Source organism: Carassius auratus, unplaced genomic scaffold, assembly GCF_003368295.1.
Source record: "Carassius auratus strain Wakin unplaced genomic scaffold, ASM336829v1 scaf_tig00026875, whole genome shotgun sequence".
NCBI lineage: Eukaryota > Metazoa > Chordata > Actinopteri > Cypriniformes > Cyprinidae > Carassius > Carassius auratus.
This window is the reverse complement of record NW_020525552.1, coordinates 245,793-317,881: the sequence shown is the minus strand read 5'-3', so window position 1 is coordinate 317,881 and position 72,089 is coordinate 245,793. Positions and strand designations below refer to the sequence as shown.

General features: G+C 39.6%; 3 protein-coding genes across 3 annotated transcripts in view; 2 read left to right on the top strand and 1 right to left on the bottom strand.

Annotated features, from left to right (window-relative positions):
• LOC113078856 (sodium-dependent dopamine transporter-like) overlaps positions 1 to 11,399 on the top strand; it is a 16,872-nt gene extending 5,473 nt beyond the window's left edge. Inside the window, exons 5-15 of the mRNA XM_026251163.1 lie at positions 2,686 to 2,824; positions 3,175 to 3,309; positions 4,193 to 4,296; positions 4,408 to 4,532; positions 5,627 to 5,739; positions 7,765 to 7,893; positions 7,980 to 8,079; positions 9,688 to 9,788; positions 9,889 to 10,056; positions 10,292 to 10,363; positions 10,620 to 11,399. Coding sequence (XP_026106948.1) covers positions 2,686 to 2,824; positions 3,175 to 3,309; positions 4,193 to 4,296; positions 4,408 to 4,532; positions 5,627 to 5,739; positions 7,765 to 7,893; positions 7,980 to 8,079; positions 9,688 to 9,788; positions 9,889 to 10,056; positions 10,292 to 10,363; positions 10,620 to 10,643 — 1,210 coding nt within the window. The 3' untranslated portion in view covers positions 10,644 to 11,399. The remainder of the gene's footprint in view (positions 1 to 2,685; positions 2,825 to 3,174; positions 3,310 to 4,192; positions 4,297 to 4,407; positions 4,533 to 5,626; positions 5,740 to 7,764; positions 7,894 to 7,979; positions 8,080 to 9,687; positions 9,789 to 9,888; positions 10,057 to 10,291; positions 10,364 to 10,619) is intronic.
• Positions 11,400 to 25,220: 13,821 nt separating this feature from the next.
• On the top strand, positions 25,221 to 39,783 carry LOC113078851 (doublecortin domain-containing protein 2-like). The gene is made up of 8 exons (XM_026251158.1): positions 25,221 to 25,781; positions 26,951 to 27,002; positions 31,913 to 31,989; positions 33,639 to 33,773; positions 38,750 to 38,899; positions 38,967 to 39,021; positions 39,101 to 39,266; positions 39,710 to 39,783. Exons 1-8 carry the CDS (start codon positions 25,495 to 25,497, stop codon positions 39,781 to 39,783), a joined length of 996 nt encoding a protein of 331 aa, XP_026106943.1. The 5' UTR covers positions 25,221 to 25,494.
• A 9,427-nt stretch (positions 39,784 to 49,210) lies between these two features.
• Positions 49,211 to 67,581, bottom strand: LOC113078855 (neurensin-1-like). The gene is made up of 3 exons (XM_026251162.1): positions 67,493 to 67,581; positions 62,464 to 62,670; positions 49,211 to 50,886 (listed from the first exon to the last, which is right to left on the bottom strand). Exons 2-3 carry the CDS (start codon positions 62,659 to 62,661, stop codon positions 50,488 to 50,490), a joined length of 597 nt encoding a protein of 198 aa, XP_026106947.1. The 5' UTR covers positions 62,662 to 62,670; positions 67,493 to 67,581; the 3' UTR covers positions 49,211 to 50,487.
• Between the last annotated feature and the right edge of the window lie 4,508 nt (positions 67,582 to 72,089).

The window sequence follows — 72,089 nt, the reverse complement described above, 5'->3', positions numbered from 1 at the left end:
GTTTGGTAGTTTTGTTCTGTTGTCTGAGGGGTTGGCATCATCTCTTCACAGGTTTCTGGTCATCTCAGGTCTTTGTAAGGGTTGGATCCAGACTGAAACTTGTGAAATTCGTAGTTAAAGTCAATCCTGTGACAGAGAAAGAGAAATAAATAGAGATAAAATTAGCATAGCTGCTATTCAAACTAAACAAAAAATATATGTTCAACCCAAGCAAAAGAATGAAAATGTGCATTTGTACACATGATCAGATATAACTGCAGTACAAGATTATGAGATGTCTTATAGGAATGCTTGGCGAAAGAGATGTGTTTTTAATCTAGATTTATACAGAGAGAGTGTGTCTGAACCCCAAACATTATCAGGAAGACTATTCCAGAGTTTGGGAGCCACATGCTAACCTAGGTACTGCCAAAAGTCCAGAGTTTTTCGACCTTATGGTGCGGGATGTATTGCAGATTGATAGAAGATTAGTTAGGTATGCAGGAACTAGACCATTAAGGGCCTTAAATGTAAGTAGTAATATTTTGTAACTGATGCAGAATTTAATAGGTAGCCAGTGCAGAGACGCTAAAATTGGTAAGAAAGTTGGTCTTTTTTCTATTCAGTAATGAAAAGATAGATTGGTTTTATGTGTATTGGAAAAGTAATGCTGATGTAATAAATATGGACTCTCTGTGTGTATTTTGCTCTCCAAGTTCTCACATTGACCTAGTTTTCCCTTGTGTGTGACATGCCCATATTTGGATATTTTCCTATTCCTGTTCCGATTGTGTTTGATTTATCTCAGGTGTGTCTCATTAATTCCCTCGTTTAGTTCAGTATTTAATGTTTGTCCTGCCCCTTGTTTCCTGTCCAGTGCTAAACGTCTTCCTTTCCATTTATGATGCTACGTGTGTGTTTCTGCCTGCCCTGTCTTACCCTTCCAAGGATTAATAAAGACTGTTATTCATATATTTTCCATCATCTCCACGTTCCTTAGTTCCTCACAGTAGCAAACCCTGACAGAACACTGGAACTACCTACAGTATTACTGCATGTTCTCTATGTTTTGTCCAGTGTTTTTTGTTTCCATTGTTCCACATGGATTCCCATCGCCCACCCTGAATAACGTCTCCTCTTGCTGGAGCAGGGGGAGTGATCGCTCAAGGGCAATACCAAACTGTTCCTGGTCCTCATGAGTCTCACCAGCTACCTGGGCAACGTGCTCTGTCTCTCCACAATGCCAGTTTGAACACTGTGTGCAGAGCTCCATCATCTGATGACAGTCCTCAAGTGAATTTCACAACCTTTGTGGAATGGACACTGGTGAGAAATGGATCTCCATTCCCCTTCTGTTCCCAGGAGAATCTTGCCAGTTAATTTTGGGTCTGGGACTGTACAAGCCCTGAAAACCTGAAGGCTCACAAATGCCCACCTACCCGCCTGCTCCGGCCTCCTCCACCGCTGTTGTCTGGCAGCCTCTCTGCTTGCTCTCAGCCCACAATCAGTACAGTGCGAGCTCCGTGGATCTGCCATCCTTCATCGTCACCATTGCTGGAGAATTCCTGGCCTCTCCGCCTCCAGCTTCTGAGTCCTGGACTCCACCTCGGCCCGTCAACCCAGTGGCTCCACCATGGCACTTAGCTCCATTCTGTCCACCGTGGCTCGTCTGTCCACTGGTTCTGCCGGGCTCCCGCGTCCCTCTGGATTTTTGATTTGTCATCGACCATCCGTCGCCTTGGGACTCCACTCATCTGGTTTCGCCCTTGTCCCTTCATCCCTATGGTTCTGTCAGGCTCCTCCATCCCTTCGGCTCCATCTGGGTCCTCTGTCAGTCCAGCTCCACCGGTGCTCTCTGGATCCCCGCCTCCACCTCAAGCCTGAGCCATCTGCTCCACCTTAGACCTACTGATCCTGCCCATCGCCCTGGATCATTGGTTCTCCATCTCTGCCTTCCTCCTCCATGGCTCCTCCCTCTGTCGGCTCCACTGTGGGTTGCCGTCATAGCTGTGGCCTGGTTCTGGCTTGGCTCCTCCTGCTTCAAGTTCCCCCTGGTATCTCCATGGATTCTCCCTCCATCTGATCTGCACTGGTTCCCCCTGTTTCCTCCTTGGCTCCTCCCTCCATTGTCATCTCCATGGACTCTGTCTGTTGGCCCCCTCCCGGGAGTCTGTCCTCTTCCTGAGCCTCCTCCCAACTTCACAAGATTCCTTTCACAGGTTTTTTTTTTTTTTTTTTTTTTTACAAATCTTTGCAAAAATGCCTTTCCTAATAGCGTGGCTAGTCCCAATTTGCATTACTGAACAATCGGGGGGTGGCCCAATTTGAAACGTTTTTCAAATTATTTTTTTCTGTTTTTCTATTGTGTTTTCTCAATATGATTATTTAACTGCTTCCGATTGATATTTATGACTACTATAGCTTAAACTTGTGTGTGGTCTCCCATGGTTTTTAAATCGGTTAAGATTTGAAATTTGTCTGGTGTGCAGCCAGCTTAATTACCCCTTGGCAACTGTAAGTTGTCAGGACCACTCTTTCTGAAAAAGATTACTGTAGAGATCCTGAACTGTATATTTGGTGGCAGGTTATCCACAAGCAAAACCCGTTCAGGGTTTGAACCACCACCAAACTATCAAACAAGTTTAGGCAACTAGCCCATGAACCCGTAAATGTAGAGTATGATCATGGGTTGATGTTGATCTGCAGGCGAGGCGTGCTGCATCTTCATGAGAGCTCCGGCATCGATGACCTGGGTCTGCCGCGCTGGCAGCTCACCTCCTGTCTGGCCGTGGTCATCGTGGTGCTCTACTTCAGCCTGTGGAAGGGAGTCAAGACCTCAGGGAAGGTTTGAGATCTTACATAAACCTCCGGTGGTTTGATGGTCTTCTGCTGTCTCCAGACTGGTGCTTAGGGCGGAAGCACACAAACCAGACTGGCCAGGCCAGAAGACCAGCAAACATCTATCAATCAATGTTTCTGATAGACTACATGTGCTTTCGAATTTTCACAACACCATCTTCTCCAACCTACTTTACAGCTGTCATGCAGTTCTGTTCTTGGAATATAAGTTAATGTGTAGTTGTTTGGTACTTTAAGCATCGTATAAATGTGAAGTATTTATGTTGTATGGTGACATTCATGCCGTGTGTGTGTGTGTGTGTTTGTGTGTGTGTGTGTGTGTGTGTGTGTGTGCAGGTGGTGTGGATCACAGCCACTATGCCCTATGTCGTCCTCACTGTCCTGCTACTGCGCGGCGTCACACTGCCTGGAGCCATCGATGGCATTAAAGCCTACCTGAGCGTGGACTTCCTGCGCCTGTGTGATGCTCAGGTACACACACACACACACACACATTGGTTTTTATGGTTTACGGAGACATTCCACAGGCATAATGGTTTTAACTGTACAAACATGTTTTCTATAACCCTACACCCTACTGTATTTTTTTTTTGCCAAACAAATGCAGCCATCTTTCAAAAACATAAAAAAATAAAATCCTGATCCCAAAGTTCTAAACAGTAGTGTATCTCATTTTATATAGACTTTACATAGAAAGATAATAATAGTAATCGTGTTGAAGCCTGTGCAATCTTTTTGGAATAACACAATATTTAATATCCAATAACTGATATTTGGATCATTTTAGCTTTGAAATGTCCCACAGCTTTTGGGAGGTTTTATCAGAAGCAATACACTTCTAGACTCTCTCTCTCTCTCTCTCTCTCTCTTCTCTTTCACACACACACACACACACACACACTCCTACCTACTGAGATGTGTAACGCTCTCCTTTAAACGCACATGCAGTATAATTGTATTAAACAGCAGCAGAAGGTTTATCGCTCTTTGAGAGCCTGTGACATTTGTATTATAATTTTGGTCGGTCAAGTCTCACAGATTCAGACTTGTGTGTGTGTGTGTGTGTGTATTTATGAATCAATCTCATGTCCTCGTATCGCAGCGGCAGGTGAAGTTACTATCAGGCTTAAGTAAGTTTTTCCACGATCTGCGATTCTTTCCCGGAGCACCACTTGGCAAAGAGACCTCAAAGCGGCAATTTCAGAATTAGATTAGACACATGTGTGCAGCAGCAATTTGCAAAATTACCCTGTATTCACAAGTGTCTTTCATCTTTCTGCTGAATGAGTTTCCTGCAATTATCTCTAATGATAGCTGTTGTGCGGCCCCTTTGTGCGGGCCGTTTGTGTCGCAGGTCTGGATCGAGGCCGCCACGCAGATCTGCTTTTCTCTGGGAGTGGGGTTTGGTGTGCTAATCGCCTTTTCCAGCTACAACAAATTCAGCAACAACTGCTACAGGTGAGCAGAGAGTTGTGCAGTGCAGAGCAGAGAGAACGCAAACACAGTGTCACAAACTTCACAGCTGAATTCACATGATGCATGTTTGAAGTGAGTGATGTTGTGTTACAGAGACGCCATCATCACCAGCTCCATCAACTCTCTGACCAGCTTCTTCTCTGGCTTCGTCATATTCTCCTTCTTGGGTTACATGTCACACAAACACAACGTGGCTCTAGATAAAGTCGCCACAGATGGTGAGTAAGTTTCTGTTGTGTGCCTGTCATTTGACTGAAGACGTGCAGCTCACAATAACATTTAATAAACCATTTATTAATATTCATATTATTATGTACTAACACATTTGAACTTTCAATTAACATTAACTAATGCATTATAAACAAACATGAATTAACAATGATCAGTAATATTATAGTTTATGATAACATATTAACAAATGTTACTATTTTGTAAAGTGTTGCCATAATATTTCGCTGAACAACATGAACTACAGTACTTTGGGAAAATGAAGTGTTGTTGTTGCACAATAATTAACAACCCCTGTACAAGTGTTACACAGCATTTAAATAATTTACATTCAAATGTGTATATATATATATATATATATATATATATATATATATATATATATATATATATATATATATATATATATATATATATACTATTAGAATTATTTAATTTTATTCATATCAATTTAAAATACATTCTAAACTATATAAATAAAACTACATTCTAATAATATGAATTGGCTTTAGAGCTTTAAATGTGCTTGATGTGGTCTGTAAATGTGAAGTCCTGATTGTGATTGCTGTTCACCGTGACAGACTCTTATAAACAGCAGCGTCTGGAGACAAAAGAGCAAAAGTGAAGAGCAAAATCAATAATGTGTGAGAGGCAGAATGTCAGTGGAACAGAAACATGTCGATTTGTCTGATTCTAAGCAAACGTTTCTGTTTCTGTTGGACTGATTTGTATTTGCCGTCAAAAATGCATGACTAATTTATGTTTTCTTATGATCTTTAAAACCGTTTGATCTGCTGAGTTGTGCCCAAATGCTTGGAATTAATTTTATAGATAAATATCCATTCAAAAGAAAGAAGTCTCTTCTATTTATCAATTGATAAAACATACAGTAAAACATATCATAAATTGTCTGCATATGTACATATTTGCAAATAATAATAATAATAATAATAATAATAAATAAATAAATAAATATATATATATATATATATATATATATATATATATATATATATATATATAAATGATTGTGATATTCTAATCAATTCTAGATTAATACAGCATCTTGTTTGCGTCTCACCAGGTCCTGGTCTGGTGTTCATTATTTATCCAGAAGCCATTGCTACACTGCCGGGTTCATCAGTGTGGGCTGTGATCTTCTTCATCATGCTGCTGACTCTGGGAATCGACAGCGCTGTGAGTCTCAGCATCTTCTCTGATCTGATCTCCAACACAAACATTTGTCAGTACAGTATTAACACTCAAAATACTGTACATTCAAAAACCTTTAGACTACTTCTGGGTCAATCTGGACCTGAAGAATTGATACATAAAACAGTCATAACTTCATATTTTCCGACTAAAACCATATCATATCTGATCGGCAACTTCTCAATAATGATAAAATATAAAAAATAAAATATGAAATTATTGAATTTTATAAGCTCATACAAAGAATTTGGTTCCAAAACACGATATTTTGTTGTTGTTGTTTTTTGTTTTGTTTTGTTTTTTTATGTTTTCGCCAAAATCAGTGTGGTTTCTGGTCTGTTTTAAAAAGTAAATTTTACAATTTACGCAAAATGTGATATTCACAGAGTTATTAGGTCATGTTTTCTCCCTTTTTTCCCCAAACGCGACAAGCACCAGTCCTGCTTTTTTTTTTCACAAGACACAAGATTGGTCAAAAACCAACATAGACTGAAAAACAAATGTATATATATATATATATATATATATATATATTTTTTTTTTTTTTTTTTATCCAGTAACATATATATAAAAAAATAAAATGATAAATAAAAATAGAAAAGCAGCACCTGTGGTTGTCAGAATAGCAACATTTTAAGTTTTATGGATTTGACTTACATCTAAATACGGTAATTTCATTAACTGATATAATGTTAATATTCAAACCTACTGAAGTAGTGAAATCTGTTGTGTATCTCTGTAATAAACTGATCACCACCAACAGCAGACGCTGATGAGAGTCACATGATGAACCAAAGCCTATTGCAAGGTGCACACAAACACTAATCACCATCATGCTAACCCACATGAAACTGAAATAATACATTCATCTAACAACATTAGATATACAACCCTAATATACATGACTCAGTTATTTCAATGAAAATAAAAAAAAAGTAGAATATAACCCAGAGAATTCTGGGAAGGCCAATTTATGGTTATGAACTGTAAATTATACTTTCTTTTTCACTTCCAAAAACTGTATACTGCTGTAAAATTACATGCAATGTCCAATACAATTTTTCACCGTATATAGTAGGGGAGCTTAGCATTAATCAATTAACAGGTTTTTAATATAGCGTTGTACAGTCTTTTACCTTTAAAATTACGGTCATTTTTTACATATTTATTTCTAACAAAACAACATCAACACAACACTGATATTACTCTAAAAAGATTTCAAGCAAAATAAAGTAATTGTACTTGCTTTTTAATTTGCTTTTACTTGCAGATGAAAAACTGCGGTCAGTTTTTCATGCTGCAGTGGTTCATCAATAGGTGACGTATTCATGTTTATCAACAAAATTCAGCCCAAAAGTGTGTGAAACATGGGCAAATGTTTTTTTTTTTTTTTTTTTTTTTTTTTGATGGTGCCTAATGGTACTCCATACATACATCTCCGGTCCCACTTTATATTAGGTGGCCTTAACTACTATGTACTTACATAAAAAATAAGTACAATGTACTTACTGTGTTCATATTGTGTTGTAAAACACTTTTGCTGCTATTGAGGTGGGACAGGGGTAAGGTTAGGGAGAGGGTTGGAGGTATGGGTAAGTTTAAGGGTGGGTTAAGGTGTAAAGTATGGGTCAACAGTGTAATTATAAATGTAATTACAGAAAATAAATACAGATGTAATTACATGTCGTTTTTTTTAAATGTTAGTACAATGTAAAAACATGTATGTACACAATAAGTACATTGTACTAAATTATTAATTAAAATGTAAGTACATAGTAGTTAAGGACACTTAATATAAAGTGGGTCCACATCTCCTACAAATATTTTAAGTTATTTTGTTCAAAGGGTTGTTCCATTGCTAATCTTTTTTTTTATATTTTTTTTTATGTCTGTATCTATTCCGGGTCAAAATGGACCCGTGTGGGTCAGGGTCAGTGCTGTAAATGAAGACTGCAGGCTCAGTCCTGATGAACGCCAGCGCTGTAACTGCATCTGAACGCTGTTTTTCAGATGGGAGGGATGGAGTCTGTGATCACGGGACTCATCGACGAATTCAAGTTCCTGCACAAACATCGAGAGCTCTTCACACTCTTCATCGTGGTCTCCACGTTCCTCATCTCTCTCAGCTGTGTCACAAACGTACGTGAGAATGAGTTTTCTGTCTGATTATGAGGAGCGTCTGGTGTGGAGTCTTGATCTGGTCTCGCCCCTCTGTCTCTCTGCAGGGGGGCATCTACGTCTTCACGCTGTTGGACCACTTTGCTGCCGGGACATCGATTCTGTTTGGAGTGCTGATTGAGGCCATCGGCATCGCCTGGTTCTACGGTGAGACGTGTGCTGCTCCTGCATGTGTGGTGAAGCTGATGTGGCATTAGGGGCTGATGGTCTATCAGACGGCTGTGCTCCGGGGCCGCTGGCGCTCATTAGGACCCCAGAGCTCAGATATCAGCCGAGGAACGCTCTTCATACAAACACCTATCAATCAGACATTCGATTCTAACTGCAGATTGACAGTTTGATCTAGTTTTGATCTTATTTTCATTGTTTAATTTGATGTGTTGAAATAACTAAAACTAAAACTTAAAATAATAATAATAATCATAGTAATAATAATTATAAAACAAAACTATGTAACTAAAAAGACTAGTAAAAGCAACAAAACATATTTACATATTTATATTAAGAAAAAAATTCTCTGAAAAGTTTTAAAACAAAACAGATGAAAAAAGTGATCAGTTTTTCATGCAATGGTTCATCATCAGGTGTTAATCCAGCCCAAAAGTGTACGAGACATGGGATAAAGGCAAAATATATTTGACAAAAGTTTGTGCTGTCAAACGATTAATCGTGATTAATCGCATCCAAAATAAAAGTATGTGTTTAAATAACATATGTGTGTATACTGTGTATATGTATGATGTATATTAGGTTAGAAATTCTCCTCAAATGTCTCCATGTAATCCAAGCACTGACTTTCTCCTGGAAAAGCCATTTCTTTGCCTTCGGTGATCTGGCATGCGGTCGCAGGGATGTGATCTTTGCAAACAGACCCGAGGCAGCGAGCGGTTCCTGAAGACCTGATCTTCAGCGTGACTCAGTGAGCTCAGGACCATCAGAGCGTTTGACCTGTGGGGGTCACAGGCTGCCAGACACACGGGCCCCGGGCCCCGCTGGCCTTTCTGGAGGCTGCTTTACCTGCACCTTCGTCCCTGAGCTCTGCTCTCGCTGTCTCCTGCGATCAGACGTCAAGTCTCGATCAAACCCCGCAGCCACAGACTCACAGAGATCTGCTCTACAGGGCGTTTGCTTCCAAGGATTCTGTCATTTTCATCAAAACTCAAAGTGATATTGTTTCCTGTGGAGCGTGGTTTAATGCTGTCACTTTGTCAGTATTGCCATATTCACATGTTAAAATATGCTGTTTTTTCAAGTGCGTTTAAGGAGAAGGGACTGTGATCTTTATTATGTTTATTAGTGGCTTCTACAAATCTACATGCCAGCTGTGATATACCATGATAAATATTTATACTGGCTACTACAGTTCAAAAATAACATATATACATATGTATATATAAATCCTATTTATCAAGGATGCATTGAATTTAAAAAAAGTGACAATTCTAATGCTCCAAAAAGATTTATATTTCAACCAGGTTTCTACTCATCTATGAAAAATAAAATATTCCACAAAAAAAGAAAAAAAAGAAATAAATTGTGATGCCCAACTGTGTTCAACGTTGATAATAATCAGAAATGATTCTTGAGCAGCAAATCTGATATGATACGTAGAAGATGTCGTCAAACTATTTATAATTCAGACCAGCCGCAATAACATCTTTGATTTTTGTGATATCGATTGACCAACAACATTAGTAGATATCATTCAGAGTTTGGATTGAATGGCATGAACACTGTAATGTTGTTGATGTTCAGGTGTGGATCGCTTCAGTGATGATATCCAGGAGATGATCGGACAGAGACCTGGACTCTACTGGAGACTGTGCTGGAAGTTTGTCAGTCCGTGTTTCCTCCTGGTGCGTTCACCGTCTCTCTGTCCAGCACAACACAAGTACAGTATCATCAAACCTCTTCAGACACCACTAACCGTGTCTGTTTTCTCTCCCCTGCACTCAGTTCATGGTAGTCGTGAGTTTTGCGACGTTCAATCCTCCCAAGTACGGCTCGTATTATTTCCCCACGTGGGCGACGATGCTGGGCTGGTGTCTGTCCATCTCCTCCATGATCATGGTGCCGCTCTACGCCCTCTACAAGTTCTGCTCTCTGCCCGGAAGCTTCTGTGACGTGAGGATTTCATATTCATCAATACGCAAAACACTTTATCAAGCTGAATCAAGACACATTAACTTCTATAAGGCTTTATACAAACACTGTTGTGAAGCAGCTTCGCAGTAATAAAGTGGAATAAGGAATACTTAATTAATTATGATACAAATTCAGTAAATTTTAATCAGACTCAGATCAATCGATGGTTGTTTCTGTGACTCTTTGTGACTGTGCTGCTGGATTATTTCGGTAGAAACTGGCGTACGCCATCACTCCTGAGACTGAACATCACCTGGTGGAGCGTGGAGAGGTGCGGCAGTTCACGGTAAGATCATGGCTGCTTTCATGTGTTCGGATGAACAAGGAAGATTACATAAATTTCATGGGTGAACTTTCAATTATGCTAAATCTGACATTTTACTGCACCGTTATCACAGTCCATTTCCGGCGCAGATATGGTGTGATCGTTCTGGACTCACTAGTGTTGAATCTTCAGTGATTTCTGATCTGATTTCTGCTAGTTGTATATTTTGAGCTTGTGTTGTGAAGAGTGCTGTATGAATATGACTTGTTTCTCACAGCTTCAACACTGGCTGGTGGTTTGAGGTGGTGATGATGAAGATGATGATGATGATGGCACACGAGGACTCGCTTCACGAGGGAAACGCTGACAGAAGCGTATTACTAGTTGTTTCTTTCTTGCATAATCAGACATGTGGCTGTTTCGTGACTTGGATCACAGTGTGTCAGTATCAGTTTTACTCTCTCCGTATACGATGACTGTTATGATGCCTGATGTTGTCCCCACTGACTGTTTATTATATAGCTTTTGTTTGTGGTCAGGGTTCAACTGAGCCTTATTGAAAAATGTGTTTGACGTGTCAAAAACTGTACAAAATACATCTTTAGCAACACTGACGTTTAGAGACGTGTAAATAGTGTTATTGCAAAAAAAAAAAAAAAGTAAATAAATGAACTCTATCCTCTCTGTGTCTGAGAAGTGCAAATGCATTTACGACTGAACAAGTTCAGTTGACCACAACAAAACTCGTTCATTTTCATGCTTGCTTTCAGTGTGGATCATATGCTGCATAAGAGCAGAAGACATTAGGTCAGCGGAAGGTCAAAGCGCTGGTCACTGTAGGAAACAGCATGCAGTGATTATACCGTTTGCAGACTTCTACAGGACAGATTTACTCCATGCAGTGGTTAACCTTCCAAACCAATAAAACACAGCAGCTTTTAGAGGATTTCTGTCGCACTGAATGTTGTCATTTACAGCTGTATTATGGGACTATCAGACTTTTATTTACATGAAAGTTTATTACAAATATTTAAAGTCTTTACATTTAATAATTTCAGTGCCTGCTGAAATTTGTCAACTACTGAAATGTCAATAAAAAGTGTTTATGAAAAAAAAAAAAGAGTTTGATTTAATTTTTTTTTTTTTTTTCTGACACTAATGCACGATGCATGTTGTTTGGGTCAATATTTATGGAAGAGAAGAGCTGATTTGAATGGTGTGGTCATATTAAGATATCTCAAAACAAGAGACAATGATGGGGATAAAAGCAGTGTCCAGTTTCTACTCAAACTAATTTAGTTTAGGATATTTTATTCTACTGCATAACAGTCCATATACAGTCTACACTGTACTATAAGTTCATATTGTGTGAGTCAGAAATTATAAGCAAATCTTAAATATTTTCAAGAATATCAGAGCAGATGAACAGTGCATGAATGTGTCACTGCTTGGGCTGTTCTTCATTTATTAACATTTATTAACAGTGCCAATTAGTTCATCATGAAATGATATATGTAAAAAATAAATAAATATAAACTGCTGTGAATGTGCTCACACACAGTTCATCTGAGATCAGGATGAGTGTGTTTCTTCATCAGGTTTGGAGATATGTAGTCTCTTCAATGGATGCTCTGCAGTGAATGGGTGCCGTCAGAATGAGAGTCTGATAAAAACATCACAATAATCCACAGCTCTCCAGTCCATCAGTGAACATCTGGAGAAGACAAAAGATTAAACAAATCCTCATTTAGATCATTAAGATGATTTTAACTCAAACACATAGAGTCTATAATCCATAATAACACTTCCTCCAGTGAAAAAGTGCATCTGCTGTTGTCTCTCACAGATTTGTTTAGATCTGTTTAAACACTGCTTGATTTCTCTCCTGGTTCAGATCAGAAAAGGGCAATTATGAAGCATGTCTGTAACAAAGAGTTGAATTTCTAGCTTTAGCGGAAGTTTGCCCCGCCCCCCCGGCTCATGTTTATAACAGTGATCTTGAGGGGTAGACTTGTTTAAAGTTATGAAATCATCTGGTTTTAGCCAGGTTTCTGTCAAACAGAGCACATCTAGTTTATAATCAGTGATCACATCATTTGGAAACTAAACCAGTCCTTTCAGCAGTTCACTCAAACACACCTGCATCTGAATACAAACATGACCACTTAAACATTCATACATTTAATTCACTTGATATGTTTCAAGTTATTATGCTGCTATAATAAACAAAACCTCATAATATAATAAGAAAAAAGAAAAAAAGATAGGACCATTTTCATTATAATTTCCCTTAATATGTTTTTTCTTTATTTCATTTATAATTATTAAACTCATAATCTTTAAAGATGTAAACCATCATAATTGGCCACTAATCACTTATTTCCCCAAACTTTTATCACACAGTTATTCTGAAGCAGATATAGGGGTGGGTTCTAAATGGTTTTAACAAATTATTTTTTGTTATTTCCAATTTGTGGACATTTTGTAATCTACAAAAAAAAAAAAAGAAAGATTTGAAGCGTGTGAATGCTGTTCACTGTGCTAACAGTGAGACGGTCTAGAACAGATTCATTTAGACACATGCAGGTGCTTTAGTGAATGAGACACATATTTGAGTGTCTGTATACTACTGTAGAATAAGAACGAACTGTTTCACGTACATTAATGAGTCCGTACACTTATCGTTGATAAACCATTTTAACCATTTTTGTGGCTGTCATATTTTCTGGGATGTTTTGGCGGTCAATAAACCATCAGACGGAAAGGTTGTATTATTACATAACAAATCATCCAGCACTTAATAAAGGAACAGCAGAGGCCTTGTGATCTTTCTGGAGATGACCGCTGTGTTCCTGAATCCTGCTTGTTGATTATATGCGAGGGCCTCGATCTGAGGAAGATTTCCCAGCACAGACACACACCTGAGGACAGATGGGTAAATCAGATCGCTTCAGAGCTGTCCGACAGGCACAGCTTCATATTAGGCAAATAAATGAGCTGATGTAGACGTGCAAATGACACACTAACCCTCATTGATTGAAGCTGATCAGCAGCTGCGGACGCTTAGCAGACAAATTGGCATAAATGTGTCCATCTGGAGCACATCATCACCAGAGCATGACACCTGCTGCGCTCAGGACAATACGGCTTTACTTTAGTCATTAAAAAACATTAGCATTGAGCTTTAGTCAGTGAGGGGCTGACAGTTTGATAATTTTCATATTTTCAACATCTTTTGAAATGCCACGACTCAAGATTTTGTTTTGTTTTTATACATATATATCACAGATAGTTTCAAAAATCAAATGTGTACAGTACCTATGCAAACAATAGTGTGATAAAAGACAACTAACTGAATTTAGTTACATTATAAATTGCTATGATAATTTTGTGCAGTATGTTGAGACCTGAATGACCGTCTTACTCTGGGAAACATCGAGAGACATGCTTTCCTTGATCTGTGCAAGATCTGTGTAATAGTTTTAGTTCCATCTGAACAGATGTTCTTCTTCGGTGGTGAATCCAGCGAGCGATGTAAAGGCAGATCTGCAGAAGGTTTGTGCTGGAGATGATTGTGAGCTGTGTTGTATGTCGTGTGCTGACAGTGTCGCTGGGATAGAGTCGTCTCAGTCCTCGTGTTGTCAAAGAGCTCCAATTATCAAGCACTTTGGGCTGCACAAGGACACGGTGTAAACGCAGCCATCACTACAGCCAATAAACAACAGCAATTACCCGTAATTTCATGTCATGCTGCAACGGTTGAATCTAAAAGCATATTTGCAAAGGACAAAAACAAGAGCAAAGCCCCTGCATCTGTTCCTCTCTCTCATAAACACACACAGCTTCACATTAGCACACATTACTCTTAAATGGCAAACTGACCGCATATCACATGTTGCTGTTACCTTTTTCCTCTCATTTGATGCTTTTGAATACTCACATTTAAAAAAACTCAGCGTTAAGTATTTGAGCCTGATCTGAAGCGTCTGAGCAGCACATTCAGACCAGACTGATTGATGAATCTGTGCTCATATAAAGATTATTACTGAAGAATGGAGCCATTCAGAACTGGACTGGACTGGACTGAAGAGCACATTCAGATGACAAGGTGCTCTTCACATATACAGGTTTCTTTATAGACAGAGGTTGGAAATCTGTCATTGGAAATGCAGAACACAAAAGAAGATATTTCAAAGTATCTTCATTTCAGTTCCACAAAATAAATGAAGTCTTTGGAAAGACACAATGGTGAGTAAATGATGACAGAACGATAAATAAAGCCTCTACTCTCTAATATTCATCTGCACAAAGTATCCAAACAAACACACATGAGTGAACTATTAATCAGTTTAACATGTCTTCAGTTATGTCATGCTCAAATAAATCAGTTTCCTCACACAGAGTTGCTCTATTCCTCAGTTTGACAGAGGGCGCCACCTTGTGCTCAGTGATGATACTGCGGTGCTTTCTTCACTCAAGTTTTGAATTACAGTGTTCTAAAAATCAGCATCAAGACAGAATGAAGACAACGATTCTAAAAATCTGAAACATGTTATTAAATATTCCTTTATGATTGCAGAAAATAAGCCGATATGTGAAGCTGTATGTTTAGCAAGCACAGTAGCAGTCTCAAGGGAAGACAGTAGAGCGTAGTGAGCACTAGAGAGGGGTCTATATTCCCCTACAGACCTGTTAGCAAGCATCATTTATCTTTGTGCAGCACTGACTGGAGTCCCAGCTGATCCACTGAATAAAATGAGTTACATTCCCTGTGTTCATGGATCAGAGGAAAGCTGCGGTCAAAAACAAAAGCACCAAAATGAGGCACTTTTCTTACAAGAAGCATTAAAACCATGTTGTCGATTGCTTCCTTGTTTTCAAACGTTTGCATCTGAAGTCACTGAACTCTCAGTCACAGTTGTTTCTGACAGTCGAGCTAAAAGTGTGTGCACGGTGTTTTTCTTTCTGGCCAAGAGCACGAGACATGAAGGATCTTCAAACTAAGGTTTGTTTCTATTGTTTTGGTGCAGTTTGATAACATCATTTCATCCTTTCAGCACAGCTATACTGAACTCATCTCCTGCACTGTCATGAATCAATATCACTGTACTTGAACTTCAGTTTTCTTAAAGGCTGATGCTCTGAAAAAACAAATATATATATATATATATATATATATATATATATATATATATATATATTTCAGCTGTAAACGGCTGTGTAATGCACGTGTAGGTAAGTTTTGGGAGTAATACAGGCACATTTCCCAGTGAGCCTGAGCTGATATTTCCAGTCTTATCATGACTGAAAGACGTCTGGTGTCCTTTACACCTGTCAGACATGAACCCACAGTCTCTGTGATGTAAGCTTTGTGTCTAACCACATCCTTAGATTAATCAAAAGTGATTAGATGATTTTTGTGAAATTCTGTGCAGTCCGGATCCAAATAGCACCTAAAATGTAATCCTCTTTAATGTGACTTTCATTTGTATTTACATTTGTACATGTAAAGAATACAAATGTTGTATTTAACAGGGAAATGGCTAGTGTGCTTTAAAGATGGGAAAAATAAAGAAGGGTCAAAAGAAAATAAAAATGTGCCAGTGACTTGCTGGCATGCATGAGTCCCAGTCATGTACTGAACATGTCTTGCTTGGTCATCGTAAGGTCTCATGCCATCTTCATTCTCTTCCTTCACCTCTTCGTCTTCCTCCCTGATGTCCAAGGGCACTCTTGCCCACACTGCAGTGTTGTGCTCCATAGCTGTTACAGTTATTACAGCACAGCACTTTAGTGTCACAAAGAGAAGACCACCACTGGACTTGTGAATAGCCGAATGCATAGCTTCCACCTCCCTGGGATCTATTCCACTAATTGCAGAAGGCAATTGCATTAATTATCTCTTCCCTTATTTATTTTCTTTTTTCTCTTGCAAGGTATATTAATAGCCAAAGGTGGTGGTTTTATAAATTTATGCTGATAAACCATATGCCCAATAAACATTTGTTCTGCACCTATTAGAATGTAAATGTTACATAATAGATAGGCCCTAATAATATACATTTAATTGTAAATAGCCACATTGTCACGGAGACGAACCCCGTGATTCCTATGCTGGCCAGCGGAGGGCATCATCACCTGAATACTGACACACACGCATCCATTTCATTCACTTACACTGACGACACTACATTTCCCACAGGCCCCGTCCTTGGACTCTGATCACCTGCACAGGTGATCGTCATCAGACTGTGTATTTAAGCTGGACTTCCACCACAGTTCAGACGCGAAGTCTTGATTTGCTGTGTCTGTCATTTCTGAGCGTTATTACCCGTGTTTGATACGAACGCCGGAGGAATCCGCCATTGCCCACGCGGCAGGAACGCCATCTCAGGCCAACCCCCGTCTTGCTTTCCCGGATAAATACAACGGTGACGCCAGCAAGTGTAAGGGATTTCTATTGCAATGCTCTCTGTTTGTGGAACAACAACCCTCACTGTACACTACGGATACTGGGAAAATCGCCTTTGTTTGTTCTCTGTTGACCGAGAAAGCACTCGAATGGATTACGGCAGTGTGGGGGTCCGATGGATCCACATTTACCTCCTTTCAGGATTTCCTGCAGCAATTCCGGGCCGTATTCGATCATCCTAAGGAGGGAAAGGGGGCTGGAGATCGCTTACTGGAGTTGTCACAAGGCAGGATGACGGCGGCGGATTACGCTCTACGATTTCGCACTCTAGCGGCACATACTAACTGGGTGAGCGACACATTAAAGGTACTCTTCCAAAGGACTAAATTATGATCTACAAACGGAACTAGCCTGTCGAGACGAGGGCAGAGATCTCAACAACTTCATTGAGCTGACCATATCCATTGACAACCTGCAACGTGCCCGGCGATCCAATTCCCGTCACACTGTGCACCCAGTATACTTGCCTGCTCAGGAAGCTACTGAACCCATGCAGGTTAACACTTACCACCTATCTACGGAGGAGAGAGATCGACGCATTTCCAATAGATTGGCCATGTATTGTGGACTACCCGGCCATCAACGCCATAACTGTCCTACTCGTATGTCAACCTTCTCTCAGCGCTCGGTGAGTTGTCCCCTCACTTCCATGTGTGATACCCAGAGTGTAAGCATTCCTGTTGAGTTTTGGATTAACGACAGACAAGTTGTCACCTCTGCCTTACTCGATTCCGGGGCTGCTGGTAATTTTATCTCTGAAGAATTCGCTAAGAGCTATAATGTTCAACTTATCCCATGCTCTACCTCTCTCTCAATGGAAACAATAGATGACCACTCGGCTCTGGGTCCATCACTCATCTCACCCACAAGGTTGTAATGGCGGCTGGTTTGTTGCACAAGGAGAGGATCCAATTCTACATCCTCCCCACATCTCACACACCAGTGATTCTTGGATTACCTTGGCTACGTCTACATAACCCCCAGATCTCATGGAGAGAGGGTCAAGTGGTGAAGTGGAGCAATTTCTGTCAACAGAACTGTCTTTCCCTGGTCAAACCTATTCCTGTCTGTTCCGTGTCCCTTACCTCCGCTCAAGAATGCATTCCCAATCTGCCAGGGGAATACACAGACCTTCTGGAGGCCTTCATTAAGAAACAGGCCAACACCTTACCTCCTCACCGCAAGTATGACTGTGCAATCGATCTTCTACCAGGGCATTCTCCTCCAAAGGGTCGCATCTTCCCATTGTCTCAACCTGAGTCCGACGCTATGAAGGATTACATCAAGGAGGAGCTTCAAAAAGGATTCATCAGACCGTCCACATCCCCTGCTTCATCTGGGTTCTTCGTAAAGAAAAAGGATGGAGGTCTCCGTCCCTGCATCGATTATCGTGGACTAAATGAAATGACAGTAAAATTCAGATATCCACTCCCGTTGGTTCCATCAGTCCACGAACAACTTCGTACCGCTCAATACTACACCAAATTGGACCTGAGGTGCGCCTACAACCTCATCCGCATTAGGGAGGGAGACGAATGGAAGACCGCCTTCTCCACCACCACTGGACACTATGAGTATCTTGTGATGCCGTTCGGACTAGCCAACAGTCCATCTGTGTTTCAATCATTCATTAACGAGGTTTTCAGAGACATGCTGAACATATCTGTGATTGTGTACATCGATGACATCCTGATCTACTCTAACACCCTTTCTGAACATGTACAACACGTTTGAGCAGTTCTCCAACGCCTCATCCAATACCAGCTATATGCCAAGGCTGAGAAGTGTGAGTTCCACACAACATCCACCACCTTCCTAGGATACATAATCAGTCCCGAAGGGGTAGCCATGGATGAGAAGAAGGTTAACGCTGTGCTCAACTGGCCTGAACCCACAACCCTTAAGGAACTACAACGATTTCTGGGATTCGCAAACTTCTATAGTAGGTTCATTAGAAACTTCAGTACTGTGGTCGCTCCGCTTACTTCACTAGTCAAGAAGGGGACTCATCGACTACAACGGTCAGAGTCCACTCACAAGGCATTCCAAACCCTGAAACAACGGTTTAGTAACGCGCCCATCCTCTGTCACCCTGACCCCACATTGCAGCTTTCTTGGAGTGGAGACACTGGCTAGAGGGGGCCACACATCCATTCACGGTACTAACAGATCACAAGAACCTGGAGTACTTACTCACCGCCAAATGCCTAAATCCTCGTCAGGCCAGATGGTCCCTGTTCTTCACACGTTTCGACTTCTCGGTAACCTACCGACCCGGCTCCAAGAACACTAAAGCTGATGCCCTGTCACGTCAATTCGAGGAGGAGAACGTTCCATCTGTCACAGAACCCATCCTACCATTCCTGGTGGTGGTTGCTTCCATTCAATGGGATATCATGACTCTACTTCAACAACACAGGGAGCAGAACGAAAACCCAGTAGACAAAACCTTCGTTCCTGAGAATCTTTGTATCAGTCAGGTCCACTGTCATCCATCATCTGGTCACCCAGGTATCACTGCCACCATCAACCAGTTGGAGAACCGCTTCTGGTGGGAAACCCTTCACAAGGACACGACAAATTACATCCAACAATGCAATAATTGTAATATCAACAAGGCATCCAAACAATCTCCCGCCGACCTCCTACAACCATTACCCATTCCTCAACGACCCTGGTCACACATTGCCATCGATTTTGTTACGGATATTCCCAGTTCACAGGGTCACACCACCATACTCACCATCATAGACCGGTTCTCCAATGCTTGCAGATTTATCCCTTTACCCAAACTGCCTACCGCTCTTCAGACTGCAGAACATTTGTGCAACTGGGTCTTCAGACTATACGGTCTGCCCGAGGATATTGTGTCAGACCGAGGACCGCAATTCATCTCTCAATTATGGTCAGCCTTCTTCAAAGCCCTAAACATTAATGTTAGCCTCACCTCTGGGTATCACCCTTAAGCAAATGGACAGGTGGAGAGGCTCAACCAAGAGTTAAACCGCTTCCTCAGAGCCTATTGTAACCAGAATCAGGACGACTGGGCACGATATCTACTTTGGGCCAAATACGCACAAAACTCCCTCATTAAACCATCTACAGGTTTAACCCACTTTAAATGTGTGCTGGGATTCCAACCACCAATGTTTCCATGGTCAGGAGATCCAACCGATGTACCGGCGGTAAACGATTGGATGACCCGCAGTGAGGAGGTATGGAATCAGGCTCATGTTCACCTGCAACACGCCGTAAGGAGGCAGAAGGAGCAGGCGGACCGCAGAAGGCGCCCAGGTCACAATTATCAGCCAGGCCAGTGGGTATGGCTATCCACAAGGGATCTCTGGCTCCGGCTCCCATGCCGCAAGTTGAGTCCAAGGTACGTGGGTCCATTCCAAATCACCAGACAAATAACTCCAGTTTCATTCTGCTTGGCACTGCCTAACACATACCGTATCTCTCCTACCTTTCATGTATCCCTGCTCAAGCCCGGTCCAGAAGAACGCTCGTGGGTGAACTCAGAGGATATCCTAGATCCCAACCTTGTCAATGAGTTTAACCGTCTACATCCTGGTAAACCGGCCCCTCAACCCTGTGGTAGACCCCGACGTCGTGTGCCTCCTCACGCCAGGAGTCGCTCGCAGGGGAGGGGCTCTGTCACGGAGACTAACCCCGTGATTCCCTCTGCTGGCCAGCGGAGGGCACCCTCACCTGAATACTGACACACACGCATCCATTCATTCACTTACACTGACGACACTACATTTCCCACAAGCCCCGTCCTTGGACTCTGATCACCTGCACAGGTGATCATCATCAGACTGTGTATTTAAGCTGGACTTCCACCACAGTTCAGACGCAAAGTCTTGATTTGCTGTGTCTGTCATTTCTGAGCGTTATCACCCGTGTTTGATTTCCTGTTACTGATTCTGCCTGTTATCTCTGCGTACCTCTGCTGCCTGCCTACCAACCCCTTGCTTGTTACTGGGTTACTGATTCTCTGTTCTGCCCACGCTGTTGATATTGCTGGTTCCGACCATTGCCTGTACGACTACGAGCCTTACACACATACACCCTCAGTAAAACATATAGGGCTTGCATGCTTATTTTTGAAAAGTACTACAAGTAGCCTTTTAAATTTGAAACGCTTATAATAAGAAAACTCCTGCTGTTGTATTTCATGAGTTGATTAACACACTGATTTGAGTTTATGGTTTGTTCCCCAGGATCTGCAAAAGACATTACAAATCTTGTCTCCTCCAGTGCCATTCTCCTCTCTTCTTCTTCTTGAGTTCAGTGAGTTGCTTCTGGAAGTTGTTGTCCATCTCATTGTCTAATGTCTTTTAGAACATCTAGTTTCTATTGCTCCAGATGTCCTGACTACAATCATAGACATGCTCAAATTGCTGAGGTGTTGTGTCTGTAGCCTGAACAGTTGACGACGGAGACTGTGGCATGGATGGACTGTTGCGAGGTGTCCCAACGATTTACTTTTCTTCTTCTGCTGTAAGAAGGGGGATGTCAGCACACCACCTGTTTTATTAATTATTGTTCTCTGCAGTGCCCTTTTTCTTTTAGCAGGGGTTGAGTAGTCCCACCACGTCTTAATTACTTTCTTTGATCTTTTAATGCCTCTTGTTGCAGTCAGTTTTGTAGCAATATCGTATTATTTGTATGACTGCCCTTAGCAAAAAGTAGTATACTTCAAGTTTATTTTATTAAGTTTACTTAAGTAAAGTTCAAGTATACTTTTAAGTATACTTTATGTAGCAAGTATACAAAGTGTTCTAGTAGTATACTTGTAAGTGTACTGTTTCAATACTCCTTGGGACTAAATCGGCCCACTTTCTAGTATATAAAATATACTTTTAAATATACTTTAAGTATAACAGTAGCAAACTTTGAGTACACAACTAGTTTACCTCTATGTTTGTAGTTTGTACTGCAATTATAATAAAAGTGAACTTGATTTGCTGATAGTTTACTGATTAAATACTTTGTACACTTATACTAGCAGTATACTTATAAGTTTTCTTTAAGTGAACTTCATATCATACTTTAAGACTACTATATCCCTATTTAGGTTTGAATTTTTATACATTCTGTTACATGAATATATGAGCATGCAAAACATACAAAGAAAAGTGTATCTGCTTGTAAACAAAAACATTTCATTTTAGCTTCATGCATTCTTTTTTTAAACACATTATTTTGGGTAAGTTTTACCAGTTGTTACCTACAGTTTATACAAACATTATGATCATCGACCAGTGATTGATATCTCAAACATAATAATAGCGGTTAGATGTTGGATTTTGGTTGAAAATGAAAATCAATTTGACGTCTAAATCCAACGATTGTTTGACATCAAGCTCCAATGTTGGGCAGATGCTGAATTTTGGCTGGAATAAACACCCCCCCCCCCCCCAAAAAAAAAAAAAAAAAAAAAATGGTGAAATGCATGGCAGTAAACGTATCACCAGCTTCACTTATTACTAACCAGTTTGACTTTATTTCTGTCAGACGTCTACAGAAGTTATTTTTGAGAATTAACAGAGGTTTAGATGTTGATGTTTTATTTGAAAATGTTTGGTCACCGTTATTGGGATCAGTGTTTTGTCTAAAACAATTATCATCATTGACCCAATGTGGTTATTTACTATTAATGAACAATATTCAAGAGACAATACTTTCTTCCCTCAGATCAGACATTCTAAATTTTTATTTTTAAATGCATTTTGGGAGAAAAAGCTTTCAAGACACATAGACATCAACAATCAGTATATGAATCTCAACAATAGGTTAAGTTTTTTGAGCTCATGTTTGTTAAAAGATTTTAACTGATTGTTATAATACTGCTGGATCTCATGTGGCAGAAACACAGGGTTTATAATATGAATGTACTAATGAAACAACATAATTGTTAGATTAAAAAACATCAGCGAATCAGGTTATTTCATGATGATTATAAAACCATTAACAGGTAACAGCCATTACTTGATCTCATATCACTGTAGCTTTCTTTGATGCTGCAAATTTGCTCGACAAACAAACTGTCACAGCAGCCACAATAGCCAAAACATATAATAAGTGTTAAGAGCTCAACTAATGGAAGCACTAATCACTGTTATGGTGTTTAACTGTTATTCTGTTATGGAAATTAAACACACATTAGAGTAAAACCCCTGTTAATTTTCAATAAGAGCTTTTATAGTTAGTAATACGTGAAGCTGGTAATGCTGTTTGTGGAGTTGTTTAATCCTCCTCTGCTGAGATCTTGAGATATTTAATGTGCTGCCATGCATATCACCCATTGTTGCAGTGTGGTGCTTATTCCAACCAAAATTCAACGTCTGTCTGATGTCACAGTTTGACGTCAAACAAAGTTGGGTTTAGACGTCAACCCGACTCAAATTTTCAACCAAAATATGAGGTCTGACTGACGTTGGATTAGTTGGAGTCCAACGTCTTCCTGACGTCACATTGATGTACTGTGCCTGCTGGGTGGTGTTTCTTTTTTTTCTTCACTTGTGTATTTTTGAACATTTTATACAGAAGATGCATACTAGCACCCTCTACCATAAAACAATGAAAACACAGATTCTAGGAGTATAGATCAAATATATTTAGACTTTTTGTAAGTATAAGTCAAGTATACTTAAACGTAATTTTAAGTATATTTCTGAGAAGTACAAAAAGAGCATTTCTGAGAAGTACATAAAGAACATTTCTGAGAAGTACATAAAAAGTAAACTAAAAGTATACTTTCCTATTTTAAGTTGAAAAGAAGTGTACTAATAGCAAACTTGAATAAACTTATTTTTCGTAAAAAAAAATTAAAAAAGAAATTATTAGCTCCACCTCCTCTAAAATAACAATATTTTTTGTTTGTTTTTGTTTCAATCATTTTGTCAACCATCTGGGACATTTAGAGTTATTCACAGATTCTGAAAGTGTAGTCTCCAAGCTTTCCAATTATGTGTAACACATGGAAATCTGATAATATTTGGAGAAGTTGTGGCCCCCAAAAAAGAGGTTCTTCTATGGCAGAGCTGTAAGATTCAGTTTCTGGAGAGAGTTTAGGGCCTGTTTACACTTGGTCACTTCATGCATTTTCTCTTTTTGCAACAGGAGAGAGTGCGGCGCTGGGATAGTTGGCTCTTGCCTGGGGAGTGGAGGAACATGCATAAGAGAATTCATGATTGGAGGTGGAACACATTTTTTAAGTCACTCAGGATGAGGGCATCTGCTCAGTTCAGACACTGTTTGATTTATATCACCTCTTCTACATGTGAAAATGCTGTGTGGAGAGATGCAATAATTAACTCAATTTTCAGGGCTGCTTTCCCTTGCCACTGATCTTCCAAATGGTCAAGGCATTTAATAGACTGTTGTTATGCAACACACCAAACAAACATGTTTTTTGTTCCAAGATTTAACTAGGTTTGAGCAACAGAGGGGCTGTACTGAACTCCTTGGTGTCCAATTAGAATGAACGAAGACTATTGGGTGATGTACACATCCTCATTCAACAGGGGCATACATGAACGTCTTGATGGAAAGCACTAAAATTGTCATTTCTGATGGTAAATCCTGTAAAATCACAATTAGTGGAAAATACTCAGCATGGCAAGTCTAGTAATATCTAAGCTTGAGTGAGATCATCAGTTAATCATCCAAAAGTGATTAGTACAGTATATTTGACCAGTGATTAGACTATAAGTACTTGTTCTTCTAGAAAAATAAATATATAAACCAGCATTTAACAGACTGGTTTACTAGTCTTAGCTGGTCCTCCAAACTGACCGAGTTAGTCTGTTAGCTGGTTTTAAAGAGTTTGGGTCTGGTCAGTCTGGGAGATTAAAAGCTATTTTTAATTTTAATAAAATATTTTATTTATTTATTTTTTTTATTAAAGCTGCAGTCCTTAAGTTTTGCCTCTTTTTCACCATCTATGTTTGAAAACATATTGTTTTATTTTATTTTTTTATTAAAGCTGCAGTCCTTATGTTTCTTGTAGAATTACAGGAGCTTCTCAATAAATTGGAATGTCGAGGAAAAAGTTCATTTATTTCAGTAATACAACTCAAATTGTGAAACTCATGTATTAAATAAATTCAGTGCACACAGACTGAAGGAGTCTAAGTATTTGGTTCTTTTAATTGTGATGATTTTGAGTCATATTTAACAAAAACTCACCCAAATATTTGGATCCATAATTTCCACAATTTAATATATATATATATATATATATATATATATATATATATATATATATATATATATATAAACATTCTGTGAATGTTCTGGGAGCCACAAATTGTTAGCTGGGTTAAGGCTAAATGTTAAAGCAGCTTGCCATACACGTCTCTGGAGTTAGTGTAGTGAGGTGTCAGAGGGCTTTAAGATGTTAATGTCTCGATAGAAACCGCTCGAGGAACACAAGAGTTCCCATCATCATCGCTTCAGTGCGCTGCATCTTTCTCTTTATCCTCATCAACGTCCCCCTGGAAAGTTTTATTTGCGCAAAATCCACCGTTTCCAAAAAATCATGTTGATTTGTGAATCAGACGTGTGTGTGTGTGTGACTGGAGCATGAGGATCAGATGCGCTGCTCTTCTCTGGAGATATAACCGCGCTGCGCTCGGACTCTCCGTCGCTAGCTTCACCTCTCCTGGCCATGAGCGCGGAGAAGCCAAACTTTCTGTCTCAACCTGAAGTCAAAAATGTATATTTCTATCGCAATGGGGATCCGTATTATGAGCCCAGGCGTTTGGTGATTAACTCGAAGCGGGTTTCGACCTTCGACACGCTTCTGCGGGAGGTGACCGGTGGCGTGAGGGCTCCGTTCGGCGCGGTCCGCAACATCTACACGCCCAAAACCGGGCACCGGGTCCAGTCCCTGGAGCACCTGCGCAGCGGAGAGCAGTACGTGGCCGCTGGACGAGAGAGGTTCAAGAAGATAGAGTAAGACATCCATACACCCATCTATCTATCTATCTATGTATCGTTTACATACATATAGTTGTTTTCCATATTCCATAATGATAGCAAAGTCACAAAACCTGTGAAATAGCGCAAATTGAAGTTTGGGAATCATGTAGAGATTCATCATAGGATGCAGTGCTGGGGGAATTTACTTTAAAAAGTAATGCATTACAACATTGCTTTACTCCCTAACAAAACTAATTAGAGTTACTTTCCATGGAAATTAATGTGTTATATTGCTGCTGTGTTAATGTTTAAATCTGGTCAGGGCTTGCTTGTTTATTAAAAATGTAGATAACAAATTTTACAAATCTAAAATAGTTCACCCGGAAATTACAATTTGCTAAAAATGTCCTCATCCACAGACCTTCCGGATGAGTTTGTTTCTTCATAAGATTTGGAGAAGTTTAGCCTTCCATTACTGTGTCAGGAACGGATGCTATGCAGTGAATGGGTACCATCACAATCCACAAAAAAAGTTATCCACACAATCTATTAACATCTTGTGTTTGTGTGAATCGAATCCACCATTAAGACTTTAAAATAGAAATGGGTCCATAATCCATAATAGCGTATCCTGCAGTGAAAAAAGTGTTCTGGTCTGAATCAGGAGAGAAATCTGCACAGATCAAGTAGCGTTTAAACAGATCTAAACAAATATGTGGCTTTATTTTGATGTGAGAGACAACAGGAGATGCACTTTTTCACTGGAGGAAGCACTATTATAGATTGTGAAAGTCTTAATGCTGGATTTGTTTTAGCTTTTGTCTTCTTCAGATGTTAACTGATGGACTGGAGTGCTGTGGATTATTGTGATGTTTTTACCAGATGTTTGGAATCTCATTCTGACGGCACCCATTCACTGCAGAGCATCCATTGATGAGACACTGATGCAGTGCTACATTTCTATAAACCTGATGAAAAAAAAAAAAAAAAACTCAGATGAAAGATCTCAGAAGGGCTTTTTCCAAGAGTTCACTTTTTTTGAACTCTTGCTTTAAGCATGAGCTTCTAGATCAACCACAAATGGTTTGACAAAAATTAGTGAAACATTTGATTAGAGCTGTCACTGTTTTATGGCAACTTCACAAAGATCTTTTTCAATTCTGAAAAAACAAAAAAAACAATTAATTTTGTTCACTTTCTAGTTATTTACAGATAGGAACCAGGAAGAAAAAAATGCTTCAGCCCAATGGAGTGGTAAGAACAAATATTTATTTATGTCTCAAATCTCTGTATGTGTGTATACAGTATAACTCCTATATAAACACTGTTAATCACATTAACTAAGAACATCACAAACACTGAGTGTAGCAGTCAATCACTGCACTAGTTTGTCGGGTGTATATGTTCATCCACACGTCCCTCGGGGAACTGAACCAGAGCACTGAAGGATGACAGTCGAGCACAGGAGGTCCAGACACTGGCAAACAAAGCCAGTGATTTAAGAGCATGTTTTTCAGTACACAAGTTATATGTTTAAAGGAATCCTGGAGCATTAGTGTGCTAGTTCAGCATGTCGCACCTGCTTTAACGCTCAAGAAAGACTACCTGAGCGAGGTGTCATGTTTAGACACACCGTCTGTGTTCTCGTCTGGAAAGAATCACTTTGTTGTGGGCTCATCTGGCAATTAATTATTAACCTGTGAATTATTATCCACCTCCTTGGATGCATATTTATGTCAATGGCTCCGACCCAGAGTGCAAATAAAGCCTGTGGAGACCAGCTGAATGTCACTTCATATACTCCCTCAGAACTCAAGACTAGTTAAAGAAGAGAGGAGTGAAAAGAAAGAAAGAAAGAAAACCAGAACAGGGACTTTTTTTTACCACAGTCGTAACATTTTATGAACTCTCTTAGGCAAAGAAAGAGCATCGTCACACCTGCTCAGATCCCACTTTATTATTGTGCTGAACTAAAGGGCTGTTGCCATGGTTATTAGTGAAACAATGTCCTAATCATCATTAGGCAAGACTGAACGGGTTCTTTTATTTACCACGAGGGCCACACTTTGTTTCCACTGGCTCCTTATTGTCTCAATTAGAGCGGCCGCTTTGGTTTGGCAGCGTGCCAAAGACGCGCTGTCTCTCTGCTCTGTACACAGGCGTCCCGCGGGGTTACCAGTGCACACGGCAGGGGCCAGAGAGACACCGAAACACTAGATGAGAGCAGCTGTGTGTCTGAACTGAGCAGTGCCCTCGCTTAAACACACTGGTTAATCGTACTCACGTCTGACCCTGAGAGCGACAGAGCTGAGCTCACATTTCATGTCTCAAGCCGTGTTTTCTGCTGACTGGAATGCAGTTTCATATTTATTGATTTGTTGAAAAGTAATGCAACAATTGTAGTTGGAAAAAAAAAAAAAAGATTAACAAAGCTGAACAATTATTTTAATATTTTTATTTTAAGCACCATGTGAAAGTTGGTAGTATATCACGAATGCAATGATTCTGGAAATATAATTTGCAACTAAATGAACATGTGTTATAGTTTTTGTTCTATTTGCTGCACCTCAGAGTGATTTATTTTTTATCCAGTTAGATAGGACCATTTGATCTGAGCCATTATTACCTTTTACTGAAAATTGTGTTTACTATTGTCATTCTGCGTTATTGACACTATTTTCCTATTTAATACTGTAAAGCTGCTTTGACACAATCTGTATTGTTAAGAGTGTAATGCAAATAAGGTGACTTGACTTGACCAGCTGCTTTCTAGCTTGGTCATCAATCCCAAGAAGTCCAAGGTCCTCCAAAGCAACTGCCCTGTGAACCCACTTCTGCAAACCAAGATCCCAAGACTTATATCCTTCCTGTAGGCACTCAAGAAACGACTCCTAACATTTCTGAAGCTTACTCTCATGTGCTTCTTCTATCCTCTCTTCCCAGAGTACTGTCAGCTTGATAAGTACTGTACCACCTTCCTGGTCACCTTCAGCCAGGGCACAATATCTTGTCTGAGACTTGTATGGGTTATGTCTTCTGGGAATCTGAGCTGCTTCCTAAGGTCTGCCTGCATCTCCCAGTCATTTGCCTTGGACAGTACTCCTTTACTCCTCATTTATCACCTTCCTTCGCACATTTGACCTATCTGGCCTGTTTAGTCATGGCTGCAGACTTAAAGTGCGAGTTAATTTTTTTCGTTAATTCTTAGTTTTTGCCTTGATAATAGAAAAAAATGGGCTAGGCATCATGTATGACAGTCAAAAATGGGATATGAGCTACAAAATGACCAGATCCAGGTGGTACAGTACTTATCCAGTTGACAGCACTCTGGGAAGAGAGGATAGAAGAAGCACATGGGTGTAAGTGTCAGAAATATTAGGAGTTGATTCTTGAGTGCCTACAGGAAGGATATAAGTCTTGGAATCTGCTGGTGTAGGTTTGCGGCATGGGTTTTGCAGGGCAGTTGCGTTGGAGCACCCTTGGACTTCTTAGCATTGATGACCAGGCTTGGAAACAGGCTTTTTGCGATAGCAGGCCCTAAACTATGGAATTGCCTACCAGTATAAATCCAAACTATGTAATCTTTCTCTATTTTCAGGTTAAAGCTCAAAAATGATTTATTTACTGTGGCTTTTCAGAATTAACGACTTATTGTATTTTGTGTATTTTATTGTATTGATTGCAATTTGTTTGAATTGATGTATTGATTATAACGGCACTTTGGTCAACCTTGGGTTATTTAAAAATGTGCTTTATACATAAACAAATAATAAATAAATGCATGAATGAATAAATCCCAGTGGATATAGATCAAATGGAAAAAGCAGTATCAGAACCAGTATACATGAATTTGGAAGTCGAGAGCGTTGGTGGAATTGGATGCATTAAAACATCTCTATCATGTGTTTAGATGTATTTGTAATTACATGTACACATTTATAAGGACAAAGTTGCAATTTAGTGCATTTAAAATATATTAACCCTAAACATAATGCTGATAAACACACTGGAGTTACTATCCAATATCTTCAAGTACTTTAAACAATTTGTGTTATTATTTTAGCTGCTGTCCAAAACATATTGAAGTTACAGTTATATAATGCATATGGGCTTAAAGTGCACTCTCTGAGCTTTAATGTGAGGGTACTCTCATCAAAATGAAAGAAATTACAGCTCTTTAATTTTTACCTCCCCCTTTTTTAAAGGGACCATAAATAATTGGACAGTCGACACAAAAGCTGTCCGTCAGTCCGTTCCAGGAGCAGTGCGTCTGCAGCAGTGCAGCGATCGTTTACGTACAGAGTCTATTTTTGCTGTGCTGCATGCACTGAATTAAAGTGACAGCACATTGTAAGCGGGAAAAATGAACATGGATTGACACGGAAATGCAGTAATTTCACAATAAATGTATACTAATTAAAGCCTACTGTGTTTCACACTTAACACATGGGCTTTGGCTAAGTTTAAAACAAGAAAAAAAGCACCTTTACATAAACAAGGGAACGTGATGCACTTTTATGACAAAAGATAGGACACACACACACACATGCACACACACAAGGGGAGATTAATCAAAACAGTAGTTTCCTTGGTATGTCACTACACAGTTTCCTTGCGATCTTATAGATTTTTTTTTTTCAGTTAGGTAAAAAACAATTAAAATCACTTATAAACTCAACAAAGGAAAGCTTAAAACATCTCCACTTACTGCAATGAATATGATATTTACCCATAAGAATAACCATATTGACTAAATACAATACTGATGAATCTAAAATTTCCATATAAAAGAGGATGTGTGGCAAAGTGAGATCAGGGATATTATCAATCTTAAGTGACAGCCAATTATGTAACTCAGACCAAAAACCACTGGCCACGGGATTCTGCTGCTTCAAGTCGAGGGCGCCTAAAGATTTAAATGAAAAATGCACGAAAATCGACTGTTTGTGTCAGTGGTGTTTTCATTTTAAATATTTGCAATAGCCTATCAGAAAACTAGGCTAAATGTTGTGTTTAAATGTTTTGCCGCTTGCTTGAGCAGCTTATTATACAAACCTAGAAGTCAAATGCATGAATAATACATTGTTTATAGTTATTGAGTTTAAACTAATGTCTGTGAAAGATTGTTACTGTACTGTGATAAAGGAGTAGCAATCCTGAAAAATTGTGTTTACACGTTTTGAAATCAAAATAATGAACAAATGTTGTGTTTGTGGACTAAACAGCCGCAGATCAGTAGTGCACTGCAAACGCGTCCTGTGTGAAAGCACAATGAGTCTGTGCTTCTTCTGCACCACATACATAACGCACACGGACTGCTTACGCACTGCAGATGGAGGATGTGTGAAACAGGTGTGAACGTCCATGGAGAACAACAGTGCTGGATGATCAGAGGATCCTCTCCATGGTAAAGAAAAACCCTTTCACCACATCCAGCCAAGAGAAGAACACTCTCCAGGAGGCAGACATTTCTCTGTCAAAGTCTACAATCAAGAGAAGACTTCACCAGAACAAACAAAGAGGCTTCACCACAAGCTGCAAACAAAGCCAGATTAGACTTTGCCAAAAAACATTTAAAAAGATCCAGAGGACTTCTGGAAAAGCATTCTTTGCACGACTGAAATTAAGATCCACCTGTACCAGAAGGATTGGAAAAGTAGAAAAGGATATTACCCAAAACAAACAAGCAACCCATGAGTTTTTGAAAGTAAATAGTGGATTATTCTGCAGTGACCGGGTCAATCTCATGATCTCAACCGGATTGAGCAGCACTTCATTCGCTGAAGACAAAACTAAAAGCAGAAAGACCCACAAACAAACATTGCTTATTTAAAGGAATGCTTAAATTCTGCTCTTCAATCACATCTTGATTGTTTTATTTCAAATCCATTGTAGCGGTGTATAAAGGCAAAAGCACTAAAACTCAGTCTGTGTCTGAATACTTTTTGTTGTGTCTGAATACATATTTTGTTGGACCTGACTGTATATACAGTATTATGTTTATATAATTATAAAGTTGAATTCAGATTATCATGAGCAGATTAAAACTGTTAATGTCGTGTGTACAACGCATGTATGTTTTGTTTGAACTGGATGTTTGTCAGCTGTAGTTCTTTCTAGATAGCCTCTGCAGATCCTCACCTCCTATTTTTCCCTGTGTGTAGCTGAAACCTGTTCCTCAGAGTCGTGTGATTGTATCTGCCAGATTCCTGAAGCCCATCAAAGAACCCTGTGCAATATTGTAAGTACTATTTATTTATTTATTTATTTCATAATACTGACACTTTTCTCGACAAACTTCATAACTTCATGCAGTAATGCTGCAGATTTAATCAAATATTTCTGTGGGACACTAAAAAGCTTAAAGGTGCCATAGATTGCAAAAATCACTTTTATAAGGTGTTTGAACACAGTTGTGTGGCCAAAGTGTGTGAAAACAACCAGCCTATAATGGTAAAATTCCACTCACTTATTGTTTTATAATCTAAAAAATCATAAACAGTCTCTCTACATAAGCAGTTCCAGACTATGAAGTCTGGTGAAAGTCCCGCCCATTTGTGACACTCTCTGCCCTATTAGCACATACACATCAATTAGAACCAACGAACATTAGCCCCTTTCACACTGCCATTCTGGCAAATACAGGGGTAAAGTGTTCCGGCAGTTTTTCCCGGGTCGCTAGATTTTGCACTTTCACACTGCCAGTGATGACCCGGGATATGTGCGTGCTTTCACACAACCCGTAAAGATCCCGTAACAACATGTGACATCAGGGCGTGACGTGTAATGTATGAGTCGAAAACATTAGGCACATTATACTTTCACTGAAGCAAGCGAACGATCTCGGCGTCAGCGCAGAAAGTGAGGAATTATCTGATCTCTGCTTTATTACAGTTTGCACATATTTTTTTTGCGGACGTTGATCTTCCTTCAAAACAGCCGGTAAAAGAGTCGCGCGATAATGCACGTCATCACTTCGACACGGAATTAGATCTGTCTTTTGTTCACACAGCGCTTGTCCCGGGTTGAATCTGCTAATGTTACCAGGTCCCCGACCTGGGTTCAATGCCAGAATCAATCCCGGGACGTGTTTGCTTTCACACAGAAGGCGACCCGGCAATGTTCCGGCAATATGACGGGTCCGACGTGCAGTGTGAAATGGGCTATAGGAGTATCCATATACCGCTGAGGAAATGGTGGTTCCCTTTCATTTTCGAAGGAAAAAAAATGGAAAAGTCTTATACATTGATATCCAGTATCGTGAGAACACTATATATTAATTTTAATATATATATATATATATATATATATATATATATATATATATATATATATATATATATATATATATATATATATATATATTGTCACGATACTGGAATTTCCAACTTCGATGCGATACTGTGAAAAATATTGATATATTATTCTATTGAATATAAATATATATAAATATTTTTTTTTCAGTACTGTTAATAGAATGTTTGTACAAAGTAATCTGTTTTTTAATAATGTTTTTAAAATATTAGCACAAAAACATTATCTATGTGTCAGGTGGACGTTCATCTAACATTTTTTAAAGGCAGCTTCCATTTGCTGTTGAAGTGCAAACAGCCATAGATTCTATTTACACTATGTTAAAATAGCAGATAATAAATGTCTTTCCGATGTGATATGAGATTTGAAAAGGGAGTAAAAATGTTTGTCAAGAGGTGGAGTCAAACTCGGGTTGATCACTTCAAAAAGACCAAGATATGCACTTTACTATCCACACTACTGCAGCTGTTTTTTGTTATTCATCTTTTTATTAGGTTGACTATCCCAATCACACATTGGTGGCCAGAGTTAGTGTAAATAGCCTCTGGCAATAAGGTGTGTTTGTGTGTGTCTCAGTGTTGTGGCAAATGGAGATGTCCTGAACCCAGTGGTGAGATTGTTGATTCCTAGCCGTGTGATTGGCCAGTTTGAGCGGATTCTGGAGATGGTCACTGAGAAAATGGGCCTGCGAATCATCGGGGGTGTGCAGAGGTATGCAAGCACAAGAAATTAACAAAGTTATTTACTTAATGAAAGTAACAATGAAGTGAAATTAATTCATATTTGTGCTCGAAGCATTTTTAAATCTGATCATATGCTGGTCATGAGCTAGTTATGAAAATTAACATTGTATTTATTGCAGTAAAAGTGTAGTAACCATGTTTTTGGCATATTGATTACCACATTGTAGTTTTACTGCAAATGCCATGGGTAAACTATAGTTTAGTCCTTATTTTATACTTCTGTGTTGAACCTACTCAATAGCTACACCATAGGCGATATGTAGTATGGCGTAGCCTGACGTGCACATCTCCAAAAATCTAACAGCGCATAAATTCTATGCAGACTGCAAGTGCTGAAAACTGATGCATTTTTATGTTGACTTCATCACCATGGAGATTTAATAGGCCTGTATTGGGCCACCTGGGTACCAGCAGGACCTCGAGTGCTAATGAGGGAGACACACACACACACACACACACACACATGTGCTTCACTCCCAGAAGGCTCTCTTCGAGGAGGAAGCCTTCACCAGCATTCCTCACAGTGCCTGCCCCACTTCCGCCGAGGTGGAACAATGGCTGCGCTCGTGGGAATCGAAAATGGATTTGGTGGAGGGAATGGAGATGGGCAAGTCCCTCTCTTCTCCCTCACCCGGCAGATTTAGCAACTGCTCTCTGAAATCAGAAGCCTGCTCTGCAGTTTATTCCCCCTCGGGAGAGGGCTTGACTCTCCGCCTGTCTTCCTCCGATGTGGAGGGCCTTGATGAGGATTCGCTCACTCAATCGCCCCAGTATGAGGAGTTATTGGAGGTAGTTACTCGCACTGTGGCCAAGCTAAACATCGACTGACCTGCTGATAAACAGGTTGAACCACAGAATAGCAAGCTTGATGAACGCTTTCTGTGGAGTAAGCCACCATCTCCACACTGGAGCATGCCTTTCTACCCTGACCTCCACACCAAGGTGTTGAGGTTGTGGGCAAGACCCTTCTCGGCCCAGATCTTCAGTCCCACCTCCAGTCATTATGTCAACATGGCGGGGCTATGTAATCACGGCTACAGGGTGATGCTCCAGGTCAAACAAAAGCTTGCAAGCATACTGTACAACTATTGGTTGATATTAGCTCAATCAGAGCAGACGGCAGTCTGGCATCAAGATGTCACATGAAAGAGCTCGGGTTAAGACTAAACACCAAGAAAAGATTGCTTTCTTCAGTACAGAGAACCACTTATCTGGGTGTGGTGTGGGATTCAACCACAATGCAGGTACAACTGTCTCCTCGGATCAAGACGCTCTGTACTGCAGTCGGGAGAGAAAGAGAAGGCCAGTCACTCACTGTCAAACAGTTTCACATACTGCTGGGTCTGATGGCAGCTGTGTCCAACCTGTTTCTAGAATTGAAACACTTTCCAGACATAAGAGATTGCCGTGTGTTGATGCACACCGACAACACAGTGGTGGTCTCTTACATGCCTGGAAGTTACTACTGCGTTTAAAACTGCTCCAGTACCTCTCATGATACATATGGAAAACATAGGAACAATGGAATACAGTTTTTTTTAGGTTACACCAAGCGCAAAACAGCGGTATTTGGAGAAGCTCTCAAGCATCCAAAATATACCCATACGAGCTCCCTGCAGCAGCACAGAGACCTGGACCATTTACCTCCATGCACACATATGGACATTGGGAATTATATTGTTTTTGGTTTAAGTTACTACACAATGCAGGAGTTTAAAAGCCACAAGTCTTTGGAAAGTTGTGAGGCTTTCTGCTGTGGCCGGGTCCATCTACAGCAGGTGATGACAACAGTGTTGTACTGGCCAAAGTAAGTTTATTCACATTGTCCCCTTGGAATTATAAGGTTCTATCTGCGTTCTGAGCAGTTTTGAGATATTGAGCTTCAAAGTTTTTGCATTACTTATAGGAAAATGTATATGGGGAACAGGTTTCTTTCAAACATGAAAATAACAGGGACCCTAAATGTATTCTAAATATACAATATCAAAATCCTATCGAATTTGTAAATGGGGATTTTTGGAATGAGTCAAATGCAGATAGAACCTTCTAATTCTAAAAAAACACTTTTCACTTAGAATTATAAGGTTCTATCTGCCAAAACATTATTTGAACATTGAATATAAACTTAATGTTGTAACAATGTCTCAAAATGTGTTAGAAAGTAAAATTGTATCCTTTCTATGACATTTATTTTATATTTTTAGCACTTTCATGTATTTAGGGCATTTCAAATTAAGCAAGGTAGGTCTAAATATTTTGTTGAGTGCAGATGTTAATTTTAGTAACAATTTGGTGGGTAATTAAACACATTATTGCAGAAATTGTTACTTTAATCTTTCTTTTGTTTAGACAGAAAGAAGCTACAGTAATATATCTGAGCAGGACTTTATTCCACCTAAAGTGGACCAGGTAAAATGGCTTTCTCTCTAGACATCAGTATGGCTGAAATAACATGCTAATGTTTATTGTTATAATTAAGACCCAATCAATTAAATTGTTGACTATTTGACCTTTAAGGCTTAATATTGACATTTTAAGACTTTAAAAACTGCAACAACAAAAAAAAGAAAAAAGACATGTTTCAAAAAATTAATTCATAAAGTTTAATAATCATTGAAAAATGATTCACTGACTATATATAAATCACAAAAAAATGTCAGACTCATTTTTTAAAACACATAACTATTATACTCTCTGTGACTCATTTTTTTCAAACACAGACTTTATCTGAGACACTTCTCCTGTTTCTTCTTTTCTGAGTAGACCCCAGCTCTTTAATTTGTAAACTGTTAGGTGCAGTCGCTGGTTCCCCACTTGTTTGTCTGGTAAGACCCTGGGCCCTGCTGCATCTACCTTGTCATCTGCCTGGAGAAAATTTTTTTTTTGATTTAGGCTAAAGCTGTGTATGTTTAGTTATTATTTGATTTTAGCCAAGTGGCACATACTGTACCAGGTTTTTGTGTTGGGGGCTGCAAAGTGGACAAACCAGTTCTGGGTTAGCTAGGGTAGTTAAATGTGTGATTGTAAGATGTAAATGTCCTGGTTAGATTAAAGCCATTAACAGTGTGAATGCAAGGTGACTTACATCGTAAACAATATAATTCCCAATGTCCATATGTGTGCACTGAGGTAAATTGTTCAGGTCTCTGTGCCGCTGCAGGGAGCTCGTATGGGTCGATATTTCGGATGACTGAGACCTTCTCCAAACACCGCTGTTTTGCGCTTGGTGTGAGTTTGTTCCTGTAAGGTCCCCTTTCTTTCGCCTTATGTTTTTGCATTGCTTTACTTTCTTCCTTTTCTTTCTCGTATTCGTAGATCCGTCTCGATCTGTTCCGCCGACAAAATAAATGCGCAAAAATTAAAGATCTCTGAAATGTTTAGTCACGCCTCTGTGAAGTTCTGAAGGCATTGCCCCTGGCAACCGATAGCATATCCTGCCATCATGGCCGACCGGCTCAGACCCCTCCCAAATCAACCCAAATCGGCACGTGACTCCTCACTCTCAATAGAGCAGATATATGATCGTCATCTTACTATTAAGACCAACTTTATTCTGTTGATTTCTTCTCTTAAGAGAGTTTGGGATCTCCAGGCCCTCTCAGTGGTCCCTTCTAAGTCTTTGTGCCTGGTCTGGCCAAAACATTTCTCTGCCCTAGAGAGGGTTATTTACCTAAAGTTCCTTCCTCTACACCACAGCCTGTCATACTCCAGGCCTTCTGTCCTCATCCCTTTCGGGAGCCTGACCAGCAGAAGTTTAACTGGATGTGTTCAGTGCTCGCAGTGGACACATACATCCACAGAGATGCCCTGTGGAGAAGGGTGGACCAACTTCCTAGTGTGCTATGGTCCCCCCAAGAGAGGTCTTCCTGCTACTAAACAGACCCTCAGCAGGTGGATAGTGGATGCCATTTGTATTTCTTATGAGTCCTCTGATCTCCCCTCGCCCTTGGGGGTCAAGGCTCACTCTACAAGAAGTGTGGTGGCCTCCAAGGTCTTTCTGGCAGGTCTTTCTATGCAGGACATCTGCAACGCTGTGGGTTGGTCCACGCCCCTAACGTTTGTCAGGTTCTGTGGCCTCGATATGTGAGCCACTCTGGGCTCTTTTGTTCTCTCACCCTGGCTGTGCCCATTCACCCTAAGCAGAGATTTAAAAGTCTGGCGGCATGGGCATACTCGCTCCCATTGGGTTTCGATGCAGCTTGACTTCCTGAGGGGAAAAGTTTCTAGGTTGCGCATGAAACCATGGTTTCCCTGAGGGAACAAGATGCTGCTTCTCTGTGCCATACTACCAGCATCCCTGTGAGTTCTCACTTCATTTTCCAGAAGCTGCTGCTGTATCCACTGCACATGCTTTTAAGCTTCCTGGTTGCTACATCACCCCACCCGTGACATCTTTCCCATTCATTGTACTGATTACACATGTGATTCACAGAGTTGTGATGCTTAAGGTATTCCCATAGTGTTTCGAAGCAGCGCCTCATTCCCTAAGGGGAACCATGGTTACATGCATTACCTAGAGACATTTTTGGTTAAATTTTTTGTAAAACCATGGTTAATTTTCATAAGGGTTACCCTGTTCCTGAACTGGAGCTAGTTGCTTAGGACCAGTTAAAACCAGCTCAAACCAGCAGCCACACTTCAAAACATACCTAACCAGCATATGCTGTTTTTTTTTCAACATGGTAACTCTTACTGTTTGCAGGTGATATGTGCACCTGTAACCATATTGCTTTTAGGGAGACTTTGTAGGGTACAGTCATTTAAAAAAAAAAAAAAAAAAAAAAAAACAGATTTACTTTCATTATTGTGGTTTTCCAGGACACATTGTAAAAGTCTTAAATGCTCATAAAAAAAGTCATTTGAATGATAAGTAGCCTTTTCTCATTAGGGAAAAGGAAGCATTTCTGAATTACCTGAGCTGTATTTACCCATCTTCTCTTACAGCCTGTACAGCTTTGAAGGGACTCTCGTTATGGATGGAAAGGAGTTAGAAAACGGACAGTTTTACGTCGCTGTTGGCAGAGACAAATTCAGAAAGCTTCCATACAGTGACCTACTGTTCAATAAACCCATCGGCATGAAGAGAGTGAACGGGTAAGAGAAAGACAGCATTTTCACTAAAGATGAAGGATGTTTTCAATGTGACCGAATGTGATTTCAGGTCTAAAGCTGCATCATTACCACCGATATACAAATACAGAAGACAGAATGGAGATGTGAGTGCAAAAGCATTATAATAGCAAATGTTTGCATTGGGTTTTCAAGTGTTTAATCATTGAATATTGGTGTTGTGAGGTGGGGAACCATCATCTGAGCAAGCCTGAGTGTGGACAGGAGAAGAGCAGTCCTCCGGCGCAGAGCTCTAAAGAGCAGCTGTCCTCTATAGTCAGAGAGATCTCACAGGCCAAACTCATGAACATACGCAAGAAGAGGAGTGGACTCATGGCTTCACAGGACAATGGTAATACATCAGCACATCATCTGAAACCATTTGGAACATCTGGCTGTCAAAGCAGGAGCACAGTATGTAGAACTAGAGTATATACAATACTGTTTAAACGTTTGAGGTCAATGAGATGTTTTTAACATTTCTGAAAGATCTTTTGCTCACTTTTCCTATTTAATACCGTTCAGATGATTTGACACAATTTGTATTGTTAAAAGCGTTATATAAATAAAGGTGACTTTATCTTGACCATCTTGTCACCAATGTGATGAAATTAAGTGAAATAAATAGGTTCAATAATACAACACTGTAAGATATCATAAGGCTGCATCATCTGTGAGCATTTTTGCTGTTTTTGTCAACTTCGGTGATGCGTTTGTGTCTGTAGCCACGCATCAGATTCTCAGCAGCCACTATTGTCTGATAATGATGATGTAATTCTCTGAACCTTATGTAAGGCACTTCCCTGAGTGACCATAAGATGGCACTGCTGTTCTGTACGTGTGCTGCTCACGCGTTTGCTGTGGCATGAGAGGGATTACATCATGCTCCTCATCATCATCATCATCATCATCATGTTTCCTCAGATTGCAGCCGGAGGTGTGCGATCAGCGCCATGCTCCACTGCACATGTCTCGTTCCACAACATCTCACCAAGTGATGACATTTCAGTGCAAAGAGAGCCTCGCAGATATCACTCGCAACGCTATTAGTCACGCTTCAGATTCTGAAAGAAATTTGATTCATACTTAAATTGATGTGGTGAAAAATAAAGATCAGGTATAAGAGGTTTGGCAGTGAGGGGTGTCGCGTAATGAGCAGCGTTTGATCTGGAGCAGGAGCATCCGTGTGTGTGTGTGTGTGTGTGTGTGTGTGTGTGTGTGTGGTGAGTGTCTCTCCCTCATTAGCACTCGAGGTCCTGCTGGTACCCAGGTGGCCCAATACAGGCCTATTAAATCTCCATGGTGATGAAGTCAACAAAAGCACATCTCTTCTCTTCTCCATGCTTCCATTTCTTGAGCCGAGCAGAACCTGTTTCTATGTAAAATCATTATTACGTTATCTGTTGTAATATCATATCTTATATGCAGTGTTGGTGAAAGTTACTTTTAAAAGTAATGCATTACAACATTGGGTTATTTTTTGTCACGTGCTCGGCTTGTTTATATGTGTATTTTTATTAACAAAAATCCCCAAAGTTATGTTTTTGGCCCTTTCACTCAAGAAGTGTGTAAGAAATGAATAAGCCTCGGGCTGAAGGCAGTGTCTCTGCACTCACTGCTGATGTCTCTCAGCATGCAGACTGGAGAGCAGCTCTCAGTGAATACATGGAAATCATGTGGAACTCAGTGAGTTTTCTTTGTAAAAGTAACTCAGATATTTAATTTTAATTTTAAAAGCATTACTTTACTAGTTACTTCAAAAAGTAATCCATGTCACTCCCAACACTACATATAAGCCGTTCTGAAACATACAAACTTTTAGAGAATGGATGTTCAATTAAGGATGGAGTCATCTATAAGTAAGCTATTAAAATGATCTGAACAGGACTATCTTAGTGTTAGGAAAAACCAAATACAATATGTGTTTGTGTGTGTGTGTGTGTGTGTGTGTGTGTGTAATTTCTTCACAGCCTTTAGAAAATATGTTGTGTATGGAATGAATTTTTCTAGTATCTGCATGTATCTTGGATTTACTACATTTTGTTGTCACAGTCATGTGACCTATTTTCCTGGCATCACTTGCATCACTTCACTTCACAACTCCTCTCGTGAGTAAAAGTGTCCATTGAATGCACACGTCACATTCTCCTAGAAGTTATAGTTTTCACAGAGCAGAAAATGTTTTGTGTGTAAAAGCATACTCTTTTAGTATAAGAATGATTTTACACAGACACTTGTTCATTTTATTTTATAAATGAAGACTGCAATGGCTCTTATTTCCAGGAACATATTCACCAAAGTCACTTTAGGTGGTGATTTGAGTATGACAGAATCAATGACCAAATGGTAACAGTGAGTCAGTTTAACCATATCAAATTGTAAATTAATGAAGTTTCCAATGTCACAAGATAAATGTCTGCGTTTGATTCCTTCATGCAGCATATAGTGTTACAGAACAGGGAGTTTAGTTGCTGTTATTTGCTCTGTGGTGTAATCTTCAGCTTGATTAGTCCTGTATTATAGCACTGGTTGTGTTCAGGTGCGTAGAGCAGTGCTCTTGAGTGTCAGGGTTCAGGATCTGTTGTAGTCTGTTATTTGACATCAGAACATAGAGATCTGTGCTGAAATACTCGGTCTAGATTAAAGTAAATGTTGAAATGACCAGCAAAATACATCACGATATGCTTTTGTTATGATGGGCAGAATCGTTTTAAATGAAAATGAGGTTAAAATGGACCCTGTTTAAAGGTGCACGCAGTAATTTTGTGTGTGTTGCAGTTGTCAATATGGCAGTCTTGTGTTTATACAAAGCAATGCCAAAGTCATGCGTTCCGTTCACAGAGAAAGCAAGAACTGATAAAAATGTAAATATCTGATGCAATGCAAGTCACGTCGGATAAAAGTTTCTACCAGATGTGAAGGTTTTCAGCAATGATGAAAAAATTAATTTAGATTAAAATTACAGAGTGAACCTTATTTAGTTGAAAATAATAATTATGAATGAAATGATTTTTACACATGCATTTAAAATGTGAATGAATCATAGAGAGTGTTTTGAGTAAATCTCAGTCTTAAAGCACCACTCTCAACACAGGCAAAACATTTAGTCGCTCTCGCACTGTTGAATATCTGTCTTTGATAACTAAACCGTCCATTAGAAGGAAACGCCGTGCTGGAATATAAAGCTATGTGCATACATTTGAATATCAATGATTTGCAGAGGATCTGACACCATTAATGAGGGAGTCTAACAGATGGCACAATTGTTAAGTGAATGTAGGGCAAATTCTCCAATCACATGGCATCATGAAGTCAGAGAGGCTGAGGACGTGTGGATGTGTTTGAGAGAGGGAAGGAGGAATCGTACTCCAGTAATGACAGGGAGGATCAGAGGAGTGTGGAGCGCTGATGGCTTTCACACTTCAGTGTCTCAGGGCTCCTGCTGACAATCCATCCACAATACTGTAATAATGCTGAAATAGCCCATTAAGGTGCCTCTCTCTGTGCCTCACTTCACTGAGCAGACCGCACGTGTGTGTGTGTGTGTGTGTGTGTCTGAGGTCTTCCAGCTCCTCCGAACAGACTGAGATGTGACAAGTGCTAAAGTCTTGCTCGCTTCTAATTAGATCATGGCCTGCAGTGATGGCAGTAATGCAATATCTGAACCAGAGGCGAGAGACAAGAGAATAAAAGAGGAGCCAGATCCTTCTTTAAATGTACAAATGTCATTTTCTTGTCACACTGTCTTTTCCTCATCCTGTGCGTGATTTTGTTTTCTGTGTCCAATACCAGTGTGATCTCATTGGTATTTGAAGATAGACCACTGGAACACAAAATGTACGTTTTTTTTTGTTTTTTTGTTTTACAATTACAAATAATAAAGCATTTTTTGTTAATGCCATATAGGCCATTTCTAAAACATAAAGGCATTCAAATAATGTTGATTGTTTTTTTTGTTTTTTTTTTTATACCAGGTGAAACTAAGTGTTTGCCAAAACCTGTTAGCATTCCATACTTCAGCTTTAAAATTATTAAAAACATTTGTCATACAAATACATGTAGGTCAATGTATCAGTCCCATCTGGATTTTAAACATAAAATTCTGAAGTAGAAAGACTGAAATTATATTTACTTGTTAAAAAAAGAAACATTAGTCCAATTATTTATTTTCTTTTATTTTTTATTTTCATTGTATGAATACTATTAATATAACATCTGGCCCTCATACCAGACGGGACCCAGTTAAGAATGATTATAAACACAACATACCTGTATTTAAATAGTGTATCAAATATTAATGTGTACAATTAAGCCTAGGGCTGAGATGGTGTTTGCTTTAGGATTGACCCATTGATATATGATACTTCAGAGGGACTTTCACAGAACTGTGTGTTGAAATCCTTCTGAAAGAGTCTGGTGTATGTGATTGGCCGAGGCAGGGCCTGTGTGACAGTTGCTGGGCGGAGCTTAGACGGTTTCCTCTGTGGTTTATCTGCCGCTGGTAACAGTGCTCTCATAGGAGTGTCCTGTCTGCCTCTGACAAATCAACAGGAACGCTAGAAAACACTCACGTGAATGAGAGTCAGCACCGATTAACCTGCCCCTGCTTTCTGTACACACTTAGACAAGGAGGTGGTAATCAGTGCCATTTTATGCAGTCCTCTCTCCAAAAGCAGTGGTTTATTTTTGTCAGAACTGGCAAATTGCTTTCCACCAAAAGGCGCTGTGCGCCTTAAGATATTACCCAATTAAGCCCCATTGCAGAGCAATTCGTACTGATTATACAGTGTGAAGGCCATTAAAGACTGAAAATCCTTGCAGTGACTTCCATTGTGAGGCAGAATAGCTTGATGTTACTATTATAGGTGAAGAAATTGCTTCTTGAGAGCTGTGCTGTCAGTCAGATGGGCTGCATTAGTGCTCTACTTTAAGGACATGTCCACACGTACACAGGTATTTTTATAAACGGAGTATTTTCTTCTTCTGTAAAAAAAGAAAAAGAAAAAACGTCCACATGAAAACACAAATGCATGCTATGAAGCACTGGAAAAAGCATGCCAAGCCAACAGCTGCTGATATTATCTCACAATCAATGGCCAAACCATTTTTTTAATAGCCACGTTCATGTGGACAGGGCATAAGACTATCACTATTGATATATATATACTGTTTTAAATGCTGTGTATTTGTTCTCTGTGTTGAGACCAGTATATCATAGAGATCTGGGGTCTTATACATCGGGACTAAACAACAATCACTCCCATCTTCTTCTGAATAATTCACATTCTATCATGTATGCATGTATCTGGAAATACTGCCACAGGAGCCAGGAATCATCCATCTGTTTGTTTGCCCTTGTGCTTTATAGAGATATAACAAAGCACCTCATGTTGAATATGTCTCTTTCATGGTCTGCGTTCTCAATCTGTAATCAGAGACTGAAGGTTACATGCTTTATTTCATGGCACCATAGGAGCTTCAGGGGAAGTATATTGTTTGGTGGATATAATGACATATAATTGTGCCGGATTTTGTACAAGGCATTTAATGATTAAAACATGGTCTCTGTTGTTACTTTGGTCATTGTTGCATTTCAAGGCTTACATCTATTTAGAAATCGTGTCTTTGTTGGTTTGTTACAGTGTAATCTTGTGGTTTTGCTGTGAAATGGAAAGCTGGTAAATGTCATGTCCGTGAGGTCAGTCGTGGCTGAAGGGGTCAGTTTGGTTGAACTCTGTCTTCATGTTGTAGATGGCATTTCTGCATGTTTGTAAAGTTGCTCATGGCTTCAGAGACTAAAAGTGTAAAGGAGCTGATGAGTTCAATAGCATTTATTCTGTTTTTGTCACTGACACTGTACGTGTAACTGCATTAATGCCATCAGAAGAAAAGCAGATCAAACTAGACGATGAATTTTTCATTTTCCTTCCAGTCTCTGATCCTCTGGTCTGTAGATACGGCTCCGGTCTCTCTTTGCACACTTTGCATAATAAGTAGAATTCATTATGATTTCAAACCAAATTACAACCCTTAAAAAAAATAAAAAAAACATTCATATCAAAAGTCTCAGCATGTTTGTGTAATGTCACCAATGTCATGCTAATGTAAATGTTAGTTGAGGTTATATGTTTACACACACCTTGAAGAATATGTATGTTTAAGCTGAATTGAATTTTCACCCTATAGAACAAATGTTCAAATATAGTTCAATAAGACAAAATAATAACCAAATTCCCTCACACACAAGTAAATAAAATGAAAGTGCAGTGCAACTCCAGAGTGTAAAGGTGTTATTAATGTGTCTGTCGTACATATTTCATACACTCTCTGTGTTGATGAGGTTATGAATGTGATTGGCTGCCTCTGGAGCTGCACATGTTCTGTCCTCATTTGCATAAGAGCAACATCATCTAATGCTGGTGATGCCAGGTGCATGTGTACCAATCACATTTGCACATTTTATTACCATATTCTGATGTTTGGCTCCATCACGTCTGCTGTAATTGATCTGCACCAGATACGTTATGTGTCCCGTGATAAGACTGAAGAATTCATGACGGATCTCTTGCTCTCACTGCGTTTGCTTGGTAACATTATGAAAGAAAAAAAAAGAAAAGAAAACATAATTATATAAATATAAAATACAAATCAAAGTGTATATTTAGCATCTTTAGATTTCAGTTTCTCTCAAATCCATATCTGGCTGTGAAATTAAAAACCTGGTTTTATATGGAGAAATCCAAAATCTCCTCTGGAAAAACCGTTTAACTCATATATAAAAAAAAATAACGTTGTTATAAATAACGAAAATCATAAAGCATCTTTGAAATAAATGTTAGCCTATTTTAGCTAGTTATCAAAATAACTTTTCTCATTTTCATGTAACTTGATGTACTAAAATAACTGAAATAAAAATGACAACTACGCAGATATATATAATCACCAACTGATTAGAACACCAGTGTTTTCAGCAGCTATAAAATGGTTTAATATGCATGTTATTAAGCAACTAGATAGTATTTATTATAATATGTGAACTGTGTTTAAGAGTTTCTAGCTGTCTTCCCACTGGAACAGGAGTGAAGAGAAGCAGTGTTTAATTAGCAGAGGAATAACGAACAGCGGTCACCGCTTTAATGAAGGCAGCCTTTAAAATGCTGTATTTAATTAGATTTAGCATTTTTATGAGACGAGCCCTTCTCTCAATCACATTTAACTGTTTATTGTTACATTAGCGCTCCTGCTTACAGTCGGGCTTTTGGACTACAGTTAATAAATGTGAACCATTTCCATAAAATATTCAAAGAAGCCCATTATTGCTATGCTGGCTCATCTCCGCTGCTAAACTTCAATCAGTTTTGCATTTGAAACGCATTAAATGCCTGGGTAAAACGCTATCATCTGCACAGCAATATTTTTATAGCCGCTATTGGGGAAAGCGTGAATTTATATGAGGTGCATTAATTCTGCTGTTTAATTATTCTGAGCGTATTGATTTCACACACAATCTTTGGATTTATTACTCATTAAGTATTTAAAACACTCGTGTAATTTTCTTGTTTACTAGCGAGTACGATGGTATGACTGTAAATCTCACAAAAATAATTACACGGAAGCGTCGAAAGCTAATGGTCATTTTAACAGCGACTCTGTCATTAATTCATGAGAGGTTTTAATAAGAGTGTGATGCACATACATGCTCCATTAAGATCTGAGACTAGGACTGTCTGAAATTTAGTCTATAATGTTGATCAGTGTTGAGTTCATCATTGATTGTTCATCCATTTGTGTGTGTGTGTGTGTGTGTGTGTGTGTGTGTGCAGATGATGGAGATGTCAGAAGAGCAGAAGATGATGAGAAATCTTCAGCGGTCCAGCAGGTGAGGATCTCTAATACTCTTTCTAGACTGTCAGACTCTCAGTCGACACACACGTGTTTCTCTTCATCACTCAGCTCCTCAGAGATCACACACTGATCTGTGATGTTGTTGTTTTAAGGAGGCAGAGGAGGCCAGACCTGATGTAGACGACTCCACCACGACAGAAAGTGAAGCGGCCCACAACACAGAAGAATCACAGTGTGATGGAGAAGAAGAAGAGGAGAAGAAACCAGAGGATGAAAAGAATGAAGAGGATGGAGAGATAAAGATAGAAGAACCAGAGGCACATGACGACGGTGAAGAGAAGGATGAAGAAGCTGAAGAAGGAGATGAAGAGGAGAAACCAGAGGAAGAAGAGGAGAAGCAGGAGAAAACAGAGAAGGAGGGAGAGCTGAATCCAGATCCCAGTGAGGACTGACCGAGAACCTGAAGGAGTAGTTCAGCGAGAAACGATCGTCATGTCCTTCAGCTTCTCTGTCTGCTGCAGAGAGAGACCAGAACATTCCTCAAATATACTGTTTTTGTGAGGAGACAGGAATCATACAGGGTTGAACGATCACTCCTGGGTGAACTCTCCCTTTATGAGACTTGATTACTGCTACTTTAATCATATTAATCATTTATTGTATTGAGCTTCTAATACTGTGAACATATTTAATAACAAAGATCATTTAGCCAGTTAGGATTTCAGAAAATATCTGTTTTCCATTTTGTAACATACCATATTTTCCGGACTATAAGTCACACTTTTTTTCATAGTTTGGCTGGTGCTGTGACTAATAGTCAGGTGTGACTTATTTATCAAAATTAATTTGACATGAACCAAGAGAAAACATTACCGTCTCCAGCCGCCAGAGGGCGCTCTATGTTTTCAGGGAGAGGCTACAGGAGCACTGAGTAGCGTAGAGCGCCCTCTCGTGGCTGGAGACGGTAATGTTTTCTCTTGGTTCTAAATAAATGCGACTTATAGTCCAGTGCGACTTATATATGTTTTTTTCCTCATCATGACGTATTTTTGGACTGATGCGACTTATACTCAGGTGCGACTTATAGTCTGAAAAATACGGGAATTGTTGTAACAAAGCGAGGACAAGTGCTAATATCTGCTAAACTGATAGGTGTACTGTTTGCTAAAAAATATTTATTTTTAGATACTTTTTGTCAAATAAACTAAATATATGGATTTCTATTTTATCTTTCAGTGTCTGCTCAGTTGTGTAATTTCATTATTGTGAGTTTATAATTTTAACTGACTTGATTAACATCAGTCCTGAAGAATAAGCTACGGGCAAATACAGTCGACTGCTTTCACAGATCTGTGTCATTCATTAATGTGTGTGTGTGTGTGTGAGAGAGTGTGTGTGCATCTGCTTGGTTGCTTTTGAGATGTGTTTGTTATATTTTGAATGCAGTGCTTCCTTTTGGAACAGATTTTAGGCTTGTTGCATTTTGTGTGTAATTCTTGGATTTGTGTGTAACATTTAAAAAAATATATATATATAAATAGCCAAAGTTGTAAAAAATGTGAATGAATAAATTAATTAATGTTATGATATTCTAACTATTATTTTATTTAAAACATTTTTAAATTTCAAACTACACTTGAAGCACACCATATTTTGTAGGAAAAATCCGATTATACAATTGCACAATCTGTAATTCTGCTTGAGCACTGAAAGGCCAATTTCACATCAGAGTCACTTTGTTCAGGTAAATGTGCTAATGGAAATCTGCTTGGGTTAAGAGTGACTTCAGTGTGAGCCAAAAATTATAATAATGTGACTGCATCTAAAGGAATTCATGCAATTCATGCAAAAGAGAGAAATCTTTGCACACACAGATTTTGCATCAGGTTCAAGTTGGTCATATCAATTCAAAGAGCTTTTGGCTTTAACTTATGTGAGCGAACCTTTATCTGCTTGTCAGTTCATCACCTAATGAAACACTGATTCCAGGTTTAAGGCTCAAACTCAGGATGTTCACTGCAGTCCCAGAAAGACCCAGAAACTTTGTCTTGTGACACCAGACTTGGACCAGATAGACATTTTTATAGATTGAGGATCTTAAGAGCATTAGTGTTGACTAATGAATATACCACGTCAAAGATACAGCATATTTTAATTTGATTTGATCAAATGATCATTTCAAATGGCAAAATTAGAGCAAACAAATGGAAGAAACAGCCACCAAAAGACAATGACATTAACCAACAGTTATTTTTATTCTGTTTGTTGAAAAATAGACATGTTCTGAGAGTAAGAACAGCTCCAATACCTTCTTTCTCCTTCCCAAGAGCAGACGGATAAACCAAACTAGAGGATTTAACAGTTTGAGACGATTACCAGCATTGTGATCAACACAATATATGTCAGTTTAAACAAGAAGAAACAATTCTTGAAGCATCTGATATATATATATACATCATTACATTTTAAGACTTCATCTAGGCCTGTCCGAGAGATTTGATTGTTAAATATCAAGTGATTGGTGTGAGAGATTCATTAGTAAGCCTTGTCATTTTCTAACATCTGAATGCATATATGCAATATGTTCAATGAAAATGTATAATCAGTAAATAACACAAAACATTGCTCTCAGAAGTGACAGTGAGGGTTTTTAATTCCTATCAATTTTCACTGAATGGTGGGATCATGCAACATTTGCACTAATCAAAGTAAAACTAATATAAAAATAATATGACGCACCAGCACAAAATAATTGTTTTAGGCATGGCTGGTACAAATACTGTACTTCCAGAGAAACTCTGGAGACAAAAGCACAGCATTTAGTCTACTAGGAAGCCAAAGAGAAACACAAAACAAGAGAAGCAGCCGGAGAGAAAAGATAGCACTAGCGTATGGAAAGTCTTAATGGGCTCGGCTGCGATGAGTGTAATTACCTTCAGACAGTGACTGTGCTTAACAGCCTCTTGAGGAAAGCCAGGCTGGAGCAAGAATGATGTGCAACACAATGAGAGGATATTACATAATCCCACAGGCGCATTTATAACCATAATCTTTTTTCACTCCATGACATCGCAGGCGGTGATGTATTTGAGCAGAACGGATGTGCAGTATTGAGATGTGTGAAATTGTGGCTCTTAATGCATTGCGTTCTGTCAGCTAACTATTGATTGACTGTAGCAATATTCGCTAGGAGAGATTCGGAGAAAAATTGTACCTTAGGTGACAGCAGTGAACCAACCTGACGCTTTCTGAACGAGCAATGACAAGTCATTGTAGTTTCTGTTGACAATGCTAGTAAAGCAGCTGTGATGAATTAGCTGCTAACAGGCCTCCGTTCTGCTAGTTTATGAGTTTTACCGAGTGACTTTTCTCATATAACATAATGGAAATTGTGAGAGGCTAGGTTTGGGTTCACTATAAAAGAGAAACTATTCTTGTTTATTCGGTATGAATACACACATGAAGAATATGTTGCACTTTGGAACAGCTGCCTAAAGATGTTCTGATTCCTAGCTGTAGCACGCGAGTATATTTGTGCTGTGTGTCTGTATTAAGGAGCACCAGTGATGATCGACAGGGTACACTTACGCTAATCACCATAAATACTCTCGATGTTCTCGCTCAACAAAGACAAATGATATGCGCCAGAGAAAGTGCAGTGTTATCTATCTCTACTGTTCCAAGGACTAATGTTTTGTTTTGCATGGAAGCGTCAGATGCTTAAGAGGTCAGGTTTCTGCTCCGGGCTGGACGCTCTGCACTTTGGAGAGTGTGACGGGCACCTTGGCGTCCCCAGGGGTTGGAGCGCGGATGGCAGGCTGAACGGAGGCCTGGATCTCGGCGAGCCGCTCTTTGAAGCGCTGCTGCAGATGAAGCTCTTCCTTGGAGCTGCCCTGAGAGCAGGCGGCCAGCAGCAGCCCAACCGCCATCCCGCTGCCGCCCACAGAGAACAGCACGGCACCGGCCAGCTTACAGGCATCAAGGGCCCGGTTGAAGTGCACCGCACGGCTGTCCACAAACAATAGCTCATCTTCTCCGAACGCTTCGAGACGAGGCGGCGTGGCGTATCCCACCAGCAGCACAGACAACCCCGCCACCAGAATCAGAGCACCAAGTGCGAGACAGACCTGGTGGAGAGACACAGCGGAGCCGTATTAATCCAATGTTCTGGCATGAAACTAGGTGGTGCAGTCCGATAGCTCAAACTCAATCTGACATAATGACATCATGATCACAAGGCACAGCACATTGGTTCTTTTTGTATGAGCAGCCAATGAGGTCACTGCTCAACATCCAAATATATGACCAGTGCTTGCTGTACTGTAGCAGTTTGCAGCACGCTTCAGAAACCCTCCACCTCCCCAGCTCCACCTGGATAGATCTGCTACAGGGTGATTCAAGTATGCTATTTATGTCAGTTATTCATATGTTATCTGTGCAGCAGCAGTATTTCTGCTGTAGTATATGCTCAAAGAAGCATGTTGTGGCAGTAGCATGTGTTGGTAGCAGCAGCGTAACAGATCTTTTCCAAGTTCAAACACATTAAATGATTAGTTCACTTCCACAATAAAAATTACTGAAAATTGACTCACCCCCATGTCCTCCAAGATGTTCATGTTTCTTTCTTCAGCCACAAATAATTACGTTTTTGAGGAAAACATTCCAAGATTTTTCTCTATATAGTGGACTTCAGTGGTGGCGATTTCAATGTGTAAAAATGCAGTTTCAATGCAGCTTCAAAGGGCTCTACGTGATCCTAGTCGAGGAATAAAGGTCTTATTTTAGCAAAATGATCAGTCATTTTCATTAAAGAAATATTAGAATATAATAATATTTATACACAAATGTTAAGCTTGTGCTAGCTCTGCAATGCGCATTGCCAAGAGATGATATCTCAGACCATTATTTAGTTTTGTGGAAATTTCATAGCTTAAATTATAAATTCTACTTCTTGTTACAAGTATGGTTGAAGTGATGGTTCTTCCATACTTGTAACAAGAAGTAGAATTTATAATAAAGACTGCTTTGTAAGTTATCTTCCTGATTTATCCTAATACCTTAGCATATCCAAAACCTCATAACAACTTGATAATGTAACATAAACTATGGACTCTCTTCTAGCATTTTAAATACAGTTGCTCCTTTGCGCTTAAGGAAGAGTAAGGAAAACAGCTGGAGGAAAACGCAACTAGAGGTATTTCATATTGCTTGGCAGGAAATTAACCTATCCTACAGAAAAGCATTAAAAACTGCTAGATCTGATTGATTTTCATCTCTTTTAGAAGAAAACAAACATAACCCCAGGTATTTATTCAATACTAGGGGTGTAACGGTTCACAAAATTCACGGTTCGGTTCGATACGATACACTGATGTCACGGTTCGGTTCGGTTCGATACGTTTTAGATACAGCAAAATGTAAAAACATCTCAACTTTTCAGAATGCCGCAAGCGCACCGCGGGTCATGTGACAAGAACTAACCAATCAGCTTCATCCTTTCCCGTAACAACGTTGAGAGCTCAGCCAAGATGTAGGAACAGCTGATCATAGTTGTATATGGATTGCAATTTTGAAATAAATTTAGTAGCAGAGTTACTGCAAGCGATTTTTAGAGCTGCAAATCCATTTATCCTTCGCTGAAATTTCCGCGTCTCATGGAGAGAGCACGTCATGGTTGCTTAGCAAAGGCAGACGCCTCATGAGCGCTTCTGCCCGAGCGCTTTGGAAAGGAGGAGAAAGACGCGCTTAGCGTTTTCCACGCGTTTTTAGGCGCTATATGTGAACGGCTCCTAAGGCGCTCGCTCACTCAGCACGCGCTGAAGGCTCGTTGCAAAATGTCGAATGCATTTAACAGACCAGAAATATAAGATCCTAAAATAACCAACAGGTCTGGTGTTTGGGTGCACTTTGGATTCCCTGTAAGCTATAATACCGGTGTCTAAATGCTGCAGGGATAGTTTGTTGCATGCATGTTTCTCATTTTTTTCGTCTTTTCCCAGATACTGACACATATATCCCAGATATTCCCGCTGGTGTTTTTTTTTTTTTTTTATTCCCGCTGGTGTACCCTGTCATGTTGCAGATGCGACATACCGTTGTTTTTTTATCCACCACTCTCTTGCCATCACCATTATAGCTTAAAGGGAATCCAAAGTGCACCCAAACACCAGACCTGTTGGTTATTGGAGGATCTTCTCATTTCTAGTCTGTTAAACGCATTGGCTATTTTGCAACGAGCATTCAGCGCGTACTGAGTGAGCGAGCGCCTGCTGAGTAGCCTAACATAAACATATAAGTTGGTGTTTTTTTCTTCTTCGGTAGTGTCAGGGGCGTTGCCTGTTACGTCGTTTGGGTTATTGGGCTACCTTGTTGAACGCATATCATTATATTTCTCTCTCTTTTTTTTTTTTTTTTTTTTTTAAATATAATTAATTACTCCAACGAACCGTTCGGTATACGTAATGCGTACCGCGTACCGAACCGAAAGCGTCGTACCGAACGGTTCAATACGAATACGCGTATCGTTACACCCCTATTCAATACAGTGGGTAAATTAACAAAAAATAAAGCATCAACAAGTATTGACATTTCCCAACATCACAGCAGTAATGACTTTATGAACTACTTTACTTCTATACTTGTTTCGATATTTAATCGATACTATTAGAGATAAAATTGTAACCATTCAGTTGTTAGCTACAGTATCGCATCAGACGTATCAGCACTATAGATCCCCTGAGGAACAGTTCCACTCATTCTCTAATATAGGAGAGGAAGAATTGTATAAACTTGTTAAATCATCTGAAATAACAACATGTTAGACCTTATTCCATCTAAGTTTTTAAAAGAGTTGCTTCCAGAAGTCATACATCCTCTTCTGACTATTAATTCCTCATTGTCATTAGGATGTCAACAAAACGTTCAAACTGGCTTTAAAAAAAAAAAGGACCCCAATGAACTAGTTAATTACAGACATATCTCGAATCTTCCTTTTCTGTCCAAGATACTAGAAAGGGTAGTATCCTCGAAATTATATTCCTTCTTAGAGAAAAATGGTATCTGTGAGGATTTCCAGTCAGGATTTAGACCGTATCATAGTACAGAGACTGCTTTCCTTAGAGTTTCAAATGACCTGCTCTTATCATCTGATCATGGTTGTATCTCTCTATTAGTGCTATTGGATCTTAGTGCTACGTTCGACACTTTTGACCACAACATTCTTTTGCATAGACTAGAAAACTTTGTTGGCAGTAATGGAAGTGCATTAGCATGGTTTAAATTGTACTTATATTATCGCCATCAATTCTTAGCAGTGAATGAAGAGGTATCATATCGATAACAAGTGCAGTATGGAGTACCTCAAGGCTCAGTACTGGGGCCATTACTCTTCACGATTTACATGTTACGCTTGGGAGATATCATCAGGAAACACGATGTTAGCTTTCACTGTTATGCTAATGATACTGAACGCCAGGGCAGTGTATTGCCAAAAATCTGACGATACTATAATTATCACGATGCCAGGGTTGCGATACGATATGTTGCGATAATGTAAGCAAGGCGATATTTCCTATTTTAGGAATATTATATATTTTTAGGAAAGCTGTCATTAAGAACACACCACCATATGCACCTTAGCAATAAATACATAAATAAAAATGATTTAACCTTATTAACCAGAACACACTGGGATCTGCATTTGCAATAATCAGTCCATGTAACATACAACGTTATTGAAACACCTTTTGTGCAGTATGAGTAAAAGGGGAAAAATTAAAAGTGCATGCAGGATCCTTTAGTTAAATGTATAATACATATAAAAAGTATTTTATAAAAAGACCATATTTATTTTAAGACCCTGCTTAAAGGTTCTCAGTTTAAGTTAACAATTGTAACATACAACATTTTGATCTGAATAAAATAATTGCATCTGTTTACTATCAATGTAAAATAAAGTGCTTACAGGATTCCTAAAGAAAACTAAACAATTGTAAAACAATAAAATAAATACAGATGTTGAACCTTTCCACTTTGATTTCACAGGTTTTTTCAGTTTGTATTTATGTTCCGTGTTGAATAGGCGAAACCGTGACGCGAGCACCACCCCAACTGCACAAAACGCCCCCAAAATGAGAGAAAGCTGCAGCCGTGGGGCGACCCTAGAGCCCATGTCTGTGCCCTGTGCGAGCCTCTTCACATGGGTCGCAGCAACCAGTGGAACCAAGGCAGCATCCGTGTCATGATCCTGTGGTGGAGGTTACAATAAAAGCCCAAATGACGGCACACTTTGTACAGTACACCGACACGGGAACTGGGACAATTTTCTTATCCTCCATTACTAGCAGTGAACTATATTAACGCTAACATTAGTGGCATGCTCTAATGCTAGTATTTCCTGTCACTCAGGATTTGTTCAGAGATGAAGACTGCCATCTAGCGATCGGGATATAAGCTCAAAATAAAATAAGTGCCATGAATCTTGTATGATTTTTTTTTTTCTTTTAATCGATATTCCATTTTTGAGAATCGCCAAATGAAATATTGCGATATGTGTATCGATTTTTTCTTATACACCTACTCAGCTCTATATTTCTTCACAGCCCGGCGAAACATACCAATTTGATAAACTAACAGAATACATAGTCGATATAAAAAACTGTCTCAGGTTACGTATGTAACCATAGTTCCCTGAGTAGGGAACTTCGAACTGCGTTCTCTTAGGGGGTCGCTTTGGGGAACCCGTGACCCGTGTCTGAAGCATACTTTGAAAAAACACCAACGCGTTGGCCGGCGACAGCCTCTGACGTCACTACCAGCACGACTATAAATAAGCGACCGGAGAGCACGTCATTTATCTTCTTCGTCTGAGGCTTGCGTCCGAAGCATGGCAGGGAGCTAGAGGATGCAGTGTCTCATTCCCTTCTCAGGGAACTATGGTTACATACGTAACATGAGACAGTTCCCTTTCGAGGGAACTTCGAACTGCGTCCTCTTAGGGGGTCGCTTTGGGGAACAGTACACCCACACCGCCATGCTGAGGGGAGTGCAGGCCAGAACATGGCAAACACTAAGTACCAACTCTACCATTTCCATGGAAGTTGTCCCTGGGACGTTTAGACGGCTGTCTGTGACATTATCCCTTACGGCCAAAAACCTAAGCTGCATAGCCAGTTTATTTGTTAGGGCCTCGGCCCGGGGTAGAGCTTAATGGCTTGGAATCAGGAAGGATTCCTTTAAAGGGATACGGCTAAGAAACAAGTATTTATACAAGGTCTTGCCTGTCACACAGGGGCTACCGCACAAGTTTGCTGAAGGAGCTGTCTTAACAGATCCCTGGTAGCAATACCCTGCTTAGATAGGAATTCAAAGATACATAAAATGGAGTGGCACCCAAGATGAACGGGGCTTTTCACCAACTCAAGAAAGGGCACGAAGCAACCGCGCGAAGCCCTTACCATAAAGGATTTTAGAAAGAACGCAGAGCATTAGCCTGCAAACTTACCACAGTGTGGATTTCAGAAAGTGCACAAAGAATTCACGTGCACACTTACCATAGCATGGATTTTTAAATACTGATCTAGGGAGGGGTTCTTGTGGCACTCGAGCAGCTCACAGATGGAATGATGTATCTCAAAAATAAGTTTTGAGAATATCAAATCGATCTGGCGAGCTAATGGTGGAGCGCTCTGGGGACAAACAGAGAACGCAGTCTCATATGAGAGGAAAACTCCGAATTCAGAGTAGCTTACTCACACATGACCCTTTCTGGAAAGAGGACCACTGTTAAACTACCGCGAGAACCGCCCCAAAATCCCTTCACATTGAGGGAAGCAATGCTTGAAGTGTATAAACAAATGCACTCTGGCTGAATGGAGCCAAAGGAACCAAGGTCTAACCATCTCGAAAAGGGAACGAAGCTGAGCTTTACAAACCTCTGGCGAGGGGAGCATCTCCTGAGGCAGTATATACAGGAAGAATTCTGTAACTACCACCTCCACCTTCCCATTGGATGTGACAGAGCATATAAGCGTCCAGGAGGCCCCTCAGGGTGACCTGGCCAGACATTCATGAAATCTCCTGCAGTGCTGTGCCAGTTCTAATGATCAGCTAGGCTCCCGCAGAAGCCCGTGATATCGGCCGCATAATACCAGAGCACGAGGCCGGAATGTCGGTGCTGACGGGGGTTTAGTAGATGCCAAGACTGAGCACTGTAAAAGAGACTCACAGAATGTAAGTAGACACATAACCACCAGCAATTTAACTCATAAGTATATACAGAAAAGGGTAACATACTGGAACCTCGCTCACGGGGCACCTCCTTATAGTCCGGACCATCAGTAAGGTGGTTATTATGAATATAGAACCAACCAAAATCATCATAGGTCCAGCATATGAGACTGTTATGAGAGAAATTTTTCCACCTAACCTCGATCAGGTGGAGAGCTGGTGGTTACAGGGGAATTAGGCAAGGGAGGATAAGAGCAGAAGTTAAAAACATACAAAGGGAATGAGTAGCTACCTAGGTATTGCTCCGATTCGGACGAGAACGCCGCCTCATCTGAATCACATCCCTCATGTCCTGCTTACCTCCTCGTGACCCACGATTCCTCTTTCCCCTACCCACAGGTGGGGGAGGAGCGTGAGCCGCGACACTAGCCTTCTGTGCCCGTCTTTGATCCTCAGAACGAGATGGGCCAGGACCCCTATGTTGTTTGGGCTCGGACCTGGACCTTCATGGAATGAAGGATTTAAAGGCAGCTGAGTGCACCCTTGCCTCCCTGAACTTCTCGACCACCATCTCGACGGAGGTACCGAAAAGCTCAGAAGGCGAGACCGGAGCATCGAAAAGAAAGCCCCTTTCTTTCTTCCCGATGTCTGCCAGGTTCACCCACAGATGTCTCTCTGTTACACCCAGGGCAGCCATAGACCTACCCATGGCGGAGGCGGCCTGCTTGGTAGCACAGAGAGAGAGGTCTGTGGTGCAGCGCAGCTCGGCCACCTGGTCAGCTGAAAGGCCCTCACCTTTATCCAGGTCCTTCAACAGGTCAGCCTGATAGGCCTGAAGTCCTGCCATCGTGTGCAATGAAGCCACAGCCTGACCTGCTGCTGCGAATCCTCTGCCATTTAAGCGGGATGTATCCTGGAGGGGCTTAGATGGCAAAGAGGGAGATTTAAGAGAGGACGTTTCCCCCACAGAGAGATAGCTAGCCAGCGTCTCTTCTACAGGGGGCATCTTCTCATAGCCATTTTCGCGCACGCCCTCGATGTTAGCATAACTCGTATGTTGAAATCGATGGATGCGAGAAGAAAATGGCCTCTTCCATTCTTTTTCGACTTCTGCATGTAAATCAGGCAAGAATGGAAGGCTCACCTGGGCTGGAGGACTATGGTCAGATAAATAACGCCCATCAAGGCGACCTTGCGGCGTTATTTTGCTGGTACGTTTCCATGGCAAGCCTAACTTTGCTGTGGCACGATCCAAACCCTCTAACAGCTCCCCATACGCAGGGCAGGAGGATTGAGAAGGCTTAGCCTCAGCTTCTTCGCCATCCTCAGACATCTCCTGCTCTTCCTGGGTAGAACCCAGCAGAGCACTAACTTCAGTATCAGAAAGGGTTAATGACAACAAATCTTTCTCCTGAAGTTCACTCTCGTCTGCCACCGAAGAGCGTGAAAGGGAAAGTCCCTCTCTAAACTCCTCAACGAGATCCACCTGTGATCCCCACGAGCTCATTCTCCTCCGTGCCTCAACAGCGGCGGGTCCTGAGCCGCGGGAGACAGATGGCTGTCCCTCTTTCATCGAAAAGAGAGACAAATGAGAGTGGAGCTTTTTCATAGGAAAATGCTCACAATGCACGCAGATCTCAAGGACATCGCGCGTGCTCTTCGCCCAAACAAGAGACGCAAAGACTGTGTGTGTCATCGGGTGTCAAATAACGCCGACACGGATGCACGCACTGTTTAAACGCCTTGCTAGTGGATGCCATGATAAACAAAGAAAGATCGCTCTTACCGTGGTCGTTTCTCAGATGCACGCTTCAAACAAAACAGTCAATGAAGACGAAGAAGATAAATGACGTGCTCTCCGGTCGCTTATTTACAGTCACGCCGGTAGTGACGTCAGAGGCTGTCGCCGGCCAACGCACTGGTGTTTTTTCAAAGTATGCTTCAGACACGGGTCACGACGAGGTGTTCCCCAAAGCGCCCCCTAAGAGGATGCAGTTCGAAGTTCCCTCGAAAGGGAACTGTATGATGAGTAATTTCTTACTGCTAAATTCTGAAAAAAAAAAACAGTGTTAATTATAGGACCTAAAAAAAAATTTAATTCTTCGTCTTCAGTAAGAACCTAGGTGTGCTACTTGATAGCAATCTTTCCTTAGAAAGCCACGTTTCTATCATTTGTAAAACTGCATTTTTCCATCTCAAAAATATATCTAAATTACGGCCTATGCTCTCAATGTCAAATGCAGAAATGTTAATTCATCCATTTATGACCTCAAGGTTAGGTTATTGTAATGCTTTATTGGGTGGTTGTTCTGCACGCTTAGTAAACAAACTACAGGTAGTCCAAAATGCAGCAGCAAGAGTTCTTGTTCACTAGAACCAGGAAGTATGACCATATTAGCCCGGTCCTGTCATCGCTGCACTGGCTCCCTATCAAACATCATATAGATTTTACAATATTGCTTATTACTTATAAAGCCCAGAATGGTTTAGCACCTCAGTATTTGAATGAGCTCCTTTTACATTATAATCCTCTACGTCCGCTAAGTTCTCAAAACTCAGGCAATTTGATAATACCTAGAATATCAAAATCATCTTCGGGCAGCAGATCCTTTTCCGGTTTAGTTCCTAAACTCTGGAATAACTTACCTAACATTGTTCAGGAAGCAGACACACTCTTGCAGTTTAAATCTAGATTAAAAACCCATCTCTTTAACCTGGCTTACACATAACATACTAATGTGCTTCTAATATCCAATTCAGTAAAAGGATTTTTAGGCTGCATTCATTAGGTAAACCTGAACGGGAATACTTTGTTAGAAGAATGGCATCTACGCTACGCTGGGGCAGCTGTGGCCTAATGGTTAGAGACTTGGACTAGTTACCCAAAGGTCGCCGGTTTGAGTCTCAGTGCTGGCAGTTGCTCTGGACCCCCAGTTGCTCCCAGGGCACTGGATCTATAGCTGCCCACTGCTCCAGGTGTGTGTTCACTTCTCACTGCTGTGTTTGTGTGTGTGTGTGTGTGTGTGTGTGTGTGTGTGTGTGTGTGTTCATAGTGTGTTCACTTCTCACTGCTGTGTGTGCACTTGGAGGGGTTAAATGCAGAGCACCGATTCGGAGTATGGGTAACCATACTTGGCAAATGTCATGACTTACACTTTCACTGAAAGACAGTGGAGACCAGGACAACTAGAGCCCCAGATACAGATCCCCTGTAAAGACCTTGTCTCAGAGGAGCACCAGGACAAGACCACAGGAAACAGATTCTTCTGCACAATCTGACTTTGCTGCAGCCTGGAATTAAACTACTGGTTTCGTCTGGTCAGAGGAGAACTGGCCCCCCAACTGAGCCTGGTTTCTCCCAAGGTTTTTTCCATTCTGTCACCGATGGAGTTTCGGTTCCTTGCCGCTGTCACCTCTGGCTTGCTTAGTTGGGGTCACTTCATCTACAGCAATATCATTGACTTGATTGCAAATAAATGCACAGACACTATTTAACTGAACAGAGATGACATCACTGAATTCAATGATGAACTGCCTTTAACTATCATTCTGCATTATTGACACTGTTTTCCTAATGAATGTTGTTCAGTTGCTTTGACGCAATGTATTTTGTTTAAAGCGCTATATAAATAAAGGTGACTTGACTTGACTTGACTTCACACATACGTAATCCTGCTGGAAAGTTCACATGCGGTTAGTTCTCTGTCTTTATACTTCAGTTTAAAAACTCAATTAAATTTTTTCCCCCAACTTTCAAATCATACTGCATCGTTGTTTTACTTTTTTTTTTTTTTTGCATGTTTACAATGTTAAACATTGTTAATGTATTTGGTCTTGGCAGAATAGATCTGCTATGCTGCTGCAGAGGAAGTACCAAGACTTGCTACAATACATCCACAACATGAATCACCTCGTAGCAGAACTATACAGGTGGAGCTGGGGAAGGTAGAGGTCTTTCTGAAGCAAGCTTCACTGCTAACAGCAAGCACTAGTCATATATTTGAATGCTGAGCAGCGAGCTCACTGGCTGCTGATACAGGAAAGAACCAATCAGCTGTGTCATGTGATAATGATGTTATTACGTCAGATTAAGTTTGACCTATCGTACTGCACCATCTAGAATTTCATGCCAGAACTCTGTATGCATTTATATATATATATATATGTATATATTAGGGCCGGGACTTTAACGCGTTAATTGAGATTAATTAATTACACAAAAAATAACACGTTAACTAAGATTAATTAATTACAGAAAAAAAATTCCCGCATTTTTAATAACTTATTTTTGCACCGCGGAACGTTTCTCACTGGATGAGTTTCGGCGGACCGATTATACTGAAGCACCATCTAGCGTTCGCATATCACCGCAGCACATCCTTTCTTTTACTGTCTATGAGCACATCGAACCTCAAGTATCACCTCAACGCAAAACATATAGCAGCTAGCGTAGACTTTACACTTTATGTTGAACTATGTATTATTTTGTTGGTGCAACAGTTTATGTTGAACTCTTTATTGTTTTGGCCAAGGTTATTGACAGTTGGACTTAGTATGTTATGGCCTCTGAAGCAACAGAGAGATGTTTTCTAATAGTCGGTGTTTCCAATGTTCTGAATGTAATTGACAGTATTGTGTTTTACTTAAAAAAAAAAAACACTTATAAGCTTCCTGAATTTCTGAAATGTACTATTTCTAAATTGTTTCTAAATATGCTATTGCTACACTTCATGGCAAAAATTGCACTGGTCTGCTAGACTTGGTTGAACAAAAATAAACAATATTTTGTTGCTTAAGCTTATGTATTCAGTCATTATTCAATGTATACTATAAATCCATGTGAAAAAAAATTACTTCTCACTGTTCTCAGGTCAAATATTTATATGCGATTAAAATGCGATTAATTTCGATTAATTAATTACAAAGCCTCTAATTAGTTAGATTAATTTTTTTAATCGAGTCCCGGACCTAGTATCTATATATATATATATATATATATATATATATATTGTGTGTGTGTGTGTGTGTGTGTGTATATATATATATATAAACTCATAAATAAAAATAATCTGAGTTGGAGAGAGGATTTTTTTTTATTAAGGGGTGGAAGCACACCACTATAAAGAAACAAGACAAAACAAAAGAATCATTGCAAAACAAAAATCTTTCTACCTAGATTTTTGGTTTTCATAACCTTTGGAAGACGAAATAGAAATTCTAAATAAAATTAATACAGTGTTTCTGAAGAGGAACAAGCTTTGAGTTTGGATTCACATATTACTATTTAAACAAATATAAACTAAAATTAATTAAAAATAAATAAATAATAATACAAATAAATAAATAAAAATAGTAATATATTAAAATAGTAAACAAATATAAAAACCCATACAATAACATGCTAAGATAAAAACAGGTCTGCTGGCACATTTTTGCAAAGAAACAGCAGAACTATGGCATCCATCACAGCAGCTCACCTTCCAGAGCACAGAGCTCCAGCGGCTCTGCGATCTCTGTGTCTGGAAATCTTCATCGCGCTCCCAGATGGAAGCGGTGCACTCCTCGTAGAACTGGTGCAGGTAGGAACGCACCCCGTAACCCTGGTAACCACTGCTGAGAGCGCCATGGCTTTGCTCAGTGTAATCCGAGCCACAGATCTCTGAGCAGGACCTCATGCTTCACATCTGCACACAAACACAGCAATCTCTTTTACTTTCAATTAATTCACCGGCCATAAAACTGTACTGTATGGGCATTATGTCATTAAAACACAGGTTGAACAAATTGAGGACACACTAATTATTGTTATTATTATTATTATTATTATTATTATTATTCACTCAAATTATGCAAACATTAAACAAGTCAAAAAAAAAAATTAATATTATAGTATTAAACTTTAAAGTATTTCATATTAATACTGTAAAATTCTGTTTCATCTGGCACTTAGCGAGTTTTCATTTTAGGCCCATTTTACATTAAGAGGGCATTGTATCCTGAGGGATACAAAAATTACTTAAAAACAAGAGCCACTTAAAACAATAATAATAAATATTATTAAAATTGTATTATTTGAGTGCCAATAAGATGCAAAATAGCAATAAATAAATTTTCTGATGTCTCTTCATGGTTTTGCCCTTTTTAGGGTTATGCATTTAGCAGACAGAAATCTGCTCAAATGAACAGTCAGGCAACAAACAATCTAAACAAACAGCATTCTAATGACAAGATTTCCACAAGTAATTTTAATAAATTAATTCCTCATTAACTGAAGTTTGTGCCACTTTGGTTCCACAGAACCAAACAGAAGATTTTTAAAGACACTTTTCAGACACACTGATAGCCCCGCCCCAAACTGAGAATCAGCCTATGAATGCTTTAATTATCAAAGGTGACTCTGGATATTAATGTGGAGTAGGAGAAGAATGCACACACACACCAAATCTGTAAAACCATACACTAGGGGTGTGCCGGTTTCAGAATTGGTGATGACGGTTATGACATGAGTCAAATGTGACGGTTCATAACATAACCGTCGGGGGGGGGGGGATATGCCAGTGGATCTGCCGTAGAGTCAGTTGGTTGTTCTTGGAGATAGCGGGTTAACTCCGTGTCAGCGCGCGCTCTGATCGGTAAAGGGGCAGAGATTTCAGACCTCCGTTTAGGAGATCTGTCACAAAACTCATCCTCCGCGCCAAAGTTTTTTGAGCAAATTTCAAAGCCGCACCCGCCCGCCATCCGCTGATTGTTTTTCGGTCTATGGAACGATGCAATGCTTTGCTGATCAAGCCGCAAAAAAAAAAGCCATTGTCTGTTCTAGAAAGGATGCAGCAAAGATATTTAATGCTAATGTATGAGGCATAGGCCTACGCTGAGTTTCATTTACGATGAGATGTGCTCTAGTTCACAGTGCAGTGCAAGTGAATGCGGCGCGCTGGTGCTTCCATGTCAAGGTTATCATTGTCTGCTATATTTGCTTTTTATTTATTAAAATACATGCAATTGGTTAATGAAACATTTATTAAAATTAAGATAAAATTTGTACAAAACGAAATTCGTTTTTAAGAAAGGTTTTCTACAAAGCAAAATTTAATGAAGTGGTAAATATCATGTCTGACGATTTACAAAACTTTATTAAGTGGTAAAAACCATGTCTTCCAATATATTGCGCATCTTATGATCCTATCTAAAAAATTTAAATAATTTTTGATAAAAAATGTTTGTAAAAAATATTTCAATGACACGGTTTTGGCGGTTATAGAGTTCTAATGACGGTGTTCAACTATAACCGCCGGTCTCACGGTTATATACTAACCGTCACACCCGTACCATACACTATTTCTCAGCCCTTGACTTTTAAATTTCATAAAACACTTTTTTTGTAAACCACAACACACAATTTGCTATGTAACACACAAATCTAACAGGAACTAATATTATGGCAAAGGTGTTTGCAAATGTTTGCTTTTGAGGTGATATTTTGAATGCAGTGCTTCATTTTGCAAGAGATGTGAGGAATTTTGCATTTTGTGTGTGCAATTCTTGGATTTGTGTGTAAAGTTTTGAGGGGAAAAAAAATGTGGTCGGCAAGGCCGATATATCGGCCAATACATTTTTCTGCTTGGCCGATGTGTTCGACTTTTATTTTGACGGTGTTATTTATTTTTATTTTGACTTTATCTTGTTTGCAGTCTGTCTAATACGGATAGAAGTCTGTCTAATAATCAGATAGAATGGGTTAAACAAAGGAATTAATGTATACAACATTTTTTGTATATTATTTATTTTATATTAGGCCTATTAGTAATAGAAAGGCAAACATTAAAAATACTTTCTCCTTTGCCGTCAGCATTAAGCAAATATGCATTTATATAATTTAAGTAAATCTTTGAATGAGAGAAGATGAACATTTAATTTCAAAAATCTTGCAAACTTAGTCGTATCCAACTGTGAGACCTTGTGAAGTGATCTCTGCATGATGGTCAGTCCATGTGAATAGGGTATATGTCGAAACGTCACCTGACCAAACACGGAAAACGGGTCTCATCGCTTTCCGCTTCTAGGGGAACGTGCTAACAGCTGTAATAAATAGTAGCGATATCTATGGACTTTTAAGATAATCATTTAAACTAGCTATAACTGGTTTTATTGTTGATGTTTTATTAAATATTTTTAATGTTAGTGAAAAAAAAAATCATTCTGCATTTGTGATGGACATTGTTTAGGATAATTGTTGGTATATACTTTAAAGGCATCTTGAGTAAAACTGCTTCATATTAAACGAAGCATATGCAAAATGCTTGAACTGGAAGTGCCGAGACCAGGTTAACACAATACAGAGTCTGTTGGGCATAACCCCAATCGAATGCTTTAGACTTTAAGCTTGTGATTTTAAATGATGCTGCTTAATAAATCTGCCAACTGTCGTGTCATTTTCTCTGTGTACTCTTGTGTAAAATTAGGGTTAAGCTGGCTTTATTTCAAAAATATGACTCCCAGTGCACACAAACTTCCCAGAATACTGAGTGCCCTGTAGGTTACAGTGTTTACTTTCTTTTTAATTATATTTTTATTAAATATTTATTTATTTGTGAAAAATACTTTAACATCTTAAGTATATTTCTTTTACACATTTTTTTAATCCATTGTCACATGATTTTACATTTCTTAAATATTAATAATTTTAAAAAATTATATCGGCCCCCCTGCTTTCCGTCAAAACATATATCGGTCTACCACAAGTTTTGAAAAGGTGTGTAAGCAAGAACTGTAACATTGAAACAATGACAGACTCATCAGCAGATCTGATGACAGCTGGGTGCGGTTTCCAGATGATGAGAGCAGGAGGGACACGAGGGACGAGGCTGTAATTAAATCACAGATACCTGCTGAAGCTCACGAGGAAATGACTCAGCTGTCCTTCAGCATTTCAATGAGCCTCAGTCCTGCACACTACAACAGTGAGTTCATTTAGAAGTTCAGGCTCATGTTGCATGCAGAGATACAGAAAATGAAGAAACATTCACGTCAGTAGAATTTATAAGACATCACTCAGATGTTGGTTTACAGAGTGCATTAGACTTCTTTCTGAAAAAAAAGAATTTCACATAGGATTTTTGAGGGATCATAAGCGATGAACCAAGCAAAAGTATTAGAAAATAAGACAAAAACACAAAGATACAAGACTGTGAACTTAACAGCTTTAGTGAGGGAAACAACTGCAATCCCATTAAACACTCAACGACAATGGAGAAATATAAAAACTATTGGTCTAAAAATCTTGGTTTTATCTACTTAATATATTTAGCATTTATTGCAAAATATGCAAATAATATATACAAATATTTGAGTAGTTTGAGAGTGTAGGGAAACTGATGCAGCATTTGAAATCGCATACTTACCTACTATATAGAATACAAAAAACAAAAGAAAGAAAAAAGAATGTGAGGCAAGCAGTATGTCCAAATTTGTAGTATAAGGAAATTTGTAGGCAAGAAGTCCCTGGATGACTACGGACTACATCCAATGAGATTCTGAAGTGTGCATACTTTGGACACTTTACTATCGCATGAGGCCATGGGGGAGGAGTTATGAAGTTATCACATGACCATAACAGCATGGTGGATGTAGTATGTCCAGATGTCATACCATATATGTGTTCATACTATAGGCGTATAGCTATATAACATACTTTATTAACAGTAACAACTTGCAAAGTTAAAATTTCAAATTCATTCTCAGATGGTCTGTGATTTCATCTGCAGTGCTACATGGGAGTGGGTGGAGCTTAAAAATATTTTTTGATACAATTTCCTGATTCCCGATTCTCTGATTGGTGGAGATTACAGAATCATGGGTAATGTAGTTTCTCACAAGGATCTGCTGTTATACTGAAAACTATCAAAATAGTGCAACACAATGCAAACAGATGGCTTTAACAATGCAAATATCATCGATTAACAACCGTGTAGAACACATTAGGTCTGTCTTTAAATGTTTATAAGACAATGTAATATATATATATATATATATATATATATATATATATATATATATATATATATATATATATATATATATATATACATTTCTCTTTTTGAGCAGCGTGACGTAGCAGTCTGTGACTCACAGATGACGCCTCCTCAGATCTTCATGTCATCTGATGTTCCTGAATATCTGAGACACACTGTCCTCTCCTCTCCTCTCATTAGAGATGTGCAATTATACGATTGAAGTCTATTTATACTTGCGTGTAGGCTATGTCCAATGCGTCAACGAAAGTTTAAAAACTACAGTGTCATCCTTATTCAACAAAAAGTCACACAGTAGCATCTAACACGTTTAATGATCCATATAAAAGCAGATTGATCCAGCAGTCACAGTCTTACCAATCAAATGCATCATTCGTTCAGCGAACGCGTTTAGACAACAACGACAAATTCAGCGCAAGACATTGAGAGACTTCGACAGATCAGTGTTTGGAGTATAAATGAATAAACCGAATACCTGTCATAACCGGGCTGGAGCTGCTCTTCTTCACTCCGCACAGCTCGACTCCCAGCGACGCACTGCGCATGCGCCAGAGACAGAGACAGAGACAGAGCGAGGCGGGAGTCTGTCCTGATCAGGTGCTCCTCTCCTCTGCTCTGAGTCACCTGGCTGGAGACAGAGAGAGAGAGAGAGATGAGTGTGATGCATTTAATCAGGTTAAAATGCGCTCTTCTTCCTCACCTGTTCATCTGTAGGTCACACCACTGATGTTTCATTCCATGGGGATTGAAGACTGCTCTTGACGAATAGACTGCAAGTCCTGTTTAAGCATCCAAAAGTTCTGGACTATTTTGGTTTGTGATTAGTTATAATGGAGCCAACTACTGTGCGGTTATGTAACAAAACACTTGCATGTAAATTATTATGCCTTTTTCTGACTTTTTCAATAACATTTAAGAAGTGAACTCTAATAGAGTACATGGAGCATGAGATAATGCATTTGGTATAAAATGGTATTTTAAAATGTTAATCAATGCAATTGGTGTTTAAAAAAAAAAAAAAAATAATAATAATAATAATATATATTGCTGGACCAAGCTTTAGTGTGACTCATCAGTGTCAAAATAAATATAAAAAAAATTATAAAAAATCATTGTGTGTGTCATTCATGTTGAAAATCTCATCCTCATTAATCAACATTAATCATAGTTTGTGATAAAACAGAGTTAGACTGGATAACTCTTTGTCTAAGCAGAACTGTGCAATCAACACAGATAATGGCACCGCCTGTTAATCAATATTCTGTAATTAACAATGTAAATGAGAGCTGGCTGATTCATTTTCTTTTAGGCTACTTAACCGCACTCTTCCCACTGTATAGCACTAGTGAATTATTTACATCCCGAGTGCTGGTTGTTTATAGTGAGCTTTAGGCCAAAAACCATCAAAATAATGACAAATCAATAGACATTCATTCAAATGCCAGGTTTCACAACCGTCTCGATCTCAGATTGCGCTGGACTGTGATCATTGTGTCAAGAAGTTTGTTTGTAATTAGTCTTCTCCTCAGCACTGTTTTCTTATACAGTGTAATGCATAAAGGACCTTTTTACAGAGCAGTTGACTTCCCCACTCTTGGTTAAACAGTTCGTTTGGGATCTATCTATTATTGTTGATCCATAAAACAGCTGAAGACACCTTTCCTGTTAGCACTTAACCACTCCACAACCTTAAACTGACGTCATTCTTTCTCTTGTCTGCATTTCTCCTCTTCTCTATAGCTTATTTCCTAATCCAGTCGAATAAACGTGGCATTGTATACTGCAAATAAATTGCTTCCTCTTTTGTAAATCACTTTAGTTAAAACTGTGGGCTTAATGCATAAATATAAATGCATTATATTTGTGGGACATATATTGAGAACCTGCTGAGAATTGCATCATTTCCTACAGTACAGCAGAGCTGATCTGAGAACAGCACAGCACCTTGTGAGGATTCATCTGTTATGTAAGCTGCGCTCAGTTGACATTTGCATTTATTCATTTAGCAGATGTATTTATTAAAAGTGATTTAAAGGCAAACAAATTGTTGTCAAACATATACAGTGACATTTTGCATGGATATTTGTTTGGCATCCAGTTCATTTTAAATGGGGTTATGCACCAAATATTTCCAATTTCATGGCATGTGTACTGTCATAGCATGAGTCCCGGTCCCCCGCGGCTCCTCCTGCACGAGCCATTGACTCGCTACAGAGAGAGCTGGAAACTGCCGTAATGTTTCTATCATGGGAGCCTCTATAGCAACCACCCAGCGATCTGTTGCTCCAGTGAAGCTGCTGGGCTGTAAACCACACAAAGGATTGCTGGAATAAGGATCCAGTGTTTTACAGCATTTATATATGTTGGGCTGCATTAAATACAGACTTGCTGACATGCTGATTTCTGTTATAATAAGGTGATTTCTGTGGTTCTCATTATATTACAGTGTTTGTCTGTGAACGATCATCTGGCAAAGGGTCTGATTACAGTGTATGCACACCCTTCCCATCATGCAGCTGAAGATTATTCGCTGTGTATCTTGCCTGCATCTGTAAATAAGGAACTATTTAACTGTGCATGCATATAAAACAGGTCTGAATCCATTTCCTCAATTTATATTCACTGGTGTTTTCTCTCTCTCTCTCTCTCTCTCTCTCTCTCCTGCTCTATCTGTGTGTGGACAAGCTGTGCTTCTCTCATTCTGTTTCTATGGTTACAGTCAGCGAAAGGTCACCTTCTGGTAGTCGCTGGAGAGCATGCGCCACACAATGACAGTCCCATAATCACACTTACAGCAATAACAACTGATAAAAGCAGACTTCATTAAGCGTGTGTGTGTGTGTGTGTGTGTGTGTGTGTCTTTTGGACGTGTTACAAGAGCCACTGCGCTCCATTACACAAGCACTTTTACTCGCACACTCAGTTCTATATCAGCAATACAAAATTTCCAATTAGACAGTAATCTGAAGGTTGTGTTATAAATGTGTATGCAACACAGCTCGAGTAAAAGAGAAGAGCTCAAGCTGATGTCATTATTTCCTCCGTGTTTTCCTCCAGGTTAAATGCAGTCATCAGTGTTAAACCATGTGAATGTGTGTTAACCTTTTATTAGAAAGGGGAAAAATGCTGTATTTTTGATATAGTTCACCAATACAAAGCACACATCCATCTTACAGTCACACTGAAGCGACAGAGTGATGCTGTCTGCCTCCTAGAGGAGGATATTAGCATGACAGCAGATTTCAGATGGCATCACTCCATGAGCGATGGAGGAGCACCAACAACAGCTATAAATCAACATATGTTTATTTACATGCACACGTATGAAGTGATTTTTCATGACTTCTGACCGTTCCATCAGTCACAAAGTGAAGGATGTTGTATGTAAATATGACCATAATATAAGCAGATCTCTTTGTCTTAAGCTTGCAGCCAAAGGCTTTTTTCTGTCGTCCTTCATTCAATAAATGATAAGCTCCTTCACCTGTATTGCTGTAATGCTTGGTTAATCATTTAATAACCAACCCCTGGATGCTCAGTAATCAGGTTACCACCCCGGACAACCTCATCTTAATTTCCACATCTCTAATGATGGTTTTGATCGGTCATCTGTCAGCTCTGCACGCTGATGTATGGAGTTTGCTGTCATTAGCCTCTGGCTCCCAGCGAGAGCTGACCGCTCCATTCATCACAGCACTCGTCTGTCACTGAGAGCCAGCAGGAACAGACACCGGTCACTGTTTGTCATGTGAGTGTTTATAGGCCGAAGAGAGATCTAGTTAAATACCAAGGACTTACAAATGTAATCTTTGTTTTGATGCTGATTTCACACATTTGACACATGAAAACTATTGAAAACATAAGTATTTAATGACTTACATCATGCACGTTCTTCTGTAAAACGCTAAAAGAAAATATTTTAAAGAAATAAAGTCATACAGGTTTGGGAAGACATGGGAGTGAATAAAAGTTGACTGGATTTTCATTTTTGGGTGAAGTACACCTACTTGGGCTTAAAAAAAAAAATCTTATCTGCAATCAGTTTAAAATGTACTTTAAGTGCACAACTGTTCTTTCCTTTCGTAAAAAGGTTTAAGATTTGGATTAGGAACAAATTTAGGCCACCCAGTCAATGTGTGATCCAAGACCTTTGACAGGATAGGGGCAAGTCTGGTCTCTTCTGCAGTGTCTTAGCTGAAACAGGCAGTTCTTCCACATGAGAGATTAGAAACGCTCCTTTATTCTCATCCTTAGAAGGAACATATATGCATGGAAGACGGGATAATGCGTGGTCACAGGAACAGCGGTACTGTATCTCATTGTCATATTCCAGGAGAAGTAACACCGACCGCTGCATTCTTGATGCAGGCAGAGTTGGAACTGCAGACTTTGGTCTGAATATAGCCAAAAGTGGTTTGTTATCTGTCAGTAACACAAACTTTCTTCCTAGATACTTACAGAATTTCTTTACAACAAAAATTATGCTCAAAGCTTCCTTTTCTATTTGAGCATAATTATGCTCACTCAATGTCAGAGTATGGGATACTGGTTTAATTTCTTGCAACACTCAGATTCATAACCATCTTTAAAAAGATCCTTATGGTTGTCCAAAACAGCTTTGAGAGAGGACTGAGTTGCTATCTCTTGTTTTAGGCTGAAAATTTTATCCCAGTCGTCAAGTAGGAGCTCTTTGTTTATAAGACTGATTCTGGAATTAGAGATGCACCAGTGTCAGTCTGCATGGGTACTGTCTTCCCTGAGATTTCCAGTTGCAGATATAGTCCATCTTTCTGTTCTTGAGCAGTGTAAACTGTGGAAAGTTCAAATGCATCGTCGGAAGCATTTAATTTATTGGTTGCAGCTGAAACAAACTCATTTACCAGCTTGTTTACTGCTTTTGCAGACCTATTTCAAACAGCCTGTTTTATCACATGCATGACATATTGCAGTGTGAAACATGGCTGATTACCCTCTCTACTGCAACAGTGGCTAATCATTTTTCGTCTGGCTGAAAAGCTCTGTGCCAATCTACTTGATGCAGCTAAACTTGAATATAAGGTATGTCGTCGTTA

Excerpts from the sequence above, each read along its gene's own strand:
- LOC113078851 (XM_026251158.1), top strand. The coding sequence starts at position 25,495 with ATGAGCGCGGAGAAGCCAAACTTTCTGTCTCAACCTGAAGTCAAAAAT. Across the intron at positions 33,774-38,749 it reads ATCATCGGGGGTGTGCAGAG|CCTGTACAGCTTTGAAGGGA; the intron begins GTATGCAAGCAC and ends CTTCTCTTACAG. Across the intron at positions 39,267-39,709 it reads CATGGCTTCACAGGACAATG|GCACTTCCCTGAGTGACCAT; the intron begins GTAATACATCAG and ends ACCTTATGTAAG.
- LOC113078855 (XM_026251162.1), bottom strand. The coding sequence starts at position 62,661 with ATGAGGTCCTGCTCAGAGATCTGTGGCTCGGATTACACTGAGCAAAGC. Across the intron at positions 50,887-62,463 it reads GGAGCTCTGTGCTCTGGAAG|GTCTGTCTCGCACTTGGTGC; the intron begins GTGAGCTGCTGT and ends TCTCTCCACCAG.